We start from the raw sequence: 72,089 nt of genomic DNA on the forward strand, positions 1-72,089 counted from the left end.
AGGTGTCAAACAAGAAATTGATTAGGTTGAAGCCTTCATATACACACAATTTCATTAGGATATCAGAGGCAAGTACATTAACTGTCTTCTTTAGCAATGCCATAAACAGCTGAAAGAACAGAAATACAACTATCCTTCTGGTGAAAGCACGTTTCATTGTACAGCTTCCATTACATTTGTTCTTTAGGAAGTATAGGGGGAGTGAGTAGATTCATTTCTCCTCCACCAATGAGCTAATCTAATAAATAATTAACTTTCAGTAGAAGGAGCCCAAACAATAAGCATTCAAGGATATCTGGCTAACTCCTGCATTTTCATATTTTCTTTTGTTATTTCCTCTATCAGTGATGCTTTCCTTTCCAAAATACTCAACTCCTCTTGAACCTGAAAATCACCACACAGATCAATGTATTAAGTTTTCCTAATACTAATAACCAGACAATACAACAATATAAGAAAGGATATGAGAACAGACAGGTCTAACAAATCATGCTGGAATTTAAACATTTAACTTCAACTACTTGTGAAGAGGTTCTAACGAAGCAGAAAATAAAACTACCAGATATTAAACATGGAGGACAGGAACGGAAACTAAAACAAAAGAAAAACACTAAAGACCACATCGAAATCAAAACAGGATTGAAAAGCAGACGAAATGCTAAATTACATAGCAAAAACTACTTATCTAGTTTAAACGAAATTAAAACTAATCTCCGCTAAATCAAAAATACACAAAACTAAATAAAAGCATTAAAGACAAGGAAGAAAATTACCTCCAGAATGATTCCTAAGGGCAGCCGCAGTGATCAGTGATCACAAGCAGCCGCAGTGATCAGTGATCACAAGCAGCAGCAGTGATCAGTGATCACAAGCAGCCGCAGTGATCAGTGATCACAAGCAGCAGCAGTGATCAGTGATCACAAGCAGCAGCAGGTAAAGGAAACAAATGGCAAGAAGAATTTAAAATGAAAAATGAAAATTCATAGCCTTATACCTGAGGCATCTTGCGATTACAAATCAAGAACGAGGGAATCTTTTGAGCTATCAGTCATATCTAAAAAGCATTTAAAATGTGTCAACAATTAAACTAAGTAAAAAAATATAAAAATAAAATACAAAAACTGAAAAACATACCAAGTTCAAGTTTCATAAGATCATTAAAATCTTCTTCAACCTTTATGGGATAAGGCTCATTTCGACGCCAATCTTGAAGACAAATAACAGCTTGCACCAATTTCGGAGTCAAAGAACTCCTAAACGAATCAAGAATACGGCCCCCGGTGCTAAAGGCACATTCCGATGCCACACTAGAAATTGAAATTGCCAACACATCACGAGCCATCTCGGAAAGAATTTTATATCTAGGAGAATGAGCTTTCCACCATGACAAGATATCAAAATTGTCCTCATCATCATTCGGCTCTAGTTCTTCACTAAGATACTTTTCCAACTCCGACTTACCACCCAAACCTGTACCATCTTGTTTGTTCCTCTTCATTTGAATCCTATTTCTCACTTTTGTTGATTTTGTGCTAGTGTTAGAGCTAGATGAATCCGATGTCTGACCCGATAAATCAGAGAGAGAAGATGAGCGTCGAGATGCATTAGAGAATTTTGCTACATACTCTTCAAACATAGATTTCATGTAAGTCACCACTTTATTTTTTATTTCACTCCCCTTTTCATCTCCAAACATATCCTCAAGTGCGTCGCCAACATACTCAAGTTTGTTACGAGGATCTAAGATAGAGGCAATAAAAAGCACTTTATTCATTTTTTCAGGAGCACCCCAATACTTGACAAACTTTTCTTTCATTTTTTCTCCCATTTTTGCCAAAGAAGGATCATCGTCTTCCATACACTCTCTCAAAGGATTGTGAAGCTCAACTATATCTTCAAAGTGACCATTAGAAGTGACGTAGAGTGAACTTGAAACCTTCTCAGTTAGATCATAAAACCTTTTAAGAAATATTACCATATTTCTCACCTTTTGCCAATCATCACTTTCAAGTACACCTGCAATACTTCCATCTTCACAAACATGAGTAGCAAGATAAGTTGACAATCCAGCATCTTCAAGATCAAACCTATCAAATGCACTCTCAAAATGTTGTGCGGCATCCAACATTAAGTAGTTCGAATTCCACCGGGTTGAAACATCTAAACATAATGGCTTCTTACTGTCTATGTTTTTTAGTTCACAACATTCCGCAAATTTTCTAATCCTTGCTGGCGATTGTCTAACATATTTCACCATTTGCCTAACACGTTTGATAGATGGACCAACTTCTTTCATGCCATCTTGCACAATAAGATTCAAAATGTGAGCCATACATCTCACGTGAAGATGGTTACCACATTTCATATTAGATCCCCAATTAACCATTTGTTTGTGTAACTCTTTCACCATGACATCATTAGAAGAAGCATTATCTACAGTTATAGTGATTATTTTCTCCAATTTCCAATCAAGCAAACACTTACTAATACAACGGGTCATTTCGTCACCCTTATGACTAGTAACAACCTGAAAGTTTAAAATTCGTTTATGCAAGAGCCAATCACTATCAATAAAGTGTACTGTCAAACACATATAATTTATTCTCTGTATAGAAGTCCATGTGTCTGTGGTTAGACAAACTCTCGGTGATGTTTCTTTCAAATTCTTCATAAAATTTTGTCTCTCTTCACCACAAATTACATAACAATCCCTAATCACTGTTCTACGGGAGGAAACTCGGAATAAAGGTTGGGTTTTTTTCATAAACTTCTTAAAACCTTCCTTTTCAACAAAACGAAAAGGAAGCTCATCAAGGATTAACATCTCAACTAAAGCCCTCCGAGATACCTCTTGATCAAAAGTCCAAGTTGCCCCATCACCTGTTTCACCTTCTAATGGAAAGTTTAAATTTGATTGTTTGTACTTAGAATTGGAAGTGTTAACTTTATTTGGATTTTTATAACAAGTTTTCAAATGTTTATTCAGTCCACTTGTTCCATTTTTAGTTGCATCAGCTAAGAGAACTTTACCACAATACTTGCACTTTGCTTTATTAATTCCATCTTCTATGAGCTTATCATAATGCGGCCAAGCAGCAGATCTTGGTTCTATAGCTTTCCTCTTCACAGTCACTGGATGTTGTTCAACTTCCGGTGTTGAATCAAGAGACTCAGTAAGTGGTGTGCTTGCACTGACATTGGTTGTTCGACTTGTTTCATCTTTCATCTAAACATAAAAGAGATTACAAATGTTATAAGACATAAATTGCAAGGCTTAACAGAATAACTTATTTTCTTTAACAAATATATTTCTTTCTTTCTCTCTCAAATACTACTGCTATGGATACTATCCATTTATATCTTTCTCTCCCAAAAACAACAACAACGAAACATTGGAAGTGTAAAACAAAATCAAAGAAATACAATACGAAAGCTATTAAAGAAGCTTAAATTAGTGAATCTCACCATACGGAGGCAGGAATGTGAGCTGGTCAGAAACTAGTAATCGACTTCAAACGTTGTCGTTCACGCAAACAATGCCAGCGCCTTCTTAAAGGGGTGTTCGGGTCGGGTTAAGGGGTTTTTGGAGGCTGAGATGATACAGTTTTTGGAGGCTGAGATGAAACAGGTCGGGTTAAGGGGTTAGGGATGAAGGTGAAGTGATCGATGACGATGATGAGACGATGAGACGATGTTGATTACTTAGGGATGAATAGGAACTGATCGATGACGACGATGAAGGATTGAAGGTGAAGTGTTACTGTGTTAGGGACTTAGGGTCTTAGCCTCTTAGGGATTTTTACGGATCTGGGCCATTTGGCTGTTGGATTTCCAGATTTGGGGTATTAGCTATTGGATTTCCAGACTTGAAATGTTAAATGTTTTACAATGGGCCTTTGCCCTTTAGCCCCTTACTCCTGTACAGTATTGTTGGTAATTTAATTTCGGTATTCGGTATTTACCGAATTACCGAACGGTATAATTATAAATACCGAATACCGAAACCGAAATTCTAAATTTTTTATTTCAGTACCGAATACCGAATATCGAAATACCGAAATAGCCGGTTCGGTTCGGTAATTCGGTTTTCGGTATTTTATGCCCAGCCCTAGGTACGTCTCGAGGTGTGATATATGAGGTAAGTTTCGACATCTTTATACCTTTACTTGAAATTGGGAGCCTTGTGTGGCTACGATATGATATGATATATACGTATATATGTTGGCCCTGTGAGGCATTGTTGGTATTTCCTGCGTGTAGGTTTTGGGATAGTGAGAAATACAGAGGAAACTCTGCCAAAATTTTCCTAGAAATAAAAAGAGAATGAGATATAAGTTCGTAAAAAGTATTGAAAGGTCATGTCAACAATAATGATAAGATTTGACTAAGTTGCAAGTACGTCTGACTTCGAGAAATAAAGTTAACGGTTGAATTGATAGTAATAGTAATTATGAGGTCAATATCGATATGGTAAATTTATCAGGTTGGATTAAAGTTTTAAGAGATACCCTCCATGTCATCCGTAAGAGGTATCATTCTTATTTGGGAAATTTTATTTCGAAGAAGCAAATATGAGTAGCAAGTTTGGAATTCATTTGAAAGGACCAGAATACTTTCCAGCCACATTTTACCTTAGAAAAAGCTCATGTTGAAGAGTAAAAACGTCCAGTAATTAAGTTTCACTTTTATTTGAAGAGTACAAAGCATACATCAAGTAGTTTGTGAATTAAATAGTTCGTTCATGACCCAAGAACAAATCTGAAGGTAAACTATGTGAATCAAGCATTAGAAGTCCTGTGGTGCTTGTCGGATTCTAGTTCTTCTTCTTGTGGTGGTTTTGGAGGAGGCTTCATGGTGACGTAATCTTGGAGTTGGAGCATTCTTGTGTTCTTGAGGTAACATTTCATCATATCTTTATGTCCTTGAGTTTATTAGTTCTTAATCAACTAATTGGAGATGGAATTTGTAGAAGGAAAACTCAAACTTGTGGGCTGTCTTAGATCATGTGGTCCATGTGTTATTGATGAAGTGCTAGGATAATTTGGAAGGGCTTGAGATACTAAGAGATGATTTAGAAAAGGCTGGCAAATCTTAATAAAGCGTTATATTGAGGTACCGACTGAATTGACAAGCAGGGATAAATTACGACGAGTTTATAGTTAGAAGAAATAACAGTATGATTGAGACAAGGGTACAGAGGAAGAAGAATCGCGACAAATATGAATGTATTGGTAAGATGGCTTGTGAGGCATTGAGGTTAAGATTAGCCAGAAAGGGTAAAAGGTTAGGTACGCGTACTCCACAAAGTGTGATTAAACCATAGTCAGAATCGTGAATAGGGTTAAAAAAAAAGGAGGAGAGAGTGTTACATTATGGGATTGATTACGAACAGGATATAATGCGAATATAATGAGGATTGTTATGAGAATGAGTAAAGCCCAGTGAGGAAGTGACTAAAAGATATGACGTGATCAATGTGACCAAAGTATAAAGGAAAATGTGAAATGGAAAGGCAAGGTATAGAACGAATGAGAAAGACTTATAAAGTTCTATAGGGAAAGTTCAGAATAAAGATTATGCGATAACGGAAATGAAAGCGAGCACAAGAAAAGAAGGAGGTAATTAAAAGAAGGAAGCGAGCGAGATAATAGTGCAGTAATAGGTTATGACATGTATAGCTGAGGACACGAGTAATATAAGTGACGGAATTATGAAAGACCGAACTATAGAAAGATGAGCAACGAGGTAAAATAAGTGGCAGAAAATGACTGGTATGATAAGAATAGACAGGGATAAGCAGAGTGCGTTTTGAGAATGAGAAAGGGGTTATGTAGAAGTAATGTTTTCCGAAGGATATAATGGTGGCATAAGATTTCTTGTGCATAGAATAAAAGATAGGTATAGACTGGAGAAATGGTAAGGGAATTCTAAGGGAAGCACCCAAGATAGATGCAATTAATTGAGTATGGGTATAGAACGAAAGGGAAATATATTGCTACGAGCTTAAACGTATAGTACAACGATGAGGTTATAAGATAAGATTGTCATTTAGATGAACTCGATATGAATTTGAGTAAGTTAGAAGTCGGTACCGGGTACACAACAAGGGCAAAAGAGCAAAAGGCATAAAGGAGTACTACATGTATACGACTTCACCTCGGGAACAGTGAAATACTTAAAGGACAGGGACTGTAGGTTGAGGGACAAATGATGTATTGTAAATTCATTAGAGGAAATTGATGATACAGGTTGGGATAAAGATAATTTTACAAGAGAACTTTGGGCACTTATCATCGGAATATAAGTGCTACCTAATTGAGAATTCGGAACGACTATAAGTACTAATTAATTACTGAATGGAGTAAGTGGAATGTGGCCTTGGATGGGTTGCTACATTGGTTAGATTATTCGATTACAGATTATCAGATGAGATTTTGTACTATACATAGAAAGGTTCTCGTCACTTCGAGATTTTGTTAAGGTTTCGTACGTGGATAATCAAAGTTATAAATTATGAAGAAAGACATGGGTATGGTACAGTATACCAAATGAATTGGAAGAAAGATCGGATGAATTTGAGATTGGAAATAGGGACATAGAGCGGAATATATATAGATAATAGTATAATTACGCCCAAAAGGGGGGAAGCGGATGAGAGAAATGCAAGTGTAAGATGAAAACAACTGACACTGTAATACATTTAAATGTGGATACTTAAACTTCAAGTGAGATCCCTTGCTGAAACAAGTTAGTGAGATTTGAAAGCCAGCGATAAACGAATAGTAGTCAAGATGGTATTTGAGACAGTGCTGAGAATTATTTATAAAGACCTTGAATGATATGACATTAAAAGGTAGGTGCTTATGAAAAAAAAAGAGTACGATAAGAGAATGGCAACGAGTAATTTAAGCGATATTACGAAGGATAGCAATGCTATACTGGGTTAGAGGTTAAGACGTTGGCAATGGGGGTGTTTGCTAATGATGCTATAACTTATGAGTAGCAAAGGAAAAGGGACAGAAAATCTCCTATAATGGGATATGAAAAAAATCAAAGAGGCGAATAAAGGAAGGGAAAGGAGTATAACAGGATAGGCTACGAGCGAGTTTTAGTACGGATGAGTTATGGAAAGCATAATGAACCAGGAGAAGGAAAGACTATGACTAAGATTGGATATATTCTATACAAGTTGTGCAAGAATAGTTATGCAACCTACGAATATTTGTATGCTAAGAATGAGACCAAGTGAGTACTTGATAAGAAGAGTAAGGAATCAGTAATAGCAAGGCAGTTATGATATTTTGGGTACATCAAGGAAAGGTGTAAAATGGTTCGAAGAAAAATTATCGAGATAGAATTAATACTGAGGGCAAGTAGGACATGGCCATAGCTGAGCCCGATACCATTGAATGATACGAGAGAAGAATGCAAGGTAAAGTATAAAGACTAGTGAGATGACACTAAGGTATTTCTTGGGCTAATTTGAGGACCCACGTATATTCTAGTAAGATTGCAACATGATGCGTGATAGGAAAACTAAGCGCAAAATCTGAATGAAAAGACAATAGAAGAGTTTGAATTAGAGATAAAGAAACGACACAAGATAATATGCCTAAAAATTTACAAGTTGGATTAAGGGAAGTTGTGAAATGGTTTAACCGAGACGATTAGAACAAGCGGTTCACTGGTTGCTGAATGAGAGTGAATTGATATGTCAAATCAAAAGAAATTCCCTCAGAATTATACCAGTTAATAATAGACAGATCACAGAGCGGCTATGTGAAGTTATAAAATGAGGGAAATCTACCGCTACTCGATAGCCAACCCTAAAGGTCCAGATCAAGAGCTAAATCAAAGTGACAGTTAAAAGCCTTTAAAGGAAAATCAAAAAGTGACACATGATGCTGAAGCTTCCAGAATACGGACTGTAACGGCAGAGCAATGCAAAATTATGGGAGTAAAATAATGTTACATTTTGGGAAATGTCGTTTTATTCGAAGAATCTGCGAAAGGTCTACAGGTTACCAGAGGCAATAAATCGACGAGGGACGTCTGCGCGTTATAAGATCTTATTTAAAGATTAAAAGGTAAAGCGAAGTGACTGATACATCTTAAGGGAGTAACTATAGGAGAAGAAAGAGTCGAGTTATGACTAAGTGCACCATGAATACAAGTCAGAATCAATCAGTGCCAGTGCAATTGAGCAGTATGCAGACAAGAGAAAGAGTAACATTTCAGCAGAAGAGCTCGCAATACAACTGACAACCGACTACGAAATAAAGAGGAGAGTAAAGACAGCGACGTGGAATAATTACCTCGAGAAGCAACAGAAGGAGGAAATATTACGGGAATGGTTACATAGAGATCTAAAATGCATTACAATAGATTGACGGAAATCGACCAACGAAAGGGTCATGTGAAAAGTATAATTCAGTAAAAGAACGTTTAAGGAAGTATTGGGAGTACAGGATTAGTTTAACATTCGAGGACGAATGTTCCAAAGGGGGGAAAGATGTTATACCCAAAAATTTTATACGTTGGATTATTCGTAAGCTCATTGGCATGAATTCAAGGACAAGGTTATTTTTGAAATACGAGACAAGGACTTTTAATTCCCGATTTTCATAATACACGATTGCTTGTAAAGTTCAATTGGTGTGGAAATATTAGCGGAGATTAGGGATTAATTAATTATGATTAGATTATTAAGTGGGCCCCACTAAAATACATGGATAAATATAATTGGATCATGGAGGATGACATGTCATAGTGGGACACATGTCACTTTGGTTGGACATGTGTCAACGCTATGGGGTGTATATATAAAGCCATAAGATGACTCATATTGCATATGCTTCATTCATAATTCATTCACCAAAGTTGAGTTTAGTGAGAGAAGCTCTCAAGCTTAAGGGAGAGAGAGTCACGGCCGGCCATGGCAGCAGCCCCTTAAGCTCACGGCCAGCTGTTGTTCAACTCCATTAAAATTACCAATTTCATCTTGAATTGAAGAGAAAATATGACCATCCATGGCTGCCAAGTTCACGGCCATGGCAGCCCTTGATTGCCTCAAGTATTGCAAGGAAAATCAAGCTCCTAAGGTAAGGTTTAATTCCCTTTTTCATGTTTTAGAAATGATTGATCTTGGTGTGAATTAGTGGATGCGGAATTGAATGCAAAAAATTGTGTATGCTGATGTTGAAGTGTCGTCTGAGCCGTGTAGGGGGCTGTTCTAATTAGAAATGGTGAATTAATTTTAAGTAGCATTTTGGTTGTTGTTGTCATGGATTATATGATGAGAGTGAAGGAATTAAATGGTTAAAGTTAAAGTTGAATTTGTTTTGTGGGCTGTTGTAAGGACTTATTGTGATATTAATGTAGTTTTCTTGCATATGAATGAATGATGTTGTTGTCGTGTGTTCGCTGGTATAATTCACTAATTTAGATGAAAGGAGTGTATGAAATAACGTATAAGAAGCGTATGTGGTTTGCTTGGTGTATTCGTAGATGTTCGTAAGATTATCGAGCATCTCTATGTTATTAATTAGGGGCTGTTCTGGGCATGTTGTTATTCTTGTTGAATTGGAAGATTAAGCATAGTTAAGATTATATATTGTGTTGTTGTATTGGTTGAGCTGTTACAAGGTCGTTTCGATGAAAACGTTATGACTATAGACCATTAAGGATAACTTGAATATGTCGTAATCGTATGTAGATCATTATCGAATGTTGTAATATGTGGGCTGATTGGAATGTCATGTGGGCTGTTCGGAGTGTTCTCGAATCTTGTCTTGATTAGTCTTGATTAGTACTTAAACGTGTGGTTATGGATGCTGATTTGGTTGTTTTATAGTTGGCTTGAATATAAGGGAAATGCTGCCTAATCTTCTGGAAACGAACTACTAACGTTGGAATACGTTTTGAACCTTTCCATAGCTTAACCATAGTTCTTAACGTCTTAATATAGGTTGAGACACTACGGGCAACGTATACGTATTGTATTACGGATAAGCGTTGAAGGTATGTAAAGCTATCCTTTCTTTCTTTTTGGCATGATCTTTATAAAACAAACCGACGACGTATATATGACTCCAAAGAAGCTCCTATTCTTAGAGCCACTAGGATGACTAATGTTCTTGATTTCCAGAAGCTATTTCATGGTGTCTCGATATGTGTTTATGATTCCAGAAGTTCTATTTTGATATAATCCATTGTGACATTCGAAGGGTACTTGATATGATTATTGTCTTGATTTTCAAATGATAGTTCATCTTGATTATTCTATCGAGTCTCAGATATGACTTAGTTTGCATATGGTTGCTCATTATTCTGCTCGTGCATGCCGTTAATATATCTTTCACCGAGTCCCGGGCCGGGTATGTTTTCGTGCACAGTTTCACTGCATTGTTCACCAAGTCCCTCACTAGAGGGTCGGGTACGGTATATATATATATATATATATATATATATATATATATATATATATGATGATGTGATTATGGCGCCAAGGATGGCATGTGATGACTTTATTCACCGAGTCCCATAATGGGCCGGGTATGATATATGATATTGATATGCATGATCTACATTTCATAAGGCAAGTGTATTGGTATTTTGAATGTCATACTTGTCTCCTGTGATCTCTATTTCAGTCATGATCCTCTTTATTGTATTTCATGCTTTATATACTCAGTACATATCTCGTACTGACCCCCTTTTTCTGGGGGGCTGCGTTTCATGCCCGCAGGTACAGATACTCGATTTGGTGATCCTCCAGCTTAGTATTTCTACTCAGCTGTCTTGGAGAGCTCCATTGTTCCGGAGCCTAGACTTTTCGGTACAGATCTTTTGATGTATATATATGTTTATCCAGGGGTACGGCGGGGCCCTGTCCCGTTATATTTTACTATCGACACTCTTAGAGGTCTGTAGACATATGTGTGGGTTGTGTGCAGATGTTGTTCGGCTGTGTTAGCATGACTTATATTTGGGACGTTCCCATACATAGTGGCAGCCTGGTCGGCTTGCATATATATAATTTTTTGGGATGTTGTATGTAGTAGCAGCCTTGTCGGCTTGCATATATATTTTGGGATGTTCCCGTATGTAGTGGCAGCCTTGCCGGCTTGCGTATTATGTCATGCTTGATTGATTGTGACTCCTCAGGAGACAGGTTACCTTGATGTGTATTTATGTGACAGTTCTGAGACGACGTTTTGTTTTTACAAGTTTCCATATTATGTTTAGTTTCGGGTTGATTATGGCTAACAGGTACGTATACGAGTGTCCAGCTCGGGCACTAGTCACGGCCTACGGGGTTAGGTCGTGACAGTAGTGTTTTCACACGGAAAAATTAGGAAGTTTCCCAGCGTTTTAATAAGAACATGTTTCCGGCCATGCGTTTTCCAGTGAACTGATTCAGTGGGAATGAGGTGGAAAAATCATGTATTATAACACAAAATTCTCACTGAATGTCAATAGAAAGACCTCAATTTTTAGTAGTGAACTTTCCTGAAAATAATATTTACGAAAATTAATTATAACTACTGTTAATGGAAATCGTTACTATATTCGCCTATTATATTGTTGCATGATATGGTTTGGAGAACAGGATATCAACTTTTGGGGGTCTGTTTACCCAACTTATTTTGCAATTCCTCATCTTAAAAAGACAAGAGGGAAGGTGTTTGTCAATTCTTCATCCGTGGCAATTTTGCACCCACCGTCTTTCAGCTTCTATACTGTAAGATTTTTTAACTTACTTTTCTTTTGTACGATATATTTCCTTTTTTTCTTTGTTGTTAATTGTAGTAATTAATTGTATATGTTGGTTTTGCAGGCTAGTAAAGCTGCACTATTAAGCTTTTACGAGACCATGAGACTTGAATTGGCTCCAGAAATTTCAATTACAATAGCAACGTTAGGTTTCACTGATTCTGAAATAGTACGAGGAAAACACCTGAAGGATGGTGTCATGCAAGTTGATTCAGAGCAAGCTAGTGTAAGATATATAACCAACCATTTCACACTTTTCTTAAGCATATAGGTTTAGTTGGTTAATTAATTTAATTGAAGAGTGGGCTTACAATTCCCTTTATTTTATTTCTTCGACATTAACTGAAAATTAGTCCGCTGCATATTATCATAAACGTTCTAATCCCCTCTAACCACTATCAAGATACTGATGTGATTTTGGAAAGAGCTTAACTTTTAGATATCGATAATGTAATCATTTTTATATTATTAAATCACCTAAAAATAATTATAGGTAATAACCCATTTATAGTGAGTTAATAATCTGCAAACGTAAGATAGATTATTTACTATAACAAGTTAAAATACATAAAATAATGTATTAGTATTTTTTTTTCAGTGTGAGTATTATTGATACATTAAATCCTCTTTTGGAAATATACATACAAAGTAAACTTGGTCATAAAATGTTCATTATGAATTTTTGGACCTTTAGCATATGCTCCAAGTTTGTTGTCCTTTTCGTTCCTAGTCACCTAGGTATTACTCCCTCCGGATTAAAAAGAGTGTTCGCTTAGCCATTTGCGCACCCCTTAAAAAAATATTAACTCCTAGAAAAAAATAGGTAATTTGACTAAACTACCTATCAACAAAAATTGATAGCGCCTATAATATGGTTTGACAAACTCGGCACCTAAATTCTAGAGCTTGCATGACTCAGTCTATCAAATTTAAGGTAAACTGGCCAAATAGTTTCAAGTTTTCTTCATGTATGCTTTAAATTTTTCTCATAGTCTAACTTGCACTATAGAAAACTTTTAAACTACTCCTTCCGTGTCACGATAAGTGGTGTTTTTACCTTTTCATTTCGTTTCATTTCAAAATAAGTGGTGTTTCACATCTTCCAATTATAGCCTCATTTAAATAAAGATATTTGTATATAACCAAGAAATTAAACTATACTAAAGAGCTACTTTTTTTTCAAGGCATTTATCAAGGAGTGAGTACATATCTTAAGGGGTGCGTCTAAGCTAAAAACACCATTTATTATGAAATATATGGAGTATTAGTTTATTTTCAACTTACTAATCCATGTTGAAATCATTAGCTCCTTTGTTTAGTTATGTTTGCAGAAATTTGTTCTTCTCCCAGTTATCAGTTCTAGTGACTGTGCAAAATCAATTGTAAGTGCAATATGCCGGAAAGATCGATATGTTACAGAGCCTAAATATCTTTGCCTGCTACACTTCGCAAAAAATGTATGCCCTCAAGCGTTTGAATGGTTGCATCACACCTTTACACCGGAGCATTGTACCGGTGCTTCACAAGCCAAGAAAGATTAGTGAACTAAAAAAAAAGTGTGGGAATATTTATGTTATCGTTTTTTTCCATGAAGATTTCTACTGTTTTAATTATACCATCGTCAAGAGCGAACAGATAAATAAAATTTGAAGTTTTACTTGAGTAGTCAGATAAAAAAAAATTATGTCTAAGTCTCTCTCTCTCGATTAATGTACTCCTTTCACAAATCTAGCATAGGGTTTGTTGGCTTACTTTGAGAATAAGGTTATGGCAATTAGATACGGTTTGGTTCAGTTTTTGTAGTATATGTTTTTGAAAGGCAACTGATGGTGGCAACACCTTATAACTTATTTTCCAACTGATGGTGGCAACACCTTAGAACTTATTTTCCATTTTTGTTAAGTACTCCCATAAGAGTTGTGGAAGGACATAACTTGTGCTTTCTCTAGTGAGCCTCGTCGGCAGTGCAAAATTCACTTGGAAAGCCAATTCACATCATTAATCTACAATTTGATAAACTATTAATCGGAGTTTAAAACAAAATTCGTGATTGTGTAGCACAATTTGTACAATTTTTTTTATGGATCATGGGTCTAATTACTCAACCCAAATGCTAGCTCATGGAGGAGGATTGTCCAAGTTCATATAAAGAGACTAATTACCATCCCATATCTGATGTGGGACTCTTAACAATAATTAGCCTAACTCTGATATCATATACAAAATGGATCATGAGCCTAACTCAACCCCAAAAGCTAGCTCATGAGGGAGGATTGTCCAATTCCATATAAGGAGATCAATCACTCGTCCCATAACAATGTGGGACTCTTAACCTAGACATAATATTGTAGAGGGTGGTTTTATATGAAGCAAAAATTTCTTTTTTGCAAGATTAGGCTCCTCGTAATCTTGAAAGGTTCTCGAAAAAAGAAACTAATCCACACTCATAATTATTTCCATCTTTTTATTTTTCAACCGCTTTTTTTTTTTTTTTTTAATTCAGATGGTAAGCACCTCTACCTCCAAACCTTCGAGTTACCTAGGGAGCAAAAGGGGAGCTCTTAGGAGAGGGGTACAAAAAAAAATGACACTACTCTGAAGGTGTTGGAGGGTTTAGCATTGGCCTCTAGTCTAACTATTTAGAAGAGCCGGTTGGGCTCCTTTTTCGTCGTCCAACCGGCTCCTTTTTGGTCGTCCGTTCCAAGTTAAAAAAAAAAATTATAGGCCCCATATATATTAAAAAATAACAACTAATATTAAAAAAAAATTGGGCTCCATATTAAACACCAACCAGTATTTAAAAAAAAAAAAAGTGGAACCCACCACATCCAAACTCACGGGAAAAAAAAAGTGGACCCCATATTAACAAAATCAAGCAAAGAAAATCAAAAATCAATAATGATAGATTCATTGCCACATGCGTATCAACCCATTAGTGGGAGCAAATGAAATTATTGTGCAGCAACATACTTAAAATACTTATATATAACTATTTAGAAGAGCCGGTTGGGCTCCTTTTTCGTCGTCCAACCGGCTCCTTTTTGGTCGTCCGTTCCAAGTTAAAAAAAAATAAAAAATTATGGGCCCCATATATATTAAAAAATAACAACTAATATTAAAAAAAAAAATTGGGCTCCATATTAAACACCAACCAGTATTAAAAAAAAAGATAGAAGAAAAAAAGTAGAATCCACCACATCCAAACTCACGGGAAAAAAAAAGTGGACCCCATATTAACAAAATCAAGCAAAGAAAATTAAACAATTAAATCAATAATGATGGATTCATTGCCACATGCGTATCAACCCATTAGTGGGAGCAAATGAAATTATTGTACAGCAACATACTTAAAATACTTATATATTAAAATAAGATAGAATTTAATTACTTTTTCATTTTTTCCTTACTCTAATAAATGTGAAAAGAGATTAATGTCATAAAAGAAAAAATACTATTAAATGGAGATCAAATAATTAATAAGGTAAATTAGTGAAATTATAATTCTAATTGACGTTTTCCTAAAAATCGTGTAAAAACCAACATGACAAGTAAAATGAGTTAAACATAAAATATTTATTAAAAATTAAAAAATAGAAGTTCTTCATGGACCCATATTAAACACCAACCAGTATTAAAAAAAAAAAAAAACCAACCACTATTAAAAAAAAAAGATTTAAAAAAAGTGGAACTCACCATCTCCAAACTCACGGGGGAAAAAAAAAGTGGACCCCATATCAACAAAAATCAAGCAATATAAAAAAAAGTGAATCCCATATTAAAAAAATAAACAATGTCAAAAAAAAATGCAGACTTTGTATTTGTAGCAAACACTAATATAATAAATTTTTAAATACGGAGCACAAACTAAAATGTTATATTAATCGTGTTTTGAACATAGTATCCCATATTGACAAAATCAAGCAATATAAAAAAAAAAGTGAATCTCATATTAAAAAAAAAATGTCAAAAAAAAATGCAGACTTTGTATTCGTAGCAAACACTAATATAATAAAGTTTTAGATACGGAGCACAAACTACAATGTTATATTAATCGTGTTTTGAACATAGTATATATATATATATATATATACTATGTTCAAAACACGATTAATATAACATTGTAGTTTGCATAAAAATAGTGCAAACTAATAATGTCCAAAAGGGTGGGCTCCATACTAAACAACACCAAGCAATATAAAAAATAAAAATAGTGCAAATTAATAATGTCAAAAAAAAAAAGTGCACCCCATATTAAAAAATCAAACAATATTCATGTAATTTCCAAAGTATCTCATTAAGTCAATAATGATGGATTCATTGTCATGTGCGTATCAATCCATTAGTGGGAGCAAATAAAATTGTTTTTCTTCAAAAGGTTAAGTAGTCAAACCATACAATTTTCTTTCTTTTTTTATATTAGTCTGAGATCTAATCTAGATATTAAACTGTTATATTTGCTATTCCGCCATGTCATTTATTTGTTATGTTTACTAAAATAAATATACTTAAAATATTTATATTTTAAAATAAGATAGAATTTAATTACTTTTTTATTTTTATTCTTACTCTAATAAATGTGAAAAGAGATTAATGTCGTAAAAAAAATATATCAAATGGAGATCAAATAATGAATAAGGTAAATTAGTCAAATTATAATTCTAATCGACGTTTTCGTAAAAAACCATGCAAAAGACAACATGACAAGTAAAATGAGCTAAACCGAGAATATTTACCAAAAATTAAAAAATAGTATTTCTTCATTTAAATAAAAAATCAATTTCTACTTTATTTCGTTTTAAACATGTAAAATTAATTTAATAATTTGAATTAGAATTATCCAAATCAAAATTTGATAAAAAAATAATAAGTATTTTACACCTTTAAATTAATCGAATTAAAATTGAAAGTATCAACTGATGTTTAAATATTGCTATTGTTTTATCTCAAAGAGAGGAAAATAGTTTCCTTTTAAACAAATCTTCTCTTTTAAAAAATATTAATAAATTTGCCGATTTTGTATTCGTAGCAAACATTAATATAATAAAGTTTAAATTCGGAGCACAAAATACAATGTTATATTAATCGTGTTTTGAACATACACATAGACATATATATATAATCATTACATACACATAGATGCACTATAAAGTGTTGCGCACGGGCATAGGCCATTTAGTATATTTATGAGTATGATTACATTTAGAGGGGGATATAAACCAAAACCTCAAGGAACTCATAGCTTACATATATACTCAGCAAATACAGTAAGTAAGAGTAAGGTAACACCAAAGATAGAGCAGAGTAGAGTTCCCTGTCTCCAAAAGAAAAAGAAAAACAAGGCATTTAGGTGGTTCGTTGTGCCACCGAGTGCTTTTGGCTCTTATCGTGAAGTAGGAGACCTGCAATTTTTCTAGTCTTATAGCCTCTCTAGTGTCAGGTGGAAGTTCATTGTCAGTGAGGAAGATCTTCTGCTCAGATGTAGAAATGAAGAGCTTTGAAAGGAGGTCAGCGGACTCATTTCCCTCCCTGTAGCAATGTTTGACAATGATGTGGTGTTGATGAACTCTTTCTTGAATATGGGCAATGCCCCTCTGAAATTTCCATGGGATGTTGTGTGTGCCAAAAATCACGTTGACAATAAACATGTCTAGCTCTATTGTGAGTCTAATGAAGTTTTGTTCACATCACCATATGATATCTTGAAGATCAACTTGAACTTTATAGTAATTGTTGAACCATATTGATAGAGGAGAGGCGAAAGTCACAGATCATATGGTCATATTCATCCCTGGCTATGCCACCGGCACCTGTTTTGCCTTGTCTGGTCATGAAGCATTTCCATCAGTGTTGAGCTTTCATTAATTGCTTTCAGGCTTGTGCCATACAACCATTGTGTTCTAAAGAAAGGGTCGATGATGTTCCACCACTTGAAATATCTTTTTTAAAAGACGGGCTAGACCGAAACCCACATAGGGTTGGGCTGGCCATATTAAGTCTTGTCAAAGTAGTGGGCCAGCTCAACCTGTCCTGTCAAATTCCAAACTCTTCATGGGCTACGCTAGGTTATGCTAGCCCATATTGACAGTTCTATCACACTTTAAGCTCCAACCGTTATTTATAACCTATTTAAAATACAATTCTTTTTTTTGTTTCAATAATTTTTGTTTGGATAAAAATACCCCTCTGTGTTACATATATGTCAAAACACAAATCAAAAAATTCATGAAGCTTTCTTTATTGCGCCCCTAAATTGGGGTGGACGTGATTGACACCTAACATGCACTAGAGTGAAATGTGTTCTAATTATCTGATGGCGATTAATACTTACCCTAACAATATATCATTCTAAGTCGTCAAGTAACATAGTTTGAAAATTTGAATTACGAACATAACATAAAAAAGTCTGAAAGCTAAGCCACGAGCTTCTAACAATTGTAATCTAAATACATATTCTACGGGCCATTCCTCAAGAATAATGAAAATGTTGCTAAAATAATGTAAGCTGAAAAATACTAGCTACCATCTACCGCTGGGAAGAATCAAAAGATCTAACCCACTGGATCTATAAATGCATGACTATAGTCAAGAACCCCGTTGTCAATACCTTCGACTTGATGGAGCAGGCCCAGATAGCTCAGTTCATAGTGGCAAAGTAAGATTGGTTTGTGACCATGCAAATCACATGCATCATGTATATCATACATAGATATACATGATATATGATATACGTGAAATGCATACAAAAAATCCTCCATCTCTGATAAGATTTGAATTGGGGAAAAACATCAATTCAACATTAAAACGCGGAATTAAAGGATAACAAGAAATTGGGACAAGAATTGAAGAAAAGGGGATGAGAAATAGAGGATAAAAGCAAGACCCAATGAATAATGTACCTATGAGCAAACCTAAGTATATGAAACCTAGACCCTCTCAATTTGATTCAATTCAAAGAACCTATACTATTTGAAATCAAGGCAAGGGAAATTCAATTAAATCCACAAATGAACAACCCTTCATGAAATCAATGGAAATCGGTTCAAGACCAACAATGGAATCCACTGTTAACTATTGCTAATCTAAAGTTAATCCTAGCTAAACAATCTATCTCTCCATAGGAGTATTCTCAATTCATCATAATCTAAGTAAATGAAATGTCTAAGTCTAATATTTATACTCCTAGACTAAAGAAGACTAAGTTATTACAAAAATGTCATTAATGAGGCAAGAGTCTTGTTTTGCTAGTCTTCTTAGTGTAGTCTTCAATTCAAGAATTGACCTTCAATGGCCAAACACGTTCCCCCTTGCATAGATGGTCCTCTAATCAACCTTGCATGCATGGCCTTCTTGCAAGCATAACCTTTCTTGCGCAAAGTAGTCACTTGCACAAATAGCCCTTTGTGCAAATAACCATCTTCCGGCCTTGAATCACCCAAGCTTGCAATTGTAACCACTTTAAGAGGCAAGCCACCTTGGACTCTTGGTCTCTTGACTTCTTCCTCCATGCTATTTCCATAGCTTGAAGGCTCTCCAATGACTCCCTTTAAGTGCTTCCATAGCTTCATTCTCCATGAACATGGCTTCTAAAGCTTGAATGTCCTTGTCTCCACTTCTAGCACAAGTTCTTGGATAAAATTGAGCACTTGAGCCATTCCGGATCGTATCATCCTCCCCTTCTTCAAAAGGATTCGTCCTCGAATCCGAACCTATCAAAACTCAAGGGAAGACATACGAAAATATGGTCCTCAAAGCATCAGGGTTAGCACAAAAGACAATAATTTTATTCTCATGCCAAGGATGTACAAACTTGTGGTACAACCACGGGTCAATGATTACTAAGAACAAAACCTCCACACATGAGGCATAAAAAAATTGATTCCTCCAAATATCATGAAACAAGTATATGGTAGGGAAACCAATGGATTCAAAATACAAAGCATGTAAGACTACATTGGTCCTAGCAAGCATGGAGAACAAGTAATCCTTATTATTCTAACAAGAGTACTCGCGCAAGTTTAAGACATCACCGGGATCAAAAGGGAAGAATACACACACATCTCGATCAAGACAACAACAATATACCCCAATAAGGCCTCTCTCAACACACTACTAAAAAAACGGGAAAAACCGATGACGAAAAACGACGGCCAGCGTCGGTTTTTTTAATGAAACCGACGGGAAACCGACCCTTTAAGGTCCGTCGATTTTCATAGCCTCGCTTTTTGAAAAACGACGGACCACGTCGGTTTTTTCCGACGGACTGCGTCGGTTACGTAGTCCGTCGGGTTTTATTCAATAATTTAAAAAAAAAAAAAACCGACAGACAGAGTCGGTTTTATTAATTTCTGATTTTTTATCTTATATAAAAATAATATATATATTAAGAAAAAAACGACGCACTGCGTCGGTTTTTTATATAATTTTTTTTATTTTAATTAAAAAACCAACACAATGCGTCGGTTTTTTCATGAAATTTAAGAATTAATTTCTAGAAAACCGACGAACATAATCGATTTTCCGTCGGTTTTCTGGAAAATTTGCAAAATTAATTTCCAGAAAACCGACGGACTGCGTCAATTTTCTGAAAAATTTTCTGCATGCAAATCATGCATTTTCTGCAACCACACCTGCACAGAAACCAGTACCAAAAGTTGCTCAAAAACCAGTACCAAAAGCTGCTCAAAACTAGCATTAAAATGCTCCAAATCAATTCTAAAAGAGCTACAACACATAAAATCACCCTCAGTAATAATAAAACACATTAAACATTATCTAAACATATCAAATACGATCTAAATAGACCTTCAAAGTTCAGAAATATTTAAATGTCCAACCAAAAGTACCATTAACTAGTTTTAACATAAGTTCATTATTAAATCCAAACTACTACAACTGATCATTCGGTGTCCGGGCTACGTAATCACTGTCATCATCATCTTCTGGGTCGGAGGGGGGGGGGGGGGGGAAGGGGGCACAGCAAATTGTCCACATGCAATATGGCTTTTAACTTGTGCCATTAGCGATTCAAGGCTCGCTTTCATGGTGTTACTTTCCTCAACTCTTTTTGCCTCAGTCTCAGCTAATTTCTTATTAAGTTCAGCAATTTACTGCGCCATAGCTGCGACCTGAACACCATCAACTCCCTCGGCTTGTAGAGAAGACCCTTCACCTCGCAATCCTGACCGAAGGCGACTTAAGTTGTTCCTTGGACCTAGACCGTACGCTCTACCCTTTTGTACTCCCCCAACTGCTCTACACTAAAAATCTATCTCTAATTCCGGTGGAGGACGGCTCGGATGCTCAGGCTAAGTTTGGTTGTACTGGTCCACATCATTCATAAATTGCGTCTGTATATTAAAAAATGAAACTTAGTATATAACGAATATATCATAATTAAACTTATATATAATAACTTAAATAATAAAATTATCACTTACATAGGAATTACGAGCCCTGTCCTCAACCCATACGGTCGGATTCGACTCCTGTTTCTTCTTTTTTGTGTGGGTCTTTAGGAATAGCTGATCCTGAGTTGGCATCTGTCCCGTAGCTTTTTTCTGCAAAAAAAAAAAAAGTTAAACATAAAATTAATTGCTCAATAATGATAAATTGATCGTAGGTAACTTTAAAAGTATAAAATTACTTACCATTGTCCTAGCCACGTGCCCCTGACTTCTTGCACCCGCAGTGTGCGAAGACCCACCTTTCTGGGATGCACGGGCAGCCTTTGCCTGCTCAGACTTGGCGATAAACTCAGGAGTTCGCCAATATGCCTTAAGTTTCTCCTACTGTTCAGCGTTTAGCCATTGGGGCATCCTCATATACCTTCTAGCCCTCGAAACCAATCAGACAACCTTGCACTCCCCTTCCTCTTAAAGTTTGCAGCAACCCTATCATTGTCCATTGGATCCCATGTACAATACATCTGCAAATCAAATAGCTAATGTTAGATGATTTATATAAAAGTAAATTCAAGTTATGAAATGTATAATAAGATGCATACGTTAAACTCTCTAAACATAGCCTGTCGAGTATCATATGGGATTTCACCCCATGAAGTATAAAAATGATCGCCATAAAGCCTCTGAACAACATCCAGCAAGACTTTTGTAGTGTCGTGATCTGGCTAGAACCTGCAGTTAAAAAATTTAATGCATATTAGATTAAGATGAAAAAAAAAACTTTAGGAAAACTTAATAAAAGACAATCTTACCCAACTCCCTCAGGCACGATGAAAATCCGACCCATCGCATCTCTATCTCCCGGATGTAAACTATGATATATCGGTGCCTGTATAGCAGCCGGTGCAGGTGCAGGATCAGGAGCAGGTGCAGGAGGACGACGATGGGTCTGAGACTGGTTGGATGGCAGTGACTCAGGCTCAGAGCTGCTATCTCTAAGGCGCAAATTAGATACACTTGGAGGTGTACCATTTGGAGAAGGAGAAGGAGACAAAGTGGCTGATGTACTAGGAGATCTTCCACGTGGTGGGCAATACATAGGTATAGGTATAGAAGTAGGATAGGTAAATGATGCCGGCTGAGGTGGTGCCGGCTGAAAGACCCACTGACCATACTGGGCCTGCATAGAAGAGTCAGGCATAAAAAAAGAAGGCGGAGTAGACTGCATATGTGGAGCGGACAGAATGGACTAACTACTAGTAGTTGTAGGATCTATAGGTCTCTTATATTTTCTCTTACTAGTACCTCCAGCTTTACCTCTACCACTAACTCTACCTTGATCACTACCACCTGATGACATCTGCATACATAAAATTAATAACTCAATAATGATATATTGATCGTAGGTAAAAATTTAACAAGTATAGAATTGTGTTATTATCAAGCATAGAATAAACTAACATGCAACTAGTTATCCTCCCACTCATCCTCGCTTGTTTCATTTTCATCAGGTGATTCTTCCTCATCGTTTGTTTCAGGTCCATCGGTTGATTCTTCCTCAACATTTTCTATGATAGTTACATCATCTTCATCAACTTCTTCTAATATGTGTTGAGGATGTTCCAAACTATTTTCTAACTCTGTGTCAACCGTTTGATAAACAACTGGTACATCATTTTGATACGCCACATCTAATGCATTATCGACCTCAATCCTCCCCACAGGCTTAGTCTTTATAACCACCCACCAATCAGCCTTATCCCTACGCAAAGGATATGGAGCATAATACACTTGCTTAGCATTTTGAGCAATTATAAAGGGATCATAGCGATTGTATTGTCTTGTGTGTTTGACTTCAATTAGGTTATGTTGACGATTCACCCTTGTACCTCTTTGGCTTGGATCAAACCACTTGCACTGAAATAATGTTATCTTCTTCTTATGGTAACCTGGATACTTAAGTTGTATGATCTCCTGCAGCACACCGTAATAATCAACAGTTACACTGCTACCATCAGCATCGCCTTTAATGCACACTCCACTTTTATTCGTCTTCTTATATTGAGAAACTTCTTTGGTTTGAAACTTGCAGCCATTAACAATGTACTTTTTCATTGTCCTAACTTCATTGCCTGGTCCAAGAGCTATATCTTTCACAAATTGGGCATGTTCTCCTGTATGATAAACCTATATAATAAGTAGGAAAATTAAAATTCAATAACTTCTATGTAGCCTACATTTAATTGAAATTATGTAATGAATTTCCACACTTACAAAATCGTACAGCCAATGGGAAAACTTAGAATATATGGCTTCATCGCCCTCAAGTTCTACGAAGTAACTGCTCGACATATGCAAGATTTTCATTAGTTTCACCCTTATCAGTTACCCATTTAATTCAGTAACATAATTCGACACTCACCGAATATGTACTTGAATTTCAGGGCAATTGAGCAAAACATGTGTCACAGCTGATTGCCTCTCCATACTACTCAGGGTTCGTTTTGGAGGCTTTTTAGAACCTCGTCCTGGTTGATTAAAGATGGACATTGGTGGGTAGTTATGATCAACCCCACCCTCATCATTACGGTTAGGCCTATTTCTCATACACGACACTTGCTCTCCGAAATAATATGAATAGAAATGCGTTGTTTCCTTTGCAAGATACGCTTCACAAATAGATCCTTCAATCTTAGATCTCTGCTTAGCCAATTTTTTGCATTTGCCAATGGTCCTGCACACATGTTTAATATCAATAGGAACAGTAATTAGTTAACAAAATACTGTTAAAGAAAGAGCTAGTAAGTTTGGTTACTTACCTCTCGAAAGGATACATCCACCTAGTTTGAACCGGGCCTCCAAGGCGCGCCTCTTGTACAAGATGAATGGGCAGATGTTCCATCATATCAAAAAATCCACATGGAAAGATCTTCTCGAGCTTAGTTGTAATGACTGGTATATTTTGTTCCATTCTTTGAAGGTTTTCTACCGTCAAAGTGTTAGAACATAAATCCTTGAAGAACAAACTTATCTCTGTGATTGGTTTCCATATTCTTTCCGGTAGGCGGCTAAATGCAATAGGAATCAAAATTTCCATGAAAACATGGCAATCATGACTTTTCATACCAATCAATTTTCCTTCATTCATATCAGCACGCTTGTCAAAATTAGACGCATACCCCTCTGGCATCCGCAAATTCTTAACCCATTGACAAATCTGTCGTTTCTCCTCCAAAGTGAATGAAAAACTAGCCTTGGGCTTGAACACTTTACTATTCGCTAACTCTTGCAAGTTCAATTCAGGGCGCCTATAATATTCCTTTAGGTCCAATCTAGCTTTTAGGTTATCTTTTGTCTTGCCTTTAACATCCATAACAGTTTTGAACAAATTATCAAAGTAATTTTTTTCAATATACATCACATCAAGATTATGTCGTAGAAGATTATCCTTCCAATACGGTAACTCCCAGAATATGCTCTGTTTAGTCCAACTATGTTCAACACCATAACCAGGTAGTCTATAAGGGGAAACTTCTGTGACCTTAGGCAAGTGCCCCCAAATTTCTTCTCCTGACAATGTTCGAGGTGGGGGATCATTTACAGTTTTATTCTTTCTAAATGCTTGTTTCATTTTCCTGAATTGGTGCTCCATAGGCAAGAATTGACGATGACAATCAAACCATGAATTTTTGTGGCCATGTTTTAAAGTGAAAGATTTACTAGTTTCCATGCAATGAGGGCAAGCAAGCTTTCCAGCAGTCATCTAACCAGACAACATCTCATACGCAGGAAAATCGTTAATAGTCCACATCAAAGAAGCACGCATATTGAAATTGCTCTTAGTTGATATATCATATGTCACTACACCTTCACACCACAATTGTTTTAACTCATCAATCAAAGGTTGTAGATAGACATCAATCAAAACTTTTGGATTACGAGGACCAGGGATAACACAATTTAGAAATATATAGGGACTTGTCATACACATCTCAGGCGGTAAATTATATGGAGTAAGAAATACAGGCCAACAAGAATAGGGTGCAGCCGAAACAGAGTATGGTGTGAAACCATCCGCACACAAACCCAAACGAATGTTTCTTGGTTCACTAGCAAAATCAGGATAAGTTCTATCAAAATGTTTCCACGCTTCTCCATCCGATGGATGACACATAACACCAGGTGGCCTTCTATTTTCGCTGTGCCATCTCATGTGAGGAGCAGAACTCAGCGATGCAAACAACCTCTTTAACCTAGGTATAATAGGTAAATAATGCATCGCCTTAATTGGAACCGTCTTCCCACTAGGTGTCCGCTTATAACGCGCATGTCCACATATTTTACATTCATTTAAATCAGCATCTTGCTTATAGAACAACATACAACCGTTTGGACAACAATGAATTCTATCATACGACAATCCTAATCTGGAAACCAATCTCTTTGCTTCATAGTAACTCTTAGGTATGTCGAATTCTGGACTAACTAGTTCCCCTACAAGCTTAATCATTGAGTCCATAGCAGCTTCAGCAACAGTCCAATCTGATTTGATGTTAATCATTCTAACTGCAACAGACAACTTAGAATGCTGACTCCCTACCCAAAGTGGATGACTAGCCTCTTCTAATTCTTGATAGAAGCGTATTGCTTCTTCATTAGGAGGTTCCTCAAAATTTTGCTCAGGTTCAAACCCAGACTGTACGCCAAAAGCATCATTAACCATATTATTAACTCTATCATATTGGACATGACTATATTCCTGCGACACACTACTTTCACCGACAACCATATTGTAAAATATACCATTGACCCCATCAGTCTCTCCATGATCAGTCCAAACATAATATTTCTGCTTAAACCCACGACTATATAAATGAACCCTAACCGCTTCCGGTTTCAAATACTTCATACACCGGCAACGAGAACAAGGACACCTAATTACCCCTTCATTTTGAAAAGGGTGAAGTGTCATTGCATGTGTGATAAACCCATCAACACCTTCAACAAATTCATCATGTACACCCACACGATTACTATTATTCATATTATACATCCACATACGATCCATCTACAAAAATATACCCACAAATTATTGAGGTTATAGAAATATATTATAACTTAAGAATTCTAACTTAAAATATAACTTAAGAAAACACAATCCACTTCTAACTTTGAATTCTCAATAACAATTATAACTTTAATAATTTATAAATTCTAACTTTAATATAATTTTGAAAAGCACAATCCCAACTAATTCTAACTTTGAATTCTCAATAACAATTCTAACTTTAATAACTTATGGATTCTAACTTTAATTCTAAAAAATGAAAAGTAAATCTAGTCAAATAAAGTCTACATTTTAGTTTTGAGGTTATAGAAATATTATAACTTAATAATTCTAACATAACTTAACAATTCCAACTTTGAAAAGCACAATTTCAACCAATTCTAAAAATTGAAAAGTAAATCTAGAGAAATAAAATCTACATTTTAGTATTGAGGTTATAGAAATACTATAACTTAACAATTCTCACTTTCAAAAGCACAATCCCAATCAATTCTAATTTGGAATGATCAATAACAATTCTAATAACTTATGGAATTCTAACAAAAAGCACAATCCAACAAAAAAAAAAAAAAAAAAACTAGTCAAATAATTAAAGTATATATTTTTGCACATATTCAACATCAATAATATTACAAAGAATGATAACTAATCTAACACAAATACATTGACAAAGAACATGAAATATAGCACAATCTCAAGCAAAAAAAAAATGACAAGTAAACTAGTCAAATAAAGTTTACATTTTTTTTCACAAATTCAACATTAATAACATTGCAAATGATGTTTAACAAAGCTAAATAGATTAGACGTAGGCCTAAAATCTACAAATAAAACTAAAATTAAAAGAATTTTAAATGCCCTAATTTAAGAGAAACTAACCTCAATTTATTAACTTCAAAATGGGTTTGGGGTAGGTGGGGACGGGCTGCGCAGGCGGCGGCGCTGGGCGGAGGGGATGGGGGCGGCGGGTAGGGTTTGGGGGAATGGGGGTTTTAATTTGGTAGAGGAGCAGAAATGGGTATAAAACCCGTCTGCTATCATTTTAAAGAAAAACCGCCGGACAAAACCGACCCTGTCCGTCGATTTTTTCCGCACGTTTGACCAGATTTTGACCCAAAAAATTTAAAAAAAAAAAAAAAAAAAAAATCGACCCTGTCCGTCGGTTTCTTCAAAAAAATATTGTTTTATTATTTTTTTAAAAAACAAAATGAATTGCATATTATTTAAAATATTTTTTAAAATAAAACCGACGTTGTCCGTCGGTTTTATATTAAATTTTTTTTTTTGTGCGGGTATATATTTTCAAAATTCTGCCAAAAAAAACCGACGTCGTCCGTTGGTTTTCTAATTAAAATAATTTTAAAAAATTAGAAATGTAAAAAACCGCGGAAAAGAAAACTACTCTCTCAAAACTATTTGTGTAAACAAGTGGTTTTAAAGTAATTATAACTATGAGAGTAAATGCATATTTATAAAGGGAGTAATTAATGCTAATGTATGCGTGAGAAAAATATGTATGATATTTATTTTATGTAAGAATAGTATGTATAATATAGAATAAGAAGATATATATATATATATATATATATATATATTATATAAGAAAATAATGTATATGTGTGATATATGTATCGCGGGTAACTAAAAATAGTTATTAATGACGTGATAGTACTATATAGATGCATATAATGTAAAGATGACCAAGGGAATTAATGAAAATAAGGTAGTATATGTATGATATGTGTTTAAAAAAATAACAAAAATAAAATAAAATAGTATGTGGGTATACTTATTGTAAAGGAAAGTAATTAATACGAGTTGTAAAATTATATGCACTAGGGATGTATATTGTTTATAAAAGGAGTACATATATATATTTTTTGAAGATTAGGTATAAATATCGTTATTGTATATAAGGACCGTATATGTAATGTAGAGTATGAAAATATATATATTTTTTATGAGAAAATAACATATATATGGATTATGTTTGTCATATGTAAAATGGTATAAAGAGGTATACTTTTGGAAATTGCCATGAAAAATATAATAATATGTATAAGTACCGTGGTATATATAAGTACACACATAGCGTAAAGATGATTGGATGATTTAATAAGAAATAAGATAGTATATATATGTATGTAAAAAATAGAGTATGTACCTTTAGCTCTCGTAAAATATCTTGAGCCACCGTACTCGGGCCCTAACAAGAGTTCTTGTATTCTACTTAAATAATAAGGCCTATTCATGTCAGTTAAAATAAATGCCGAAAATGTCATTTTGTTTAAAAAAAAAAAAAAAAAAAAAAAACCTTTGATCCGTTCCTGTAGAAGACCAAACTCAAATTCACCACTACTTTTCCCATGAAAATAAGCATTTTTTGAAACTATAAAACACCAGCAGTTAGAGGTAAAAAAAAAAACTCATTTCTATCCTTTGATATCCGCAAATAGACTCTTAAAGGCATGCACTTTTATCCTTCACGAAAAATACGTGTTTTCGAGTCTTTCACCCTACTGAAATCTCCTGGAAAGAATTAAAGAATTAACGACTAAGTTTTGCTATTCCCACCTGAAAGTTCTATACAAAATTGGTTCACAAACAAGAGCATCTCAACACCGAAAACTCAAAATGACAAGTGTTAGTTCAAGCAATACAACGAATACGGTTGTAAGTAAATGCGAGGCCAACAAGAAGAGAGAAGTGGCTGGACATCTCTTTCAAGAATCCCAACACCGAACTAGGAGACTCCATCGGAAGACATAAGAAATAGTGGCTCGAGGAGGAATAAAATGGGGGCAGACGCAGCTTGTAACTTAGTCCAATTGGACAGCTCGTGGAGTTTTATTGATAAACTCCCAGGGTGCTTCGAGTATTTCATGTAAAAAAAAAAAGAAAGGAAAAGGATTAGCGGCTTATGACAAGTATATAAAAGCTCAACTTAAATAGCAAGACAGGCACAATTATACACTAAGACTAACAGATTTTCCAGAAATCTTAACAGGATGTTCAGTTAACTTATGAGAAGAATGATTTATGTTATTACAAGTATGGAATAAATAGAGCATATTTACTAACTAAAAATACCCACAGTTTGCAGCTGGGAGAAACCATACGAATACTAAGAAAAGATTATAAAATTGTTTGAACCCAAAGTTTTGCACGAAGTTGTCGTTCACCATAATCCTGATTTGTTTTTAAGATTTAAGGATAGACTAGGAGCAGCAACAAACTGGAAACAGTGATGAAAAAGAAACCTCAACATCCTTTATAAGTTTATGCTATCAACATCTTAGAGACAAGTCACTGGATTCATACATGTTTTAAGTTCGTGGATGGATGAAGAAGAGAGTCAAACACGCTCATAGTAAACTCATTTGCTATTTAGATTTTATAACAATCAATCATTAGAACCACAAGCTGGAGAAAACATACTTAGCACACAACGGACTTCAAAACGATGAAACAATCCACTGTTCCTTATTCAGTTTTCAACACCCTTAAATTCTAGAAGCCAAACCAATTACGTCAAAGAAGGTAGCAGGTTCATGTCTTAAAAAAACAGTAACCCTTTTTTTTTTTTTTAAGAAAAGGAAATCAGAAACAGTAAAAAAAAAAACAGCAGCCCGGAATCAGAAACAGAAAAAAAAAAAATAACCTTTTGTTTATTTTACGAGCAGATTTTTAACTAAGATGGCAAATAATGGATTCACGTAAACACTTCAAAGAAGAATTTGGACGAGCGACGAAGCTATTCAAACTACACACTCGGCAGATGTAATCCCCGCAAACCAGTAGCCTTCTGTTTTCGATTAAAAAAAAATAACTCAAGTGTAACCTTTATTCTTTATAACCAATAGCCCAATATGTAACAGCACCAGAGAGGTCTCAAGTGCAGAAATCAAATAACAACAGGTTTAAAGCTTCAAATTAGGCAAAGTTTAGGCTAGACACACAACACATTTGGGCCAAAATGCAACAATTTACTTAGTGCATAGCTCAACTTCAAAGTATTCAACATTCAGGCCAACAATCTGCCCTTGAAGGGCAGCGGTAAATGGCAAGAAAGCAGCAGCAATAGGATATAACAAACATTGGACAGCAGCTAATTTTAGACAGTAAGACAGCAGCTAATTTTTCCAAAAAAATGTAGCACTTTGAGAGCCTTTAAAGTGCAGCAATAGTGGGCTCAAGCTGGCCAAAAACACAACAGCAATTTTTGCCTCAAACCTGCCGAAAAAGTAGCAGATTGTTTCTCGAAATATAGTAGCAAAATAGCTCAAAACTGCAGCAACACATCTGCAGCAAATGCAGCAGCTTTTTGCCCCCAAAATGTTTCAAAATGCAATTCATTTCACCCCTCAAAAATGCAGCAATAACAAACTAAGTATTGACACATCCACTCAAGGTTTGTAGCAGCCAGTTGGTTCATAAACAAGAACTTAACGCATCAGTTAGTTCCCTCAGAACGCAACCAGTAAATCACTCCAAAAAGGAGATGCAACTGCTCAAGAGTACATTAACTCAAGGTGAAATCTTTAAGGCTGTGTAGTGCAACTTCTGCTTCACAGAGAACATAGAAGCAGTTTTCCAAAGTGTTGCATTCTTCAACCCTCAAAGAATGTACCAACCATTTTAAAACAAAAAAAAAAAACATTTCTTCCAAGAATACATTAACTAACTTTAACAAGATTACTAAATAGGGAATGCAAGATTGTACTGATTTTTTGATATCTAATTAACATGATTTTCAACCACAACTCACCCAGGTTCTATTCTCAGCAAAATTACTTTCAAATGCCTTCATGAAACTCAGGGCCAAACATATATGATCTATTAGCACAATATGAAAAAGTTATTCTGAAGTGGGTACAAATTAATTCCTATGACGAACCTTTTCTTTCTTTAAGAGTGTGATAAATGTTACTACTGAACAGCAAGTCATCATGCTCACTTTAAAAGAGAAACAAAAGTAATTCTCAAAGATATGCTTAGAGGCTCACAGATCATTCAAACACAAAAGAGTGGGAACTTAAAATACTTAATCTAATTCATCAAACTAGAAATAAAGGAACTTAACTATTCCTATTGCATATAATCAGGTAGCAGAACCATACAAATAAAGTGCCAAAGTAAATGTGGCAACAACAACTAAAAAAAAATAAAAAGAAAGAAAGAGGAAGCAGCAGTGACAAGATTTTAGTACATCAATGGTACACAGGTCTTTAAATCAGACAAGAAAGATATATAGGAGATGAATCTTGCAATAACTAAATGCAATGACTTTATCAGAGACCATCAGGGTAGTTTTAAAAAAATGAGATTCTTTGATCATTTAAGGTGCTTAACAAAATCAGAAGGAAGTAGAGCTAAACCACAGTATCTAGGCAAATTTTGTATTGAAAGTTAAGCAATCTGAATCTCAGGAACATTTGGGGTTTGAACATCCCCAATTCGTATGAGTATCAATACTTGCTTATGTTCTACCCAATTAAATCAACTGAAAGGAATGTTGAGTAATCAATCATTAGAATTAGTTTAAACTTAAAACTGATCCTTATCATATTTTATACAGGTTTAAACAAGGACTAACTTATATGGTGACTTGAATCTGGAACAACTAGGTTCATGTCACATTAGTCGAACTAATTAAAATGAGAGTTAAGCCACACTAAACCAATACACACACAATAATCTTTTTTACCCAACTATAGAGTAGTCTAATTCAAACAATAACACAAACAAACACTAAATATACTAGACATATTAAGACGGAATTTAAAGGATAAAAACTAGGGATTACCTTTTCCGTGACAGCGAACTGAGGCTAACGTCTGTCGTCGAGCCTCCGAATCCGCTTGAAGAGCTTGTTTGGCCGAGAATTTCAACACACAAAAAAATTAGAGTTAAAAGAGATTTTTTTTTTTTGGGGGTTATTCAAGAGGGATTTCCAACACTTGAACCTTGTCCGAAATAGCTCACTAAGGGCTTCTATTTATAGGTAACAACTGAGGGTTTCAACAGCTCCACAAAGAAGCAAGAATTCGAAATTCAAAAATAAGGGAAAGGCGGGAAATTTTCAACAGATGAGATGATGAAAATAGGGATGGGACTTACCATGAAATCGCACATGGAGCCTGCAGCAAGCTTCAGAGATGGAGTGTGAGAAAGGAGAAGAGGGGCGTGATGGGAGGTGGGGTGGCGGCGATGGTGGAAAGTGGTGACGTTAGGTCTGTTTAGTTGATTTAGTTGTAGGGGTTTGTTGGGCTGGGTCGGGTCGGCAACGTTTTGGGCTTAGAGTTGTTGGGTTGCTGATTTAATTTGGGGGACAAGGGAATTGGCCCAATCATCCTAATTCCTCTTCATTTTGAACTAATTAAAATATGCTTCTTTGTCCTAATTAATTCTCAAAAATTTGTACATATAAAAATTATAATACAAGTAATTTAATATACGTATTTAGTTTTAAAATAGAATAAACGATGATTAACATAATAATAAATAGGATTAAAGAAAAAATACCAACGCCAATATTGATATAGGAATATCAACACTATATTTTTTTTTTTTGAGTGATTTAATTGTAAAGAATGTTGTTTAGTAATTTTTAATTATATATGATGTTTGGTAATTTTTAGGAAACAATAGGAGTGTTCTTAACTTTAGAGAAATATATCTCGAAAAATAGCGTAATAATTAATGAAAGTATTTCAAGCTCATTTTGGCGAATTTTCAGGACTGAGAAGCATAGTGAAATTAATTAAACGAAAAAGGAGGGCCAAAATTGGGTGTCAACAACCACAAGATTCTGAAGCTATGGATGACATCCTTATATCTCCTCCTCTTTATGACCTCTCTCCTTGTACTTACAAAACGAGCAAACAAGATTAGTAGTAAAGTTCCTCACGTCACTCGTATTTTCACTCAAGCTTACCTCTCAACCTAAAGCTTCTTCCAAAGTTGGCAATGAACCGCTAATCCCAAATTAATTCACAAGGTTGCTAATATTTATGGAAGAATATATTCTTGTTTAGATGAAAGAAAGACGACTCAAAGTGAACGGACAAGAGCCAATAAAGTTTCAACTAAATAAAAGAGAAAAGCTTGGAAGAAATTGGCATGAAATGAAATTCGGACTCAAGAACTAGTTAACAACCAAGTAAGGATCAATTAGTAGTTGTTAATTAGCTAGGAGAATCAAAGAAATGAGAAGAAGAAGTGAACAAACCTTGGCCAAACACTTAGACAAATTTGGGAAGTTTTTGGCCAACACTTAGAAAAGGCAAACTGATCCTTATCATATTTTATACAGGTTTAAACAAGGACTAACTTATATGGTGACTTGAATCTGGAACAACTAGGTTCATGTCACATTAGTCGAACTAATTAAAATGAGAGTTAAGCCACACTAAACCAATACACACACAATAATCTTTTTTACCCAACTATAGAGTAGTCTAATTCAAACAATAACACAAACAAACACTAAATATACTAGACATATTAAGACGGAATTTAAAGGATAAAAACTAGGGATTACCTTTTCCGTGACAGCGAACTGAGGCTAACGTCTGTCGTCGAGCCTCCGAATCCGCTTGAAGAGCTGTTTGGCCGAGAATTTCAACACACAAAAATTAGAGTTAAAAGAGATTTTTTTTTTTTTTGGGGGTTATTCAAGAGGGATTTCCAACACTTGAACCTTGTCCGAAATAGCTCACTAAGGGCTTCTATTTATAGGTAACAACTGAGGGTTTCAACAGCTCCACAAAGAAGCAAAAATTCGAAATTCAAAAATAAGGGAAAGGGAGGAAATTTTCAACAGATGAGATGATGAAAATAGGGATCGGACTTACCATGAAATCGCACATGGAGCCTGCAGCAAGCTTCAGAGATGGAGTGTGAGAAAGGAGAAGAGGGGCGTGATGGGAGGTGGGGTGGCGGCGATGGTGGAAAGTGGTGACGTTAGGTCTGTTTAGTTGATTTAGTTGTAGGGGTTTGTTGGGCTGGGTCGGGTCGGCAACTTTTTGGGCTTAGAGTTGTTGGGTTGCTGATTTAATTTGGGGGACAAGGGAGTTGGCCCAATATTACGTAGGTGAATTAATCATCCTAATTCCTCTTCATTTTGAACTAATTAAAATATGCTTCTTTGTCCTAATTAATTCTCAAAAATTTGTACATATGAAAATTATAATACAAGTAATTTAATATACGTATTTAGTTTTAAAATATAATAAACAATGATTAACATAATAATAAATAGGATTAAAGAAAAAATACCAACGTCAATATTAATATAGGAATATCAACACTATATTTTATTTTTTTTGAGTGATTTAATTGTAAAGAATGTTGTTTAGTAATTTTTAATTATATATGATGTTTGGTAATTTTTAGGAAACAATAGGAGTGTTCTTAACTTTAGAGAAATATATCTCGAAAAATAGCGTAATAATTAATGAAAATATTCCAAGCTCATTCTGGCGAATTTTCAGGACTGAGAAGCATAGTGAAAGTAATTAAACGAAAAAGGAGGACCAAAATTGGGTGTCAACAACCACAAGATTCTGAAGCTATGGATGACATCCTTATATCTCCTCCTCTTTATGACCTCTCTCCTTGTACTTACAAAACGAGCAAACAAGATTAGTAGTAAAGTTCCTCACGTCACTCGTATTTGCACTCAAGCTTACCTCTCAACCTAAAGCTTCTTCCAAAGTTGGCAATGAACCGCTAATCCCAAATTAATTCACAAGGTTGCTAATATTTATGGAAGAATATATTCTTGTTTAGATGAAAGAAAGACGACTCAAAGTGAACGGACAAGAGCCAATAAAGTTTCAACTAAATAAAAGAGAAAAGCTTGGAAGAAATTGGCATGAAATGAAATTCGGACTCAAGAACTAGTTAACAACCAAGTAAGGATCAATTAGTAGTTGTTAATTAGCTAGGAGAATCAAAGAAATGAGAAGAAGAAGTGAACAAACCTTGGCCAAACACTTAGACAAATTTGGGAAGTTTTTGGCCAACACTTAGAAAAGGCAAATAATTCTTTCTACATAGCTCCGATTGATGAATGGTTTGGAAAGTAGACTCGATGAACTTCAATTTAGATAGGTTATGGCTCTCGTAACTCCTTATACACACAAAGATATGTCTCTCTCAAGTTGGACCAAAATCTGCCAACACTTAAAAAAAATTGAGATTTTTTTGAAAAATCTGCTCTCTGAATCTGTGGCCGCGCGCCTGTAGAAGCGCGTCAGGCTGCTGACGTCAATGCTGACGTGGCAATTTTTTTTTTTTTTGAAAAATCAGAAAATTAGACTTAATATTTCTGTTTTTTTTGTTTTTTGATACTTACTTGGGCCCACAAACACCTTTTGGCATCTTGACTTGAAGAACTTTGAATCAAATACTCTTTTGAGTCTTCTTCTTCACTGTGAAGATGCTTATGAACTTGAAGAACACCAACTTCCAAATTACCTTCAAATCAACATTGTTATGCTCCAAAATTCGAATCTAAGCTCCCCTCAACTAGGAGAACAAAGCCCAACGCCAATTGAAGCTAATTTCACTTTCAATTACCAAGACCCACTTTCAAGTTTCAAACCTTCAAGCTTCAACAATGGTAGAATCTTCAAAACACCTTCAAATGCCCGAAATTTGAAAACTAGGGGTTTTGAATATCAAGGAACTCAAATTTGACCTCAAATCTACTAAAAACTACAACAAATTTTCGAATTTTTTTTATTTTTATTTTTTTGGGAAATTTTGAATTTTCATTTATTTATTTTTTAAATATGAAGAACCTAGGATTGAGGATTGTAAAAACAATACTCTAGCCTAAGCTCTGATACCAAATGATAAGATTTGAATTGGGGAAAAACACCTATTCAACACTAAAACGCGGAATTAAAGGATAACAAGAAATTGGGATGAGAATTGAAGAAAAGGGGATGAGAAATATAGGATAAAAGCAAGACCCAATGAATAATGAACCTATGAGCAAACCTAAGTATATGAATCCTAGACCCTCTCAATTTGATTCAATTCAAAGAACCTATACTATTTGAAATCAAGGCAAGGGAAATTCAGTTGAATTCACAAATGAACAACCCTTCATGAAATCAATGGAAATCGGTTCAAGGCCAACAACGGAATCCACCATTAACTATTACTAATCTAAAGCTAATACTAGCTAAAAAGATCTATCTCTCCAAAGGAGTATTCTCAATTCATCATAATCTAAGTAAATGAAATGTCTAAGTCTAGTATTTATACTCCTAGACTAAAGAAGACTAAGTTATTACAAAAATGTCATTAATGAGGCAGGGGCCTTGTTTGGCTACTCTTCTTAGTGTAGTCTTCAATTCAAGGATTGGCATTCAATGGACAAACACGTCCCTCCTTGCATAGATGACCCTCTAATCAACCTTGCATGCATGACTTTCTTGCAAGCATAACCCTTCTTGCGCAAAGTAGCCACTTGCACAAATAGCCATTTTCCGGCCTTGAATCACCCAAGCTTGCAATTGTAACCGCTTTAAGAGGCAAGTCTTGGGCCTTGGACTCTTGGTCTCTGGACTTCTTCCTCCATGCTATCTTCCATAGCTTGAAGGCTCTCCAATGACTCCCTTTAAGTGCTTCCATAGCTTCATTCTCCATGAATATGGCTTCTAAAGCTTGAAAGTCCTTGTCTCCGCTTCTAGCACAAGTTCTTGGATAAAATTGAGCACTTGAGCCATTCCGGATCGTATCAATCTCCTATATTCATCCGTTGACGCCATTGTCGAGAATCATATGCTAATACATGACATACAGGAGTCACAAGTAATATACACTTATATAATGACAGATATACATGAACACAATATTGGCACATGTGTGTATCATGTATATCATTGTATATCACACACCTCCTTACCCCCCTTTTCAACCATTCTCCTCGAAGAAAACAGCTAAATAGAAGGAGAAACAGACTAATAAGTTAATTAATGATGATTTTAGAAAAGATGGAAGCATGACTAGACGAAAGAGGATAAGAAGGAGATTGGCAGAGGCACTAGGACAGGGTTGACTAGTAAAAAGTATAAGTAATAACCGATTGGCTAATATTGTAACTGGTAAAAAGCGGGGCTATCTTTTTAAATAGGCATGAATGGGTTACTAATCAAATTAATTACAGTATATAGTATTTTGCTAAAATTACAACATCGAACAAAGATTTGGGTCATTCACACAAATGCCCGTGGTGGTCTTTAATTTTTGCACATCAAATTTGTAGTCTCTAATTTTTTCCCTTCAACATTTTTGGTACGGCATAATTTTGATTTCGCAAGGCATAGTTTATGTTTAACTCCGACATATGTATCATAATATCCACACAAATTATACCGGACAAGGCAAAACTTTCAACACTCAACATAATCGGAAATCCGACATAGTTTACGTTTAACTTCAGCATATGTATCATAAAATTTATGCCGGACAAAGCAAAACTTTCTACATTCAACATAATGAAAAATACTACAAAACTTATTCGCATAACTTAATTCCTACGGAAGTTATGCCGAGCGAGGAAAAAGTTCAGTTTCCAAAAATAAAAAAATATTTCAAAAATTATGTTTTGCGAAGCACGCCTGGATATTTTCATTAAATAAGTAGCAGGGACAAAAATTAAAGACCACAAATTTAAGGATAAAAACTCAAGACTAGGGCGTTTGAAGGGAAATCCGTGCCAAAAAAAAGGAAAAAAAAACACAAATAACCCCCCAATATTATATAACTTTAAACTCTAAATAGCCATAAATTTACAAATGACAGCCAGTCTAACTTTAAACTCTAAATAGCCATAAATTTTATGCCAATCAGATTAGTTAGTATTATCACTCCACGTCATCTAAGATACCATACTTTTAAGATATCATCTTTACAGCTTCATGTGGAGCTCATTTTTCATCGATTCTAGCAGCACACCCCAATTCACACATTCCATAGTAGTACCAACAACACTCTTATTATACTATTGTTATCCTTACTTCAAAAGTAAAATTAGAGTGATGACTTTTTATCAATCAAATAGAGCCGAAAGAGCAAAGTGCACCAGGTAAATTCTTTTGCCAAGGCCTGAGGTGTAAGTGGGGTCATTGTTGCAGTAAACAAAATCGAATAGATGAAGAATTCAGTGTTATTCAGGTTTATTCTGTATAACACTGATTATACATTAAATTTTCAGAGGTACAACTCAATGTATACTCTTCTATAAGGGATGTATAATTCATGTATAATATTATATATCGAATATAATTAAATTATACACTTTGAGAATACACCATCCGACGTATAATTTGTGTATAAATATTATACACCGATTATGCACTGATTAAACGTTAATTATACATCGATTATACACTTTGAGAATACACCATCCAACCCCATGGTCACCGTCGTTCACCATCTTTTTCCTTAATGAATCACCATAATTTTCTCCATTTCAATATATAAGAATCGATACTCACATCCATATACTTCTCCCGGAACCAATTTAAATTAACCGTTAAATGGAAAGAGTTTCAAAAAGAAATAGATGATAGATTTTGAGGAGCAAATCAATGAAAACCAATCTGAAATTAGTGTTCCCAGCTTCATTCAAAATCAGAAAAAAAAAAATCTGCATAGAGGAGGAAATCTCAAGAACCGCCATAGACACCGCCCGTAAGACGAAGAATCACCAAAAATCAAGCAAGAATTTTCCAGAAAATCAACTAAAACTTCTAAGAAACGACTAAATCGAAGCAACTACCTAGTAATCCAGTGAGGACAACACCAATCAATTTGATTTCGCTACACCTGGTCTAATAGTCTAAGAAGAGTTAGAGGAAAATAATTGACACCACGTTGATTTTGAATAAGGAGCATAAGAGAATTAAGGGAAAGAGAAGAATGTATATGCTCTCCAGACTCAAATATGGTGTATTTTGGTTTACGGCTAAATTAGTAAAGTACGTGTGTTAAATGTTTAAAGCGGGTTAGTTTTTTAAAAAATAGGGTTATTTTAAGTTTTGGGCTTATTTGGGCTGCTAGTCTAGTTAATTTATACCAAAAAAATGGGCAATTGGCGCGAATGCCCTTCAAATGCGCTGGCCTTTAATTTTTGCCCCTGTAATGCGTGGCCTTTAATATTTTCCCTTCTGAGCTAAAAGATAATAAGAAAAAGACGTTACTACCCCTACCCATAACATATAAAAACCTGAAAGTTTGTAACGAACCCCAAACATCCAATTAAACATATGCATCATTCCAACAACAAACCTTTCAATCGTTCCATCATTCTAACATTTCACCGGAGAAATCTCCATTGATTTTGCTGCTACAACGTCGGAAAAGGTAAATACATAATATATAGCGTTTCAATTGAACGTAATTCAACTCAATTTGATGCTTTATTAAGTTTAGATTTGTTAATATTTGAAAATAACAACAAATCATCTTCTATGAACTAAACAACTGATATTCAGTTGAGATTCAACATTGCGAATCATATATTTACTCATCAACATAGAATTGATCAAATTTATTGCTTTGTTCTGATTTTGATTAGTTTATACGTTCCATTTGATTAGTATACAATGCTTAATGACTTAGACTTGAAATTACAGTAACTTTAGTTGACAAAAAATAATCAGGTAAAGATTTGAACAAGTATGCCGGAGGAGGCAGAAGTTCGCCTTGCAAAAGAACAAAGTATGCCGTTAGAGTCAAACTTTCATTTTCATAAGCAAAACATCAAGTATACAAGTGTTAAGAACTAGAAAAGTATGCCGAAGGAGACAGAAGTTTACTTTACAAAAGAACAAAGTATGCTGTTAGAGGCAACTTTCATTTTCATGAGCAAAACAAAATTTACGCAAGTGTTAAAAATTAGAAAAGTATGCCGGAAGAGGCAGAAGTTCACTTTACAAAAGAACAAAGTATGCTGTTAGAGGTAGACTTTCATTTTCGTAAGCAAAACATCAAGTATACAAGTGTTAAGAACTAGAAAAGTATGTCGGAGGAGGCAGAAGTTCACTTTACAAAAGAACAAAGTATGCTGTTAGAGGCAACTTTCGTTTTCATAAGCAAAATAAAAAAGTACACAAGTGTTAATAATTAGACAAGTCTGCCGAAGGAGGCAGAAGTGCACTTTACAAAAAAACAAAGTATGCTGTTAGAGGCAAACTTTCATTTTCATAAGCAAAACATCAAGTATACAAGTGTTAAGAACTAGAAAAGTATGCCAGAGGAGGCAGAAGTTCACTTTACAAAAGAACAAAGTATGCTGTTAGAGGCAACTTTCATTTTCATAAGCAAAATAAAAAAGTACACAAGTGTTAAGAATTAGACAAGTCTGCCGGAGGAGGCAGAAGTTCACTTTACAAAAGAACAAAGTATGCTTTTAGAGGCAAACTTTCATTTTCATGAGCAAAACAAAAATTTACGCAAGTGTTAAGAACTAGAAAAGTATGCCGGAGGAGGCAGAAGTTCACTTTACAAAAGAACAAAGTATGCTGTTAGAGGCAACTTTCATTTTCATAAGCAAAATAAAAAAGTACACAAGTGTTAAGAATTAGACAAGTCTGCCGGAGGAGACAGAAGTTCACTTTACAAAAGAGCAAAGTATGCTGTTAGAGGCAAACTTTCATTTTCATGAGCAAAACAAAAATTTACGCAAGTGTTAAGAACTAGAAAAGTATGCCGGAGGAGGCAGAAGTTCACTTTACAAAAGAACAAAGTATGCTGTTAGAGGCAACTTTCATATTCATAAGCAAAATAAAAAAGTACACAAGCGTTAAGAATTAGACAAGTCTGCCGGAGGAGGCAGGCAGAAGTTTACTTTACAAAAGAACAAAGTATGCTGTTAGAGGCAAACTTTCATTTTCATGAGCAAAACAAAATTTACGCAAGTGTTAAAAATTAGAAAAGTATGCCGGAAGAGGCAGAAATTCACTTTACAAAAGAACAAAGTATGCTGTTAGAGACAACTTTCATATTCATAAGAAAAATAAAAAAGTACACAAGTGTTAAGAATTAGACAAGTCTGTCCGAGGAGGCAGAAGTTCACTTTACAAAAGAACAAAGTATGTTGTTAGAGGCAAACTTTCATTTTCATGAGCAAAACAAAAATTTACGCAAGTGTTAAGAACTAGGGAAAGTCAGTAAGTAAACTTCAAAGATTCAACAAAGAGAAAACCAAAACGCATATCACAATCAACTAAAACATATTACAACATTCAAAAAACCAAAATATATACATGGGGAACGAAACTAAAGTTCAAAAAATCATACAGACACTTTAACAAAACACTATAATTTTAAATAAAAAAGGATCAATTAAATATAAAAAACGACGAAGACAAAGATATCAATTCAACAAACAACAATTTAACATAAAAACAAATATTGAAACGAGCAAAAGATTCAAATTCGTACCTAAATTTTAGAATAGATAAGACAAACACAAAACAGAGGAGGAACGAAGAAGCAAAAAAAGAAAAGAAAAGGGCAAATGACGAAATAGAAAGGGTTTTAATGGAGTAAGGGTAATTTCGTCAAAAAACTTTCATTAAACAGGCGGCAGGGGCAAAAATTAAAGAAGGCATAAATGAGGGGCAAAATATAAAGACCGGCCCAAAAGAAGGGCACTCCGTGCAAAAAAAAAAAAATGACAAAGATTTACTGAAGCCAAAGTGGTAATTAAGTTGGATTAATGAATGGTGGCCCAATATAACGAGAGAGGTTTGCAGTAATATTATAGGAGAATAACCTATATATACGTAAGAATAGGGTATATTTACAAAATATGAAGATATTTTTCAGTTTGAATAGGATATATTTACAAAATATGAAGATATTTTTCAGTTTACAAAACATACCAATAGATTTCTTACAAAACATATACGAAAATTTTGTGTATGAAATGTGTATATCTCGCTCAAAGCTTAAAATTTTCACTCAGAATTTTATGTATGAAAACTGTATGAAATATGTATATCTGACTCAAGACTTAAAAATTTCACTTAAATTTGGGTATGAAAATTATACTATGAAATATGTATATCTTGCTTAAAACTTAGAATTCTCACATTTTTTGTGTATGAAAATTGTATAAAAACAGTATGAAATATGTATATAACTGTATAGTATAAAATTCATGTTAGATTTTTGGAAATTTAATACAACTACAACAATATTTTATACAACTTTCATACAAATTTAATACAATTTTGTATCTTGCTTCAAATTCGAATGAAATTTAATACAACTATAAAAACTGTAAAAAAACTGAAGATGCTATGGAAGACAATCCCATTGTGCATTTTGTGGATTGAAACGGAGGAGTTTTGAGGAAAATAAAGATCATATTTCTTCTCCAACAAGATGCTTAAAAAATTTATACTTTTGGTGTAAGGGTTATACAATAGGAGATATGACAAAAAATTTTGGATTTTTTGGGTGACATGAGGATGTAATGGAGAAATTGTAAAATTCTGTGTCTTTGTAACTCCCACAGTACCACCCTGGTACTGATTTTGATCAAAAAGAAAAAATCTTATAAAGCAATAATCAACTCGAAGGATCCCATTGTTTCTTCCGAATTTCTAGAGAGGCAATTAACTCAACTGTCTTGTGTACACCTGCAGATCTGAGCAGATTGTGAGAGAGAAGGGGAAGGGAAGGGTCGATTTTTTTTTTTTTTCCAGATCTGGGCAGATTAGAGAAGGGGAGGGAAGGATGGGTTTTAATTTTTTCAGATCTATTATGTTTTATAATTAAGTTGGTATGTTTTGTAAATAAGGAAAAATATTCTTATGTTTTGTAATATAAAGTGTTAAGTAATATCATTATGTCATTTTCCTTACTTAGTCACTAGACGATCACCAGTTTTTGTCAAATTAATGAAAGTCAAATGGATGAATTACTATTATATTTATATATAAGAGAAGACTTCAAAGTTTTGTTGTCCTCACATGAAATTTTTGGTCCATTTTATCCATAATTGAAGCTTTAATTACTTTATAAATTTTAATCCTTTTTGGTAAATTTGAATAACTTTATGGGTTTCTTAAATGCTACAAGGATTGATGATGCGGATTGGAGTGATAGTGACACCACAAAAGATCTATTTATTCAACCAAATTTAAAATTAAACAAAAAATTATTGTCTTTCTTTTATGTGGAAATGATTATTAAATTTGTTTCAAAGTATCTTTTTTCCTATGAAATTTATTATAGACAAGTAAACAAGTTTTCGTTACATTCCCTTTCTACCTAAGTACTTAATTATAAAATTAAAAATTATTTTTCATATATAACTAAAAATGTTTGAAACAGTAAGTAAAAAAATGCAGTTAAGCCCTCTGAATAATAACAAGAGGGGGTTGCTCATATGGAAGCACTCACCTCCAACTCGAAGGTTGTGAGTTCGAGTCACCAATGGACTAAAAGAAGGGGAGCTCCTGGGAAGGGGTAAAACAAAAAATCTCCAAATTATAATAATTAAATAATTCAAAATGAGAGTGATCATTTCACATTTTTGAATATTGAATTTTACAAAAACTGAAATAATCAACGTTTTGTATAATTTAGGAGAAGTGGTTAGTTAAACGTATACTGAAACTACATCGTTTATGAAATTACAATATAGATTTCTTTAAAAAATAAATTAAATTAAGAAAAAATAAAAAAAATACATCATTTATTAGCATGCATTTTTTAAGGACAAGAAAAGATCAGAGTAAGAAAAATAAATTACTTCATTACCTTCTCAAGACTTTTAATAATCTAGTTTTAAAAGCTATCTTTATTTTAAAAATTTAATATAGTTTGGGCCCGAATTTAACACGGGCCAAATGCCACTAATATAATTGATATACGAACATAGAAATAGTACAATATATAAGAGGATGATTGCTTGAACAAAACTAAACACCAACACGGACTAATTATATAGAATCATTCGCCAAACACAAATACTTAGAGATAAAAACTTCCTCCTAGATTTGAAGTCCCTCCGGACCGAGGTGAATTACCGTCAAAGCTATTGGGTCGAATTTAGTAGCTTTGATCCAGATCTCATACTTGTCCTAAGAAATTCTCTTAATTTGTATAAATAATTTATCCAAAATTCAGTAAATAAAAAAGATTATGGTCCAAATCATAAACTTGAAATTTTGGATCCACCTCTACTTCCAAAAATTGCATCAATCGGAGCACCTTGCCCTTTTGGCCTTGCAAACAAAATTTACAGATTTAAAGCAAACAAAACAAAATTCCTGCATGACCCCTCAATTTGGTTGTATAACGTAAAGATAATTTCTGTTTTTGGGATGATGTTTGACCTTGTCATTCTATTTAAAGATGCATGTCATATTGAACAATTTTCTTAGCACATCCAAAGTGATTGAGTATGATTTATTTCCCTATCTGAACACTCATCTCCTTTCCTTTTTGTCTGTTTATTTACCTTTCCCGTGCACGAGGCCTAGAAACAGAAACCGAGAAAATAAAGTCTTGAAAGGTTGATAACCACGGGGGCAGATCTACGGCCCGTTAAAAAATTATGCCATATATATAAGGTATACTTTCATTTTTTATGTGCATGTTTAGATTTTAAATACCCTAAATACAAGGGAAAAGGTTGATTTAGTGGTTTAGGATATTCAAAATTCGTCTTGAGGTGCTAAGTTCAAATCTCAATAACTACAATTTTTTTTTTGAACGCCTTCAGTAAAAATTCTAGATCCGCCACTGGATACCCATGCACGTACATATGTAACGAAGAATCAGATTCTGGTCATTTGTGCTCAGTGACAGAACTAGGAATTTATTAAGGGGTGTCGTAATATGAAAAGTAAAAATACGAAGAAATTAAAACATATAGTATATACCATAAAAATATTTTTTTAAAATATTCTTTTGTATACCATAAAAATATTCTTTTTACGTATTTACACAATGTGATTTCTAGCGAAGGGATGTCGGTTGACACCCCTTGGATGCATGTGACTCCGCCACTATTTGCGCTTAGGCGAAGTTAAATAATTTGAAAGGAGTTCAATTAGATTCTTTTTGTCGAAAAATTATACCGTGCAGATAGATAATGCACATATTTATATATAAATATGAAGTGTAGAATTACTTTGATAAACAAATAAAAAATTAAAGCGTAGTGACAAAGATGACCCAAAAGTCCTTTTGTCATAGATTACAATCTCAACCTGATCTTCTTGGAGTATTTTTTTTTTTTTTTTAAGTAAAATTCTTGACTCGCCATTGGTTTATGCTACTTGGCATTGTCATAGAGGGTAGCATCAAGCCTTATCATGGTTATTGGTGTAGCGGGGAATGCATAAAGTAGTTTTCAAGTGTCACATGTGATTGCCTCCTTCCCTACATCTTTTTCCCGCTATTGTGGTCAACATCTTACATGTTATCTTATGCTAAATGCAAGAGGGTACATCTCCTTTCTACTATTATAAGCTGCGAATTAAATTGTGACGCTTCACGATATTTCAACAATTTATGCATAAAAGACGGATCATGTGAACACATAGTCACTCGATTAAATTCGATATATTATGTAAATAATTGTTAAAATATATCTAATATTAACTGAAGAAACACATGGTCAAACTAGACTGAGTGGAGCATCGGTTAAGCGCAAGGTTTAATCCCTTAAGGTCATGGGATGTAACCTAAGTACATGCACTTCCTTTTATTTCATTTTTAATTTTATTTAAAATGGTGAACCCATCCTCTTAAAATCCTGGATTCGCCTGTACTTGCAAAATATTGACCTCAACTTTTCCAAATGAATCGCCAGAGTGAGGGGTTTTCAGTCTATTACTACTTCATCGTTTTTAATGTAAGGTAAATAGTATATGGGTCATCTCCGTGTGACCTATAGATCACGAATTCGAACTGTGAAAGCAAAAATTAATGCTTGTAATAGGTTAGACTGTCTACGTCACATCCCTAAGGATGCAACCCTTATTCGGACCTGCTAATACCGGATTGATGCTTTGCACCGAGCTATCCTGTATAAATGTTATATATAAATAGTATAATTGCTTACCTGGAGATATTAGAGAGGGTGACAAATTAACTGAAAATAATTAATCAGGAAAAACAAGAAATTATATATGATGAAGAGGTGGAAAAAAGAATATGGAAGGGACAGAAGGAACGCATTCAAAATCATTGTATTGTGAAAGAGAATATGTGCCCTCCCCTCGTTATCTGTATTGGATGTTAAGTTGTTAACCCACTTAAATTGAAGTCATTTTCTTCATTTTTCCTTCCTCTTAACATGAGTACTATTCTTAACATACTTTAAAGTTAATTTCCTGAATTGTCACTCAAGTTTTGAGAATTATCTAAAAATCACTTTTATTTTTGTTAATTAGGACAATAAAATTGCTCAACTGTCAATATTTTCCTCAAAAAATACTAAAAATCTCAAAAGTCTTCTTATCTCCGACTTGACATATCATGTCATTAAAAGTCCATGTTAATAATCGACCTATTTTCCATATAATCAAACTCATATTTACACCCAATCAAATATGACCAGATTAGAAAGAGACAAAGGAATCAAACCACGCTTTCTATTAAGGCACTTTTTCAAATCTAAGATTTTTTTTCTATTCAATTTAAATTAAAATTCAAGTAAATTTATCTTTCTATTAAAATTCAAATCTTTTTACATAGCATACTTTTTCCACATTAAATAACATAATCTTCCACATTAAACAACATAATCTTCCACATTAAAATGGAATTACATATAACCAACGATTACTTTCGTATCAGTTTAACTTTCAAAAAATCTAATTGAATCGTATACTTAAAAAAATAAAGTTGATGTAAATCTGTTCTTTGTATTTTGAGATAATAAAGCTTGGAAATGAAGGATGCACTTGCGGAAACAGTGAGATCATCAACATAAACTATAAGATAAACTTGAAGGATCTCACTTATCACTACTGGAAAATAGGCTTATGGCAACGCCGATAAAACCGTTGCTATAGACATGCGAACCGTTGCTATAGATATATAGCAACGGTTTAACGTGCGTTCGATCTGCTCGCGTGCCGATATATCTATGGCAACAGTTTCTGCAACAGTTGGTAAAAACCGTTGCTATAGCCATATCTACAGCAACGGTTGTTCCACTTTCTGATGCAACGAGTTTTTTGTGTGTATTTGGAACGGTTTCCAACCGTCCCCATAGCCCTTTAAGCAACGACTTTTGAGGATATTGCAACGGTTTCGTAGAGGTTATTGCAATAGGCTTTTCCTTTATTGCAACGGTTTTTGTCTATTGCAACGGTCTTTTTGTATGTACAAAAATACAGTGCAATTATTTGGAACAGCCTATTGCAATGGTTTATCTGAAAGAGTAGCCCTGGTTATAAATTGATATATATAAAAAAAATACATTACAAATTACATAAATCAGAAAACACAATTTTTCATAATCCAAAATATCCAACATTCCTAATCCAACATATATACCCGTAAAACCAAAATGTTCAACCCAAAATGCATAATTAAGTTTTACATTTCAAGATTTAGGATAAGTTTCAAAATGTTCAATAGCTAAAAGATTCTTAGAACATGTAGAAAGCTTCATAAAAGATCTTCTCAAGTAAGATCAACGTCTTCACTGTCTCCTTCCCTTTCTTCATTTTCGACACCTACAAAAGAGAATAAATAATGTCACTACCCTTCAAATGCACGCGCACATAATACAAAGATAAAACTTATTATAAACAAATACCAATTTTAAACTATAATTTAAATATAGAAAAAATGAATTTCAACCGAAACGGAGAAAGAGAGACATGTCGTACAATATGCTTAAAATTACACAAACAACTAGAGGAATTAAAAAATTATATGACGACGTTCATTAATACATTTTGCAAATAATCATGCTAACTGGTCTGGTTTTTCACATCAGAAATGCAGTGAGTTGATGATGACTACAGTATGTGATGACACCTGTATCATGTTTGTGAGGGAATTCTGGTGAATGTTGTTTTCTAATAATGAAGGAATGGATCAAATTTTGATGCTGGTTATTGGTATAAAGGAAGTTCCTAGTAGATGGAAAAATAAGGAAATCAGAAATATTGGTGATTCAGGTATGGTACTGGCAGGGACATGGTTTGGGTCTGTAGTGACTAACTTGTATACTCATGATCCTAGTCTAATGGGATATGAAGAGGTGCATCATATCATAGTACAACAAATAAGGTTCTTGTTAACTGGAAATCACAATTAGTATTTCATTAACAAAATAAGAAGGAAACTAAGTTGAACCACAAACTAGGATGGTATCTAGCTGAGTTTGTACTTATAATAAACTAAAAGCTGGAATCTGAATAGCAAGAACTGAAGTGATTTTGCATGATCTACCCATGATCGCCTAATCAACCAGAACTAACTGCTTAAACAATACTCACATTAATGTCTCAAGGACACAAGACAAGGCAAGATATAACAGAGACAACATACAAGGACACAAGACAAGGCCACACATGCAAGACTCCTGCTGGTTTTTTCAAAGAAAGACTGCAGCAACTGGTAGGATGATGGGAAATATGGTTTTTTTAGGTCAAAAGATCTGTTAGGATGATGGATAATGATGTATACAATCATTTAAAATATGTTGTATGGAGAACCTGATGGTTTGGAATATCAAGACTGGTTTTTTCATGATCAGGGGCAAAATGGGAAATATGATTTTTTTTTGGTTGGAAACGCTTGATGGGAAGATACTGATTGGTGGAACCATTCATTTACAACTGTTTTGGGTGGAGAGCCTGGATTATAGTTACACAGGAGATGATGTGTTGAGGAATAGGAATTGGTTGCTGGTGTATGGTGGAACATCATTGCTATGTGTAGCAAGGGGTAAGCAGCAGCTCACTTTGCAGCTAATTTGGTGCAACTTCTGCAGGAAATGAGTTTGCAAATGTGGATGAGGGCATTTGGTCAGATGAAGAAACCAGCACAGATGAAATCTGATGCAGTTCTGGTCTGATTTCTCAGGGGAGAGTTCTGGTCTAATTTCTCAGGGGGGAGTTCTGGTCTAATTTCTCAGGGGGGAGTTCTGGTCTGATTTTTCAGTTGGTAAGCAGCAGCTCAGTTTAGAGTTGCAAGTCACATTGGGTGGACTTGGTCAATCTGCAGATCATACACTCAATTCATTCAAGGAAATGAAGTTGCTAACTCAGGATCAGTGCAGCTTATTGTGCAGTATTGCTTGGGCATCACACTGTGGTTTACAGCAGCCAAGACTACAGCTGGTTGCTGTACACAGATGCTGATGCTTCTTTAGCGGACAACAGGTGATAGAAGAAACATAAAGGCAGCACCTATTGTTGCTGGTGGGAATCAGGAGGGGAGCATAATGAAAAAAAAAAAGGAGGGGGGTGAATATGCAGAGAAGGCTGGAGGTGTTTGCTAAACACCAGAATGTTACATGGAGAAATAAGGAGTAATGGGAAAGCATGGTGGTCTTTTTACTCTAACAATGTGCTCTATTTTGCAGGTTTAGCATGGACAACAATATGTGGCCAAGGAAGCTAAAATATAGCTGCAAATCTGGTACTGAATGATGTGCAACTGCAGGTCATCAGTGCAGCTTGAGTTTGTGCAATACAATTTGCTGTTTACAGCAACCAGATTGGAAGTATATTGCAGGTACTTTGGCATGGAGATACAAAGTGCAGGATCAGCATGGACTCACTAGAACAAAAGGAGGCTTGAAATATGGATGCATCAATTTTGAGCAAAAAGAAACAAAGGTTGCAAGGGTTACTTGCAGCAACTGCAGGAAATCAGTTAGGGCAAATTGCTGCTGTTTTCAGCAGTTAGAAAATAAATTTGGACTCGTTAGAGACAACCTCATGCTTTCACACAAAAAAGGGTTAACTATCTAACTCAAACTGGATTATACTTAAGCTAAATTGTATGAACTAGAAAGGGAAGCTAACACCTCGACACATATCATTAAACATGAACTGTTTTGAAATATGATTAAGCTAATAACTTAGTTTATCTACTGCCTAAGTCACACGAAAACACATAATGAAATTTAATATGGGGATGGGGGTACTAAAAGTAAGCATTCAACTCACAATCTTTCACATATAGTAATAAAACCAGTTAACTAATGAAACCAGTATAAAAACTCGATGTCGAACAAATTTGGAAGAGCAGCAAAATGTTAAAGAAATTACCTTTTGACAAGCAACGAATTGAGGCGTTTGAGAGTTGAGAATGCTTCGAGCTTTCACCGTTGATAACGAGTTTATGACAATAATAAACGAACACAAATGAGAAGCAAAAGAAAAAGAAATTCTAAGAGCAAAGAAAACCTGATTTCTGATAGATTCTTGACAGCAAAAATCAAGTCTCAAATGGTTACCCAGAGCTCATTTTATACAAGAAAATCAGAATAATCCAACATTAAACATAGCATTAACTTCGGGAAACAGTAAAGCTCACACCTTTCCATGAGATATTTAGTAAATCGAAGTAATTCCACCCATTTCTTATGTTCTTTAAATGTTATAACAGCAAAATAAGCAAGCAGGTATTAAAGTTACCAGTTTAAAAAAAAAAAAAAAGCAACCAGGTATTGTAAAGATGAACTATTTAATAAAAATTTCATGGCACAAAAGATGTATTGTAGCTTTCTCACTTAAAACTAAGTATTCCTATATCCTGGAATTACCTAATTGCCAAAAACTGAAAAATCTTGACAAAGTGAAAGGAACCAATCCTCTATCATGAACTGGCCTTCAATTTTATCTTCTACGCACAGAACAGTAGCAACACTACTTGAAACCAATTAAAGATGCAGATACAATGAGCATTGAAGTACTTAATACTTGTTCCAGTATGAGCAGCATTAAGTCTCCAGCGACTACGTATCAATAACTTATTTTCAACTTAGCTTAAAGAATTTTTAACAGCGAGACTTTGCATTTTTTGAACACTTTTTGCATCAAACAGAGGAACCATACTTGATATAAAAGAACTTAAATGCGATCAACGAACCTTCGACTCAAAAAGTTGTTATCAAGAACAACTATTTCAAAATAATGACTATATTCAGAACATTGACAGCGAAATGTGGACCATACTTAGTCCTATTTCAGATTAACGAGAGCAAGTAAATAAATTTTGACCCCTTAGAGACAACCTCATGCTTTCACACAAAAAAGGATAACTATCTAACTCAAACCGCATTAAACTTAAGCTAAATTATATGAACTGGAAAGGAAAGCTAACACCTCGACACATATCATTAAATTTGAACTGTTTTGAAACAAAGACGAAAACAATTTGAAGATAAACTATTAAGCTAATAACTTAGTTTATCTACTGCCTAAACTACACGACACGCACATAACAGAATTTAATATGGGGAGGGGGATACTAAAAGTAAGCATTCAACTCACAATATAGAAATAAAACCACCTGACCAACGAAACCAATATAAAATTCAATATCAAACAGAATTGTAAGAGCTACAAAATATTATTGAAATTACCTTTCGACGAGCAACGAATTGAGGCGTTTGAGAGTTGAGAATGCTTCGAGCTTTCACCATAGACAACGAGTTTAGAACAAGAATAAACAAACACAAATGAGAAGCAAAAGAAAGGAAATTCCAAGAGAAAAGAAAACCTAATTTCTGTTAGATTCTTGAGAGAAAAAATCGTGTCTCACAAGCTCATTTTATACAACAAAATCAGAACAATCCAACATTAGTGTTATATCCCGCATTTTGCACATTCGAATATTTTGAAGTAATTGCGACAAGCTGAGGACAAGGCTATATTTTGGTCGTGTTTAATATATAAGTTGTTCATGAAAATATTGATGTGGAAATATTGAGGAAGGCTAAGGGCAAATTTGAAAATTAGGAAAATAATTTTTCATGAATTACAAAAAAAAATTGGTCATGAAATAAAATGGGCTTGAAACAAAAAAAAAAAACAAAAAAAAGACCACCATATTCGGCCATAGCCAAAGTGGGCTTGAGTAAATGGCCAAAGTGGCCGGCCAAGTGGTATGGGCCAAGCCCACATGGGAGTTTAATATATGCAAGTAAAAGGATGACAAATTCATCTTCAACTTAAGAAAAGCCAAGAAACTTTGAGAGAGAAAAAAAAGACCACCATATTCGGCCATAGCAAGCCCAATTTGACCCCTTGAAAACCTTGATAAAAAATTATTTTCTCCTAGCATTCCTACTAATTCAAAGGTCCTCTATAACGTGGTATAATTGTTGGAGCAAGAAAACCTCTCTTTGTTGCAAGTCCATAATTCTAGCCAACAGGGAAATTAAGGGAAAAAGGTAAGACTTAATCTTCTTTTATATGTTATGATGGTTGTGTATGTTGTAGTATGTAGAAATGGATAAAATTCATGAAAATATGAAAGCTAGGTTGTGGCCGTGTATATAGTGTTGTGGCCGTGTATATGTGTGGTGTGTAGGAACAATGACTCAATTATTTTATTTGGTGTTTTAGTTGTTGTTGTTGTGGATTCTATGTTGATAATGAAAGTTTGATGATTCTAGTTGAAGTTGTAAGTGTTGGAGAGTGGTTATGGAAGCCAATGTGACTATAATATCATTTCTTGTATTTATGCAAGTAAAAGGATGACAAATTCATCTTCAACTTAAGAAAAGCCAAGAAACTTTGAGAGAGAGAAAAAAGACCACCATATTCGGCCATAGCAAGCCCAATTTGACCCCTTAAAAACCTTGATAAAAAATTATTTTCTCCTAGCATTCCTACTAATTCAAAGGTCCTCTATAACGTGGTATAATTGTTGGAGCAAGAAAACCTCTCTTTGTTGCAAGTCCATAATTCTAGCCAACAGGGAAATTAAGGGAAAAAGGTAAGACTTAATCTTCTTTTATATGTTATGATGGTTGTGTATGTTGTAGTATGTAGAAATGGATAAAATTCATGAAAATATGAAAGCTAGGTTGTGGCCGTGTATATAGTGTTGTGGCCGTGTATATGTGTGGTGTGTAGGAACAATGACTCAATTATTTTATTTAGTGTTTTAGTTGTTGTTGTTGTGGATTCTATGTTGATAATGAAAGTTTGATGATTCTAGTTGAAGTTGTAAGTGTTGCAGAGTGGTTATGGAAGCCAATGTGACTATAATACCATGAAATAAAATGGGCTTGAGTAAATGGCCAAAGTGGCCGGCCAAGTGGTATGGGCCAAGCCCACATGGGAGTTTAATATATGCAAGTAAAAGGATGACAAATTCATCTTCAACTTAAGAAAAGCCAAGAAACTTTGAGAGAGAAAAAAAAGACCACCATATTCGGCCATAGCAAGCCCAATTTGACCCCTTGAAAACCTTGATAAAAAATTATTTTCTCCTAGCATTCCTACTAATTCAAAGGTCCTCTATAACGTGGTATAATTGTTGGAGCAAGAAAACCTCTCTTTGTTGCAAGTCCATAATTCTAGCCAACAGGGAAATTAAGGGAAAAAGGTAAGACTTAATCTTCTTTTATATGTTATGATGGTTGTGTATGTTGTAGTATGTAGAAATGGATAAAATTCATGAAAATATGAAAGCTAGGTTGTGGCCGTGTATATAGTGTTGTGGCCGTGTATATGTGTGGTGTGTAGGAACAATGACTCAATTATTTCATTTAGTGTTTTAGTTGTTGTTGTGGATTCTATGTTGATAATGAAAGTTTGATGATTCTAGTTGAAGTTGTAAGTGTTGGAGAGTGGTTATGGAAGCCAATGTGACTATAATATCATTTCTTGTATTTATGGAAATAATGTTGCTAGCATGTGAATTGTTGGTGAGGTTCATGAATTTGAAAGAAAGAAATGTATTGTTGTTGCTTTGTTGCATTTGGAAGGTTTCGGGTGGAATGGAGTTTTGGTTGGATTGTTTGAATATTGTGCGGATTGTTTGAAATGTTCTTGAATCTTGTTTAAATGACTTTGGATTGGTATTTGAGTATGCGAGCATTGGCGTTGGTTTGATTGTATGTAGTTGAGGTGAATGTAAACGGAATGTCGTTGAATTATATTAAAGCGGGTTATTAATGTTAGAATATGTTTTAAATTGATTGTTGGTATTGTTGGAATAATTGTTGGTATGGTTGTTGATAAATTTGGCTGAGTTGAATTCTCGGGGTTGTTGTATTTACAGGGGAGATGCTGCCGAAATTTCTGTAGACAAATGCTAGCTTAGGATTGAATTCCTAAGTACTTGTAGCTAACGTTTGGTATTTAATGACATTATTGTAGATCTTGGGAAGCCCGAGACTTGAGTTGGGATTAGCTTAGGAAGCGAGCGAGGTATGTAAAGCCTAACCTTTCTTTCTTTGGCATGATCCTTATGAAACAAGTATATGATGTATATGTATGACTTCAGAGAGATTTTTATTCTTAGAGCCACTAGGATGACTAACGTTCTTGATTTCCATAAGCTGTTTCGTATGATTTTAATGCGTATCTATGATGTCCGAAGTTCGGCTAATATGTTTCCGAATGGCATTCGAGAGATAATTGATATGACTAAAGTTTTGATTTTTCGAATGCTAGCACGTTCGATTATTCCATTGAGTCTTTGATAAATTTTGATACGTACATATGGTTCCAGAAGCTCTATTTGATTTGATCCATAACGATATCCGAAAGGTACTTGATATGATTGTTGCTTTGATTTTCCAAAAATGGCTTCTGAAACGCTTGTAGAAGGTTCTGTACTTCAAACGCTCATAACTTTCTTATACTAAGTCGGATTGACCCGAAACTTGTTTCTGAGTCTTCAGGGGTCGGTAAGTATACTTATCTATCGAGTCTTGATTTACGTGCATATAGTTTCTCACTACTCTGCTCGTGCATACTACTATTATATCGTTCGTCGAGTCCCGGGTCGGTTTTGTCGTCGTGCGCACTATGTTATATTCGGCAGTATGATGTGTTACGGTTCCCGAGTCCCTCGCCATAGGGCCGGGTACCGCTTATATACGGCGTTATGATGTGTTATGGCATATGATGTGTCATGATGTTATGATGTGCTATGATGTTACGATGTGTTCGGGGTTGTACGGAGATTTGAAACCTTCTGGAGTATGATGTGTTGTGGCGCCAGCGTCGGAGTGGCGACCACGTTCCTGAGTCCTATGCATGACTTTTATATATGCATCATTTGTGTTTTAAAACGAGGCTCTTGGTATATTGATTTTTATACTCATTTTCCATACTTCGTATTTCCGTTATGATCTTGGTTATTGTATTTCATGCTTTACATACTCGGTACATATTTCGTACTGACCCCCTTTCTTCGGGGGCTGCGTTTCATGCCCGCAGGTACAGACGCTCAGTGTGGTAATCCGCCAGCCTAGGATACCTATTCTGCTACTTTGGAGTGCTCCTTTGATCCGGAGCTCATACTTTTGGTACAGATCCTTTTGTTGCACATATTTATGTATATATATATGAGTATTTGGGGTACGGCGGGGCCCTATCCCGTCATATGTTTCTGTTGTTATTCGTAGAGGCCTGTAGACATATATGTGGGTCATGAGTCGTTATTGTTCGGTTATGCCTGTGATTTGCGCCTTAAGCGGTCCCATTTGTTGTGACGGCCTAAACGGCCCGTATGTATGTACATGTATGTATATATTTGGGCGATATGTTTTACGATAGCCTTGCCGGCTTCTGTATGATATTTTGTTATATGTGACCGCTTAAGACGACGTCTGTTCTCAGAAACAAAACTGTTGCCATATTAAACTATAGCAACGGTTAAAGAAAACCGTCCCATTAGGTAAATGTATGGTGACGGTTTAGATACAATTGCAACGGTTTAGACGCTAAAGTGTAACTATAGCATTCTGTCCTTGTGCAACGGGTATAACCGTTGCAGTACCTCGGTTACAACAACGGGTAAAACCGTTGCAATAGAAACAAAACTGTTGCCATATTAAACTATAGCAACGGTTAAAGAAAACCGTCCCATTAGGTAAATGTATGGTGACGGTTTAGATACAATTGCAACGGTTTAGACGCTAAAGTGTAACTATAGCATTCTGTCCTTGTGCAACGGGTATAACCGTTGCAGTACCTCGGTTACAACAACAGTTTTATAATCGTTGCAAAGGAAGGTGTTGCCATAGCCCTAATTTCCAGTAGTATATGTTTACTCAAACACCTCTTTCTTATCGAAGACTCTAGTAGCTAGAACTCATCGGCAACGACTCTTACCATGATTTATCCTTAAATATGTAGTATGTAATTAATGGTATTTTTATTTTTCATACCGTTGAGATCTTTTTATTTCTCATGCATAAGGTGTAGAATCTTCATTAGTATAATATTTATTTTAAAATATTATATTTTTCCTCATATATGTTAATATTTTTTATTATTAGTCTTATATGAAATATAATATATTGTTAGTCCCTTTCATGTTAAGATATAGATATTTCAATTTATCATGTTAATATCTAGCAATATATTAAACTAAAGCTTTAATTAACTCAAGTTCAAATCTTTGTATTTTAATTTTTAAACTCTATATATCTATAGATTTAAAAACTTCATTTTAAATTAAATTCATTTAGATGGCATGCTAGTTTGGTCCTTTGCGCCCTTTTTAATCAGGTCATGTTTAATCGGGTATAAGATATGAATTTAATGAGTTATTTGGTTTATTATTAAGAAAATGAGGCTTTAATCACATGGTGAGCTGTTTTGTATTTTGTTTTTTTAGAAAAATAGTGATACTTGAGTGATTCTATTGTCCTAGAATAAACAAAAGTGATTGACAAGCAATGTCCAAAACATGAGTGATCATCCAGGAAATTAGCTTCATATTTTATTGTAGGGTTTATTGTCTCCTCACGCTAAAAAGTCCGACATCTCTATTATTGGAGTGAATAACATGAATGGTCATTCCACTATAGCAAATTGCTCACTAAAGTCACTCATATTTATTTTATTTCGATAAAGTGAATCCAATTAGACTAGTTTACCTATAAAGTCATTAAAGCAAAAAAAAAAAAAACTAAATGAATAATTACATAATCATTCCCTCAAGTTTGATTTTACAACACTTACATTTTTAGTTATCTTTGCCTTTCTTTTTTTTGGCAATACTTTTTCACCTAATTGTTTTTAATAAAAAAAGATATGATTTAACTGATTTGTCTTTCATAATACATTGTTTTATTTAATTAATTTCATAAACATCATTTTTTTCAAGGAAAAAAACTATTTCCAACTTTAATGGTGTTTACAATTAGTCAGTCAAGTACTCTCATGTCCAGAAGATGAGAGTGACAAGTATGAGGGTGTTGAGGTGGATGTGTAGGCATACCAGGAGAGATAAGAGTTAGAAAATGAAGATATTCGGGACAAGGTGGGAGTGACCCCGCGGAGGACAAAATGTGGGAAGTAAGGCTGAAATGGTTCTGACAGGTGAAAAGGAGATGTGCAGATGCACCGATAAGGAGGTGTGAGAGGTTGACCGTAGTGGGCTTAAGGAAGGGAAGAGTTAGGCCAAATAAGTATTGGGATGAGGTGATTAGGCATGATATGACACAACTTTAGCTCACCAAGGACATGATCCTTTATAGAAAGGTGTGTAGGTCGAGAATTAGGGTAGAGGGTCAGTAGGTAGTCGGACGTGTTTTCTTTCATTTCTCAAAGTGTTAGTATTGTTCTTGTTTTTCCTTATTTTTAGATTTCTATTACTATATGTTGTTTCTTTAGCCTCGGTTATTTTATTATCTTGATGTTGTTTCTATTTGTTGCTACCGCCTCTTTTTCATCATTCTTTTAGCAAAAGATTTATCAGAAACAACCTCTATACCTTCTAAAGTAGGGGTAGGATCGGCGTCCACTCTACCCTTTCTAAACTCCACCTGTAAAATTACACTGAATTTGTTGTTGTTATTATGGTTCACAATTTCATTTTACAGGTCGAATATTTAGCTCACAAAATTGTGCTTTGAAAAGTTAAAGATGTTGAATGGTAAGGACCTAGGGATCTTAAAGTTATCACCATAAAATGACGCATAAATACAAAAATTATTACTTGTTTCGACCTTTTGACTTACAATGTAAAGTATTTACAAATGACCAGATACTAAAGTTTTAGCTTACGAAGATGAATTCAACTTCAGACATAAATTCAGAATTGTAGGCTATTGTTTTACAAATTAACCCCCCACAATCAGCTGTCAACTTAATGCATTGTGATATTCACACATTCAGTACACAAACTTAATGAAGTTCTCACGCAGTAAATAATTAAATCTAGATAATTCAAGACAAAAAAAAAAATTGATGTATATGTCACGCGAACAACAATAGATCAGATGGAACCGATTTTTAAAAAAGAAAAAATATAAGGACAAATTAGTTGAATCACAATTTAACTTATTGTGATATTCACGTATTCAGTACACAACTTAAATGAAGTTGTCACGCTATAAATAATTGAATCTAGATAATTCAAGATAAAAAAATTTAGATGTATATGTCACGTGAACAACAATGAATCAGGTGGAAACAAATTTTTTTAACAAAAAAAATATAAGGACAAATTAGTTAAAGTCACAATTTTTATGTTAATAGTAATTATGTTAAAAATTATTACAAAAATAAAAATAAAAATTGCAAGCATAACCACAAAGGAAGTAAGTGTTATGAAATCAAACTTGAAGGGAGTTTTATGTAATTTAACCCTTTAGGTTTTTTGCTATAATGACTTTGTAGGTAAACTAGTCTTTTGACACGTGCATTGCACGTGAGTCCCATTAAAGTAGTGCAAACGGTATGAATCGTATTAAACTATAACATGCAATGAGTTATAGTAAATTTAAATCTGGACACGTGTGTTGCACATGTATTCTATGCTAATCAGTGTTAACGTTTTAGGATGAAAGTAATAATAGTAGAATGTGTGCAATAAGTTACATAAGCCACTAATGAATCAGAATTTTCTTATCATTATAATTTCTTCGGTTGTGAAATGCTTTTATGCTTTAACACTAGCAGTACTGCACCAACAATCTTAACTTTTAAAGCATTTCTTGGCAGCTGCTATCTCCGAGGCTCATATAAGCTTCAGTGCTATACATAAAAAAAAAAAAAACTTTATATATATATATATATATATATATATATATATATATAGAAGTCATGGCCTTCCCTACTCAAATTCTCGATAATCACCAGCTTGCTGAAATCAACATTGAATTGGGATGAGCCTTTTAATATAATAACAGTAGACCCAATGTTTATTTGATCAAATTTTCATTAATATCCAGTATTATATAAATTAATTTAAACAAAAAGCAAGATAGTTATTGAAAAAATAATTTGGACTCACACATTAATGATTTTAGCTATTTTTCCTATTTTTATCTCGATCCGCTTTAGGACCTAGAATTTGTTTTGACCATGTTCTTTTACTTTGAGTATTTGCTATAATAAAGACAATTTCTAACGTAAAATTCTGGATTTGTACTTGTTTATAGACTAAATATATACTTGCCTATTTAATTTATAATGACTACGCGAATTGAAATACTAATTGAATGATTTGTTGGATAAAGGATTCATTCAACTGAGTACTTCACCTTGGGGTGCTCCGGTCCGATTTGTCTGAAAGAAGGATAGGTCACTCAAAATGTGCATTGATTATCTCCAACTTAATAAAGTGACCATCAATACTAAATCTCCTTTGCCTATGATAGATGACTTGTTCGATCAGCTTCAGGGTGCTAAATCCTTTTCAAAGATTGACTTGAGGTCTGGGTATCATTAGCTGAAGATAAGAGAGCAAGATATTTCGAAAACAACTTTTCATAGCCTTATAGGCATTTTGAATTTTTGGCGATGCCCCTCGATCTGACTAATGCACCTGCTAAGTTAATTTATGGACGTGATGAATCGTGTGTTCAAGCATTTCCTCGACCGCTCCGATATCTATAAAGGTTCCGACTAATTAGAATTCATGTCGCATAAATCTCATTAAGAGAAGTGTTGTCTATCAAAACAAAATTCATTTCCAAAAGCTCGAACCGAAACTTTTAATTAAGAGTAGGGAGATCCTATCAATCACACCACAATCATTAGTGATAGCATGAATTTTATATTCGACCAAAAGCAAATAGGATGTTTCCCTTTGCACCACTTTAGCCTCTATAGCTGTTCTCACAAGTGACAAAATTAAAAAATTTCGCTAAGAATATTTTAAAGTGTTTAAGATTTAAAAAATATATATAAAAATAATATTTAACATATATGTATGATATAATTTTTGGAGTTCAACTAATTAACCCTTTCGGCGGCTTCAAGTTAAAAGCTTAAAATATCTTCTTGATACCATCTTATTAAAGTTAATATATGATTATAAAATTGATGCACATCTCACCCACCAAACTTTTTTCGTGTCAATTAAATAATTCTGATTCCACACTTGGAATCGTGGCGTGGGCGTGAGGGGGGTTCTTCATCTTAGTTAATATAATAATGGAAATAATTTAGAATATAGACAAATTGAGGATCTTGTAAATCTCCAAGCATCGTTGACGTCAAAGTTATCCCGCCATTTGTTTCATAGCAACTGAATAATTAAAAAAAATACCCCCACACCTTTCATGTTTCATCCCTTGTCCCCTCTCATCCCAAAACCCAAGTGGACACATATTTTATTGCATAATTTTTCCTTCTGTTTGATACTTGAATCCCCAATTCATTTATTTAAAATGTGGAATTAACAATCTCACTCGACGTTTTAGCCAAAAGATGTAGTGAATTGGTAGACCGTAAACTTACAAATGTGCATTTTTTTATTCCTCAAGCATTAATTTCGTAGATATTTAGAGTGATTTTCTTTTGAACATGCAGCGCTACATAAGAATCATTTGATTAATTTATTAGGAGACATAAAACCTTCTGGCCTTTAAAGCATAATAATCATGCTCCTATATCGAGAGAAAAAAGATAGTATAACGTATCATATCGTACTTGATGTGCATCTAACTGTATCATCTGAAAGTTTAAAACGTTAGAAAAAGACATTTTCATTAGTTTCTTTGAGGTCTTAATATTTGATTAATGGGAAACTTAAACTAATAGTAATTAATTCTGTATGGTTAATATCATATTGAATTTATGAATCGCATCATCAAAATGTTGGAAGTAATATATATAAAGAGAAAAGTAAGAAAATTGATATGTCCTTCGAAGGACAGAAAACAAAACGACCGTACATTTAAAAGAGAAAAAGAATAAATAAAACAAATTACGAGGATAATAACGAAATGATAAATGATCATGAAGTTGATGAAGACACATGAACAGATTATAGGATTTGAAATGAGGGACTATTTGTGTTACGTCCCGTATTCTCATGCGTTGGAAAGTGTGCGAGTTAAATGATATTAGTAATGGACGCGAGGTTATCCCAAACTTATAGGCAGAATTAAAGAATTAAATAATCAACTATGGGATAATGCTAGGTGCCAAACATTCATTCCACGTGCCAATCATGGAAATAAGCATCATATGACTATTTCATTATATGTAATTGGTGGCACCTACTGTTGTAGGGCACTAATCATTATAATAAGAAGAAGAAGTGGATCCCATAATCCACTTGCAAGGTTTTTATATGGAGATTACTTTGGCCGGAGAAAGTTTCAAGTAGAATGAAGGTGTAGTAATTCCTTTTCATGAGGAAAACGTTACATGCAGCAACTTGTTCTAATGGAATTTACTAAAATGATATGTACGAAGTGTATTAAAAATGATTGCTATTTAAGTTAATTGTGATAAAAAAATTAATTGGGTGTGCAATTAGATAAATATTGAATTAATGGAAGACAGGGAGATAATTAGTGATTATGTAGGACATGAATATAAAAGTACTAATGGTCTATGTAAAATCTTATCCGTGTATGTATTCATTAAATATTGGTGTTAAATTATTTTTAATCTTGATTAATGTTTGTCCCTGATATTGCTATCATTGAACAAGTGTCCTTTGTGGGAAATTGCACCACCGCTTATTCTTTTTATATATAAAAAGCATATTCATTCTTTTGCCATTACTTTCCTTGACACGTTTGTAAGCACAAGGTATGTGCTGGTCATTCTTTTTTCATATTAAATTCACAATGGGCTGCTCATACAACACTATGCTATAATATGGTCAATAGCACCAATGTTTTCCCTTCCAATAAAAGAACCATAGCAGCAACGTTTTTGCTAGTGTAGAGACATAAATATATGTTCATTCTTGTCAACTTAAATCGTGAAAGTTCACTTCTGAAAGATGAGGGCAGCAGCTAATTTATATAGCTGCATCGTGAATTTAAGGATATGGGCAGAAACGTACTAGTACATTCAGTGTTTGGAAGTTTAAGCAACGACGCTATTCGATTTTTTTTTTACGGGTTTTGCACGTCGCTTCAATCTCGTTGTTCCGTCTTATCGTGTTGTTGAATTCGGGTTTTCTTCGAAGTGAAGTAAGGAGGAAAAAAATTACTTCTTGGCATATAAGGTAATAATTCTCCTCTCCTACGTATATTTAAATTCATCCAGGTCATAATTATATCGTGGGACGAGAATTACGAAAACTATATCGGAAATTGGATAAATTGTTACTATTATCATGTGGGCTGTTGGAAAGTGATTTAAGAATGGATTTGATTTTATTTGGGCATGTATTTGTTGATATTGATATTAGTACTGGGATTGATATTTTGGCTAAATTGGAATCATGAGGATTATTAAGTTTTTAAGGAAGATGCTACCCGAATATCGTTAGATTTCTAAGTAATTAAGGATTGGTTTAAAAGAGTATCCTAATTTGATTATTGGCATAATTGGTATTGTTTGTAGATTGGTGAAGCCCGAGACCTAAGTTATGGTTAACTTGAGAAGCGGCAATGGTATGTAAGGCTAACCCTTCTTTCTTTTGGCATGTCTTAGATGTAAGTGATGAATGATATAACCTTTGGGGTAACTCTATTCATAGGTTCCGAATGCGATTCATGATTCTTGTGCTATTCATTCTATATGTGCTCCATATGATTTCATTCTTAGACGAGTAAGGTCTAAATGTTTCTTGTGATGGTTTATTGATATTGTACTCATATTCTGTTCCGAAGGGAACACCCATAAGGTGCCAGTTGAGTTGTGTATATGGTTTTACTAATGATTTCGAGGAAATTAGTTTTATACTAAAGAAAACATAAAGTTATATTTTCAAAACCACTCCGAAGGGGGTGTGAGATTTTACTATTTCATTTCATTTCATTTACGATTTATGTTTACATTCCATAGCATCATCTCTTTATATTAATATTTGTGGATTAAGTTTGTGTTGACATGATTGTGATATTGAGCCGGAAGCGGCTGCCCGAAGGGGCCATCATCCTTATTAAGCCGGAAGCGGCTGCCCGAAGGGGCCATCATCCTTATTAAGCCGGAAGCGGCTTCCCGAAGGGGCCATTATCATTATTAAGCCGGAAGCGGCCGTCCGAAGGGACTATTATGATACTAGCCGGAAGCGGCTGTCCGAAGGGACCATTTTGTTAACATGTCGGAAGCGGCATATGTGTTAGATTGCATTATTTACTTAAAGAATGTGTGTTAGATTGCATTATTTACTTAAAGAATGTGTGTTGGATTGCGTTATTTACTTAAAGATTGTTTTGAGACTTCGTGTATACATTTATGTTTCTTCCAGCGAAGGCTGCAGGTATTGAGTTAGATTGTGATTTCTTCTACCCTAAATCAAATTATGATTATGATTTGTTACCACCTTACATACTCAGTACATTGTCCGTACTGACGTCCTTTTGCCTGGGGACGCTGCGTTCATGCCCGCAGCCCCAAATTGTTTGGCAGGTTAAGTGTATAGCTAAGATAATTGGACGTCAGCTGGGATTGGCAAGTTCCACCTCATTCTGGAGCTGTGCTGAGTCATGTATAGATATGTATGATTACGGGTATGTCAGGGCCCTGTCCTGACTCATAATGTTCAGTTCACTTCTTAGAGACTTTTGCAGACAGGTTTGTCGAGGTGTCGACAAAGTGATGTCAGTTGAGTCCTTTGTGGATTTTAAAAGAGTATGTATTTTAGATGATTTAGATTGGTCTAAAGTACTTATTGATTGAAAGTTTTCATAATCGTTATAGAGATAATGATTTCAATTTTAAAAAAAAATTATGTTCTTAAAAGTTTTTGAAATGGCAGGTTTTAATAGAGTGAATGTCTAAGGGTTCGCTAGACTCTGATGAGAGTCGGGTGCCCGTCATGCCCTACCATTGCTAGGGTGTGACAATTTGTCTACAAAAAATGTCTCGATTCCTTCATTCCTTGTATGATTAACCATCCAAAAATAGTGATTACGTGCCACTTTGTGGAAGGTAACGAAAGTCGGGTAGACTGTAAACCCGTTAACCGGGTTAACCGGTAACCGGTTAGGGAACCGATCGGTTTCCGGTTAAAAAATCGGAACCGTTTAACCGGTTTCGGTTTGAAACCTCAAACCGGAACCAGTCCGATTCAAAGTCCCCAAAACCTTTTTTTTTTTGTATTATATATATATATATATATTATAGTATTTATTAGTATATTGTAGGTATATTTACATATGTTATACAAGTTTATAAGTAAAGTTTAAATATTTACTGACTAACAGGCTAACAGCAAGTCAGCAATACAGAATATACGTGTATACATATATATATTAAGTTATATGCTTAAGTTATAGTGTTATACTACATATACCTAAAATATAGTAAGAATATACGTATATATATATCAATATACTTAGGTTATATAACTTAAATATATATATATATATATATATATATATATATATATATATATATATATATATATATATATATATATATATGTTTAAGTATACTATATATACTTATAACTTATGTTATTTATAGCTTAATTTTTTCTAAGTTTATAAATTCGTATATACGTATACATATATATATATATACCTAAAATATAGTAAGAATATACGTATATATATATATATCAATATATGTATCAATATACTTAGGTTATATAACTTAATATATATAAATATGTTTTAAGTATAACTTATATATATGTATAACTTAATATATATATATATATATATATATATATATATATATATATATATATATATATATGTTTAAGTTATACTTATAGTATACTATACATTATAAGTATATTCTTAATATATTTTAGTTATTTTTCAAGTATATAACTTTCTAGAATATACTTATATATATATCAATATATGTATCAATATACTTAGGTTATATAACTTAATATATATAAATATGTTTAAATTATATATAACTTATATATATGTATAACTTAATATTGTGTGTGTGTGTGTGTGTGTGTGTGTGTGAGAGTGTGTGTTTAAGTTATACTTATACTATACTATACATTATAAGTATATTCTTAACTATATACTATATAACTTTCTAGAATATATTAAGTATACAATATAACTTTCTAGAATATACTTATATATATATATCAATATATGTATCAATATACTTAGGTTATATAACTTAATATATATAAATATGTTTAAGTTATATATAACTTATATATATGTATAACTTAATATATATATCGGAAAAGGGCCAAATATACCCCTGTACTATCGAAAAAGGGTCAAATATACCCTTCGTTATACTTTGGGTTCAAATATACCCCTGTCGTTATATTTTGGGTTCAAATATACCCCTCCACAGTTAAAGTTGACCTCAATCCTACATGACATTAATATTTTAATAAAATAAATATTATGTGGCATGACACCTCACTTACAAACCCAATTTTACCCCTTCCCTCCCTATCTTCTTCCCCCTCACCTGCCCCTCTATTACTACCGTCCTTATGCCACCACCATTAATTAATATACCAAGGGAAAAAAGGGATTGTGAAATGTTGCTACTGAAATCCTTTCTTTTTCTGAGTTAACCACTGATCTATGCTCTATGCTCTATGCTTCTGTAAATTCCATTCGAGAAAATCTGGCCCGAAAAAAGATAAGAGCTTTAGATATACTAGCTTAGAAAGAGTTAGACAACTAAAACAATTGAATCTAGAAGCGGAATGATTCCTAATGAAACGCATTTTTGTTTCTCGTATTGATATCTTCATGACGAAATTCTATTAGACCCGCTGTCTCATGTTATGTGATACTCGTTCATATTTGTAGAAGAGTTAGATAAATGCAGTAAAGTGCCTTTATTTTCATTCCTCTTTGTACACATTTTGCAGATAATTGAAAACTCTCTCTTCTTCCCCCAATCTAACCTACTGTGTTCTTCATCTGAACTGTTTTGCATGAATATTTGATCCACAAATAGTGGTGGACACAAGGATGGTAGTAGTAGAGTGGGAGGTGTGGTGGAAGAAGATAGGAAGGGGAGGGGTAAAATTGGGTTTGTAAGTGAGGTGACATGCCACATAATATTTATTTTATTAAAATATTAATGCCATGTAGGATTGAGGTCAACTTTAACTGTGGAGGGGTATATTTGAACTCAAAGTATAACGAAGGGTATATTTGGCCCTTTTTCAATAGTATAGGGGTATATTTGGCCCTTTTTCAATAGTATAGGGGTATATTTGGCCCTTTTCCGTATATATATATATATATATGTGTGTGTGTGTGTGTGTGTGTGTGTGTGTGTGTGTGTTTAAGTTATACTTATAGTATACTATACATTATAAGTATATTCTTAATATATTTTAGTTATTTTTCAAGTATATAACTTTCTAGTTTTTATTTTTAATATGAACACAAGTAAATAGAAGAAAGCTCAATGAACCATATATTTTATTCATTTTTGGATAACATTTATTTGCAAGTTGTAGTTTTTTTTAACTTGCAAATAATACATGAGTTGTACAGAAATAATAGAATAATAAAATCACCAATTTTGAACTATTTCGTTAATTTCCCCACATCATATTCGGTCATGGAAATATCTTCAAAGTCTTCCATTTGGTCCGGTCCACTAGCTATCAAATCTTCAATTTCTTCCTCTTCGCCTTCCTCCGCTTCTAAGTTTTGGTTGCGTCGCTCCGATCTTATCCAATCGCGAATGCACACTAGTACTTGCAAGCTAAAGCCGGATAATGAATGTCTGTGGTCTCCAATTTACTGTCTTCTTGGCTAAATGTGCTCTCCGAAGCCACGGTTGATACTTGAACCGTAAGGATATCTCGAGCCATTCTTGAAAGTACCAGATAGCTTGCCTTGTACTTCTTCCACCATGCTAAGACGTCCAAGTCATCCAGTTCCTTGATATCCACATTTGGCTGCATCAAATAAAAGTTATATTCATCAAAGTTTACAGTACAAGAAGAAGTTGGCTGTGAATGTAAAACTTTTAAACCCGACAAGCCCTTTTTGCTACTCTGAGAAGTAGTAGGGCGTGGAGCAACGGTTGTAGCACGTTCTTCCAAACTAGAATAATGAGTAAAAACTTTTCTAAACTCATCATCAATAGCGAGTTCGACTTCAGCTAAAGATGGTTGAACTCCCTCTTCAATTTCTAAAAATGTATAAATTTGACTAACCAAATTTTTAGTATAAGACACTTTTAAACAAGGATTTAAAAGAGAACCAATATAAATAAAGTTGGGATGGGAAAATAATACTTCTTAAATTTGATTATCATTTCAAAAATAGCCACTTGATAACCGGGTGTATATTTATACTCTTGTAAAACTCTAGCTATTTCCACTAAGTACGCTAAAATTCCGGTTACCGTGGGATAGAATTGTCTAGAAAAAACAAGAGTTGCATTATAAAAAAATTCTAAGAGTTCAACACATTCTTTAACATCTTCCCAATGCGAAAAATTTAACCAATCATCACTATCAGTATTATATTTGTTGTGAACTTGTTGTATGGGAATCCTATATTCATATGTTTGTTGTAGCATAATGTAAGTGTAGTTCCACCTAATCTCAATTTCTACTTGAATTTTTCTAGGTCTAAGGTTATTTTCCACACAAGCATTCTTAAAATCTCTAATTCTTCCCCTATTAGCATTACAAAAAAGAAACGCAACCGCATCTCTAACTTTTTGAACAGAATCTTCAAAATGCACAAGACCTCTTTAACAATTAAGTTTAAAATGTGACAACTACATCTTACATGAAAAATATTTCTTAGCGGAGGGTTTAGTTCTCTTTTTATAAGACCTATCGCCTTTGTATTATTAGAAGCATTATCTAAAGCAATACAAAGTGTTTTTCTATAAATGTTAAAAAATCTCATAATAGTAGACATTGAATCCGCTAAAATTTTTCCATCGTGACGACCTTTTCCTTCATCATATAAAAAAGCTATAATTCTTTTTTGCATAACCCAGTTGTCATCAACCCAATGACATGTAATAGCAAAAAAATCTAACTTGTTAAGACTAAAACCCAAATCAGCGGTAAGACAAACATTACAATTTAAAGAATTAAATACATGGCGCAAATAAAATCTATATTTTTTAAACAAATCTATAACATCGGCTCTACAAGTACTTCTAGGAATACCCTTAAATAACAGAGTATAACAACGTTGAATATAAGTAACAAACCCCAAACCCGAGTGAAAGGAAAACGGTAAACAATCATAAGCTACCATTTTAGCTATTTCTACACGCTCTTTTTTCTTGTCATACTTAAAATTTCTACTGGTTCGTGGGTCTATCGTCATTTGAATATCCCCCACATTTGAACCCGTTTGCTCTCCCCAAACATCCATATGTTTGGTTCTCATATGACCATTTAGTGTACCCGTTCCACCATCCTTACCAGTTCCTTGCTTAAAACTAAATACTTGTCCACAAATGGTACATGTAGCTGATTAGTTTTCCCTATTCTTAGTCATAAATTTCCAAACTTTAGCTGTTGGCTTACGAGTTCTAGGTGGTTTGTCTTGTGTATGTGATTGTGCAGGACATAAATCTCCTATGGGATTTTCGGGGGGTTGTGTTTCATCATCATCATCTTCATTAAAAGTGTCGGTAAAATGTTGTTGCATTGTCTCATGATTTAAAAGTGAATTATTTCCACCAACATCAATACCTAAATTAGGTGTTTCTTCCACAAATGTTTCCTCATTAAGCCCACCCCTAACAATACCACTACTACTACCGGCACCACGTCTTAATCTCTTTGACATTATTAAATAGAATTAATTTAAATCACAATCAAATAAATCAGAGGAAAATAAATTACAACAAATTAAATTGCTAGAATTAAATTGCGAAAAATAAAGATAGAGTTGGAACGAAGGTACCAAATTTCCGGATTAATTTTCAATAAAGTGAAGGCGGTTAGAATTGCAAATCCACCAAAGCTACTTCGGATTGTTGCAAAATCACCAACTCCACCAACAATATTATAATTGTAAAATTAATAATTGAAACTAGAATAAGACTATAATATTTATTTGAGAGAAATTTAAAGTGGCTAATTATTGCAAAGTAACTATAATTGAGAAATTGAGATTTGAGACTTGAGAGAAAGAGAAGAGTGAGTTGGTGTGGATTAAAATGAAAATGAAGAAGGGTTTATATAGGGTTGGGGAATGGGTTAAAGTGTTAAAAAAAAAGTTTGGGGGGTTGGGGGGGGGGGGGGGGGGGGGGGGGGGAGAATTAATTTATGGCCGTTTGGCAACGACCATTTTTGCAAATGGACCGTTGCCAACGGTCCAATAACATCCATAAGTGCTGGCCCGCAACGGCTATTTTTTTATTTTTTTATTTTAAAATTTAACCGGTTTAATCGGTTTCGATTTCAAAAAAAATCAGAATCGGACCGGTAATAAATAAACGGTTAACCGGAACCGATTCCAATTTTACCGGTCCGGTTACCGGTTTGAACCGGTTAAACCGGACCGGTTGACAGGTTTAGTAGACTGTAGCCAAATGAATGAATAATACAGATGCAAAAGTGTTGGCAGCTGAGCACTATTATCTTTGAATCTCATTATATACATGTGGCTGGGAGTTTTATATCCATACATATTGGATCCTCATACGTTTGATATAGAGTATAATCTTATCCTATGAGAATAATTAAAAAGAATAGTGTTCCACTAGAACATAAAAGTGATTAAATTGATTTTACTTACTCTTCGACATTACTAATATATATGAGAATTTCTATTTTTGTAGTTCTCACATGAATTTCTTTTTCTTTTTATCTCTACTTGAAATTTTTATGACTTTATAAATTGTCACACATTTTGATAAATTAACTTTTAGGACTTTTTTTATGCCACTAAAAAAGATGATATCATGGAAAATATTATAGTGACTCCCACAAAGCATACTCATACATATTTGAGTTTTTTATGTGAAAATATTATTAAACTTGTTAAAATATATTATTGTTAAATACTTTAAACTCTTATCAAAAATGTAAATAATAGCCCTTCCTTCTCAATCGAAAAATGAATTCCGAAGTATAGTAGTTAATTAATCAAATTTTACTTGCACGCACTTTTAACATAAAATTATCTAATAAATTACTATATTAAAGAGGAACTATAAGATATTATATATATATATATATATATTCTAAAAATGTTTGAAAAACATTGTATTTAAAGAAATATAATTTGATCTAGATACAGTAATAATACTAGACAATTGCAAAAAGTATATAATGTGAAAAACAGGATAATATATTTTATATAATTTAGGAGTAATAATTTTTTTCATATTAAACTTAACAGTTTTGTCCTAAATTATATAACATATTAATTATCTGGTATTTTGCAAAATATTTTTTTAGTAAAAAATAAGTTAGCCAGTATGAGTTCAATTCAAAGAACTCAAACGAAATTAATTTAACATATGAAAAGCTCAATTTGGATCATCGGGGACTTAACCTCAAGAAAAATAAAAATAGAAGAGCTTTCAATTATTGATTTTTTTTTCCTAAAAAAAATTAATATATAACTAAGAAAAATGTTTTCCTTTAACATACGTTTTTATACTTTAATATTTTAGAAGTCTTTCGAAAATATCAAACTGATGTTACAAGAATAAAAAATCAAGAGCAGCAATTTTTTTTTTAAATATCAAATTAAAATTTTAATATCGGCTTGGGCCCGGACTTAACACGGGCCAAGTGACACTAATTATAAATAGAGGGGGAATTTTCCAACGCAGAAAAGAATCCAAAAAAATCAAAAGAAAATCGGCACAAAGTAATAATCTGTGGATGATAGATAGATAAAATTAAATGGTTCATCTGTTGGTAACTTGATGGATTAAAGGCGTGATTACTTCCTGATTGAATATATGTTGAAAATTTTTATCCTTCATTGTCACGCAGTAATAATAAATATTCTCACACATTGTATTTATCTCTTAAAATCTTGAATCTAGCTTTTGAAATAATTGAGTCTGAATATAGAAAAGGGACTATGGTGTGGGGATTCTGATACCAATTGGCAATAGAATAAGTAAGCAACACAGGCACTATACGCTTTTGCAATAGTATTAATTAAACGCTGTCTCATAAGTCGTACGCCACTCTTCGTATTTTATTTTTAATTAAAATTATAAAAGAGTCAAATGTCTTCTTCCCCTATACCTTCCACCAAGAAAGCTTTTAGTAGAAAGAATCCTCTTAGATTTGGTATCATATCTATGTAAGGCTGTAAATCTAATCTTGATTATTCAGATCAATTATTTAACCTCCCCCTA

General features: G+C 34.0%; 1 protein-coding gene and 3 long non-coding RNA genes across 4 annotated transcripts; 2 read left to right on the forward strand and 2 right to left on the reverse strand.

Annotated features, from left to right (window-relative positions):
- Window positions 1-9,029: 9,029 nt before the first annotated feature.
- Window positions 9,030-13,316, forward strand: LOC132639703 (11-beta-hydroxysteroid dehydrogenase 1A-like). Its single transcript, XM_060356137.1, has 4 exons — window positions 9,030-9,101; window positions 11,612-11,743; window positions 11,840-12,001; window positions 13,107-13,316. The coding sequence occupies exons 1-4, from the start codon at window positions 9,030-9,032 to the stop codon at window positions 13,314-13,316; spliced, it is 576 nt and encodes a 191-aa protein (XP_060212120.1).
- A 7,292-nt stretch (window positions 13,317-20,608) lies between these two features.
- On the reverse strand, window positions 20,609-21,982 carry LOC132642666 (uncharacterized). Its single transcript, XR_009583293.1, has 4 exons — window positions 21,779-21,982; window positions 21,423-21,700; window positions 21,213-21,332; window positions 20,609-21,122 (listed from the first exon to the last, which is right to left on the reverse strand). It is a non-coding gene; the product is annotated as an uncharacterized LOC132642666 (long non-coding RNA).
- Window positions 21,983-28,697: 6,715 nt separating this feature from the next.
- LOC132641313 (uncharacterized) lies at window positions 28,698-33,781 on the reverse strand. The gene is made up of 2 exons (XR_009582806.1): window positions 32,051-33,781; window positions 28,698-29,113 (listed from the first exon to the last, which is right to left on the reverse strand). It is a non-coding gene; the product is annotated as an uncharacterized LOC132641313 (long non-coding RNA).
- A 28,665-nt stretch (window positions 33,782-62,446) lies between these two features.
- On the forward strand, window positions 62,447-64,523 carry LOC132642667 (uncharacterized). Its single transcript, XR_009583294.1, has 3 exons — window positions 62,447-62,880; window positions 63,222-63,271; window positions 64,215-64,523. It is a non-coding gene; the product is annotated as an uncharacterized LOC132642667 (long non-coding RNA).
- Window positions 64,524-72,089: the final 7,566 nt, after the last annotated feature.

The sequence above is a fragment of the Lycium barbarum genome, chromosome 5 (genome assembly GCF_019175385.1).
Source record: "Lycium barbarum isolate Lr01 chromosome 5, ASM1917538v2, whole genome shotgun sequence".
NCBI lineage: Eukaryota > Viridiplantae > Streptophyta > Magnoliopsida > Solanales > Solanaceae > Lycium > Lycium barbarum.

What these genes read in the sequence shown, in the direction of transcription:
- LOC132639703 (XM_060356137.1), top strand. Translation starts at nt 9,030, where the DNA reads ATGGCTGCCAAGTTCACGGCCATGGCAGCCCTTGATTGCCTCAAGTAT. An exon ending in AGGAAAATCAAGCTCCTAAG is followed by an intron (nt 9,102 to 11,611) that starts GTAAGGTTTAAT and finishes TTTGGAGAACAG; the next exon opens with GATATCAACTTTTGGGGGTC. An exon ending in TTGATTCAGAGCAAGCTAGT is followed by an intron (nt 12,002 to 13,106) that starts GTAAGATATATA and finishes TTATGTTTGCAG; the next exon opens with AAATTTGTTCTTCTCCCAGT.